Source organism: Engraulis encrasicolus, chromosome 10 (assembly GCF_034702125.1).
Source record: "Engraulis encrasicolus isolate BLACKSEA-1 chromosome 10, IST_EnEncr_1.0, whole genome shotgun sequence".
Taxonomy (NCBI): Eukaryota; Metazoa; Chordata; class Actinopteri; order Clupeiformes; family Engraulidae; genus Engraulis; species Engraulis encrasicolus.
In genome coordinates, this window is record NC_085866.1 from 13,084,931 (window position 1) to 13,157,019 (window position 72,089).

Here is a 72,089-nt window from a genome sequence, read left to right on the forward strand (position 1 = left end):
TTGCTCCAAAATCATTTATGAAAAAGGGGGTCTTTTAAGCCAACACAATGTGTCTGACAGAAAAAAGGATTCCATAAATGTATATGCATCTTCTCTCTTCATGTCCTCTCGCTCTTCTCTCTTCATATGTATCATCTTTGATGTGCATTCCAATATGCAGACTCCCGTCCTCCACTCGCGTTTTGCGGACACCCCGCCTCAGTGGAGTTTCCCCGCTGTCAGCCTAGCCACAACCATTTCTGGTGGACTGTTCGTCATTCACCATCCCGATCGCAAACGAGGAAATTACATTAGAATTGTGCTTTTGCAAGATATTGAATTTATTTTCTGTCATCAGTGACGTCATCATGAGGTCACGAGCAGGCAAGTGAGCAAGGGCGGACCAAAGTCTGCATATTGGAACCCACCCTTGGCCCATGAGCATCCTATAACATTGCTGTTAACCTCCCCTCCCCGGGCCCTTCTACAGGGGGCTGGCCTCATTAGATTTCTCCTGTTGGCAGCCATGACATGTGGCCTCAATAAGCCACTGCAGTTTGACTTTGAAGGCTACGGGAAGAGAGGTCTCAGCTGACCGATAATTTGGCCATTTGTACCACGCTTGACAATGGTGAGGGTTTTATAAATAGTTTGTGTTAGGTCTCCCTGATTTTGCAATGGTGTTATAACTCATTAAAATATTACACTCTCAGGGAACTGAATGGACAGAACGTTAGGTCCTGGGAATCTACTGGCCTGGCAGTTTCTGTCTTTATTTAACTGTCTTTGTGGTCTTCTTGGAGCCTATTTTTTGCTCTGTGATTCTGGCGTGGTCCTTTCTTCATTCACAGACCAAAATAACATGCATGCCACATCATTTTGAAAGCAGTAGTGAGACATATTATTGTTCCTCAACATATAATAGTAGGCGATACAGTTACATTTTCAGTCAACAGTTCATACTATCTAGTTCAGGCACACACCAAAATGGTCACTTTCATTGTGCAAAAGAGATATCGCTATATTCTAATTATATAAATGAGTAATATCCACATATCTTATGTGTAAATAAACTGATATCACCATATGCACTCTAGAACCAAATAAATGTCATTGTCACAAGAAATACAGGTAGGACATTTGGACAAGTAGATCATCAGCATAAACATTTTAGATGGGTGTCATGATAAGAATGCATGGTAAATATAAAAGTGCTGTTTCAGCCTGTTCTGTGTATGCCACTTAGTCGTATGCCCTCTTGTGGTCTAAGAATGTACTACAAAAACTGGTGCTGACTTCCATGAGGGCTTCAATAATCTGAATACTTCAATGAATGAATGTTACATCAACATATCGGGCCAATATGCTGTACATCACTCGGGACATGGCATACAGTAGTATTGCTATTTTAGCGAGTGCTATTAGTTAGCATTAGTAAGTGCTACTTTAGACTCGTTTGTACCGGAGTACATCATGAGATAAAAGTGGTTATAGTGGTGGTTGTGAGCTTTGTTCTTAGTAGAGGTGTAAATGGTTTGTGGCAGAAAGGCACCAGTAGACTAGCCTGATTATCATCGACTTTCAAATCTCTTCGAGACTTGGTCTGACCAAGAGCATAACAATTAACATTTCCCAAACAGCATTTCCCAAATGGCCTCCCTTAGTTTGCTAATGATTGTTTGCTTCCCAACAAAGTGGGAGGAGTTCCCGTATTTGCGGGAACTCAGGAAGTACTTGCATTGACTCTTGACCTGACTAGTAGCAACGCTGAAGCTGTTGCGTCACTAGGAGGGCATGGCCTAGCTACCAGTACACAGTAATGGGTAAAATGGATTCATTAGTTACGATCTAGTGCCACATAGTCCAAATGTCTTGATTTTTACCAGCCCAATTCAGCCTTGTGATTGGCTAGTTGAGTGATCACCTGGTTGAATTGGACAGGTGAAAGGTCAAGGTCATTTGGAGTGTGTGGCACTAGATTGTAACTAAGGAATCTGTTTTGCCCATCACTTCTAGGGAAGGTCTAGAGAAGTGGTGGTAGTAGTTAAGTGTGGTAGTTAGTAGAGGTCTTTATTCCAATTCACCACACTCCCCGTGTGGTGCATCTCCAGTTGAATAAACCATAGAATGAAGAGGTGGATCTCACACGGTTCTCCTTTTCTTTGTAATTCTTTTTTTTTTCAAAGAAAAGAAGAAACGAATGCAATCCACCTCTTTCTTCTACAGTAAGTAGTAGGCATGGGTGCTGCGAGGAGGTGGAAGGTGTTACAGATTCTAAGTGCCCAAGCACTAACACAACACTGACAGAAGCCCTTAAGGGAGCCCAAAATTTGAATCTTTCATGGGGCCCAACATTTCTGGCGGCGCCCTTGGTGAGTCTAGTTGGAAGTCCCTCCAGTCCGTGGTAGTTAGTTAGTGAGTTAGTTATTGAGTTAGTAGAGGTCCCTCATGATCTCCCCCAGTAAGGGGTGCAGGCACATCTCCAGCTCCGTCTTCTTCAGCAGGTTGAGCTGGCGGATGTGGTCGGCCACCATGGGCCGCAGGTCGCTGGTCTTCTGCAGCAGCTTGGCGAAGAGCTGCGGCCGCTCGGGGTGCACCGTCTTCAGGTGGAGCTCCAGCGCCTGCAGCACCACCTCCTGCAGATCCTCCACCTGCTTCACGTTCACCAGGCCGGGACGGTCTGCAGCACACACAGGCACACAGGCGCACAGGCACAGGGTTGTGTGTTACATTTACAATTATTTACATACTGTAGTAAAGGGTAGTATAGGAGATGTACTGTATGGTTTTGATCATATTTACCAGGCCCGGACGGTCTGCAGCGCACACACAGGCACACAGGCACAAGTTTGTGTATTACATTTACAATTATTTACATACTGTAGTAAACGGTAGTATAGGAGATGTACTGTATGGTTTTGATCATATTCACCGGGGCCGGGGTGGTCTGCACCGCACACACATGTACACAGGCACAGGGTTGTGTGTTACATTTACAATTATTTATATCACTGGGCCGATATTATCGCACATCCCTAATATTTATACAAACCCCAACTCCGATGAAGTTGGGACGTTTGGTAAACAGTGAATAAAATCAAAATGCTATCATTTTCAAAACATTCAATCTATTCATTAGATGGAGAATAGTGAAAAGACAACATATTAAGTGTTAAAACCGAGAAAAAATATTGTTTTGGGGGACATATGTACTCATTTCTAATTTGATAAATCCAACACGTCTCAAAAGAGTTGGGACGGGGACAATAAATGGCAGCAAATGTCGAGGAAGACTAAAAACAAAACAAAAGACAACACTTAACAGTTAAATACATTAACCGATGAGATGATTTTATATAAAAAACAGTGTTAATTCCTATCTTGGACATGATTTCACCAGCTTAAATGGTGGGTGTATTCCTTGTCATGTTTGGCAGTGTTTTCCTTTCTGTAGTGCTTACAGTGTGACAGGTCTTGACCAAAAACCCACCATTTTATCACCTGCTGGTCCTTATGATGGAGCCAAACTGTTAAAACATAGTAGAGAATGCAATTTGACCTTACTATGTGACAGTAATCGAAGATCTCCCTTCAAAATATAATGCATGAGTGGCTTTTCATGCTGTTTCAAACCCATTTATACCATTCAGCACTGTATTTAACTCTACAGATGAGTGAGAACATCTTAACCAATGCACTACTGCACCCGCATGCCATCATGGAGGCTGACTTTTGAAGCTAGCACTAACACAAGTTGGATGGTCCATTTTCACTGTAGCACAGGATGTGCAATGCTCTATTATTGTCAAAAAGAATGGACTTCTACAACTTCTGCTGACTTCTGTAAGCAAAGGACAGTTTCCCATGTCTTCTGGGTTTATTTCAAGTGAGTACAGGTGCTTAGGAGAATGTTACACCCCTGTATCATTTGCACGCATTAAGCATTCTTAATATGGTCAATTTTCAATAGCTCTAGCACTCCAGGAATTAGAGTGAGACTACAGCCGATATATATTTCATGATGTCATGAACCTATACAATGATTTTAGTAACAAAAATATGTCTTATATACACTCAATCGTGGTAAATCAAAGGGAATTCAAAAATGTATGTAATAACTATGGTAATTATTCCCTTAATAACACTTAATATGTTGTCTTTTCACTATTCTCCATCTAATGAATAGATTGAATGTTTTGAAAATGATAGCATTTTGATTTTATTCACTGTTTACCAAACGTCCCAACTTCATCGGAGTTGGGGTTTGTAGCTTCTATATATTTTTTGCCTTTGTACAAGTTCACCAGGCCCTGCAGCATAGCATATTGTATATTACATTTGAAATTATGTATGTTCTCTATGAATCCAGATGATATTTAAGCAATATGACCCGAGTGGGAGGGATGATGTGCACTGACATCCTCCCTGGTGTGGTTCGGCCATAGGCACGAAGCCAAAGGCAATCACACCAGGGAGGATGTCAGTGCACATCATCCCGACCACGAGGGTCATATCGCTTTTATACAATAGTTCAATTGCCAACAAAATACCAGAATAAATGTTCGAATTCATGTTTATTAGTTACCTTCATCATACTTTGTTTACCTGCTCCGCTAAGCAAAGTAGTTCCGAATTGATTGTATGGTTGCTATGCAATGACGAGCTGAGAGCGCCAGCTCTGAAACGCTGTGAAGTGCATTTCTGTGTGGACTGCGACTGGGCTTCGCTTAGCCTACTAAAATGATGCATGATAAATGAAAACACTGTGCAACTTCAACATTTTAGTTAGATGCCTACTTTTATAAGCCTTTTGGCCGACATTGATTTTCACGTTTTTGTGGACCACAAAACTTGCTGCGACTCGGGTCATATTGCTTAAATATCTATTTTGCCTTTGTTGTTCACATTCACCGGGCCCAGTTGGTCAGTAGGACACAGTGTTTTGTCTTACATGTAGAATTTTGCACGTGTTTGTACTACATCACATATCCAAATAGGTATACGTATAGGAAATATACACAGTACGTATAGGATTCTGTATTTTGCCATTGTTAACATTCACCAGGCCTGATCGGTGATCAGCACAGCAGTGGTATGTAATGTACAGTATTTCATTGCATTGTATTAAATGTATTACAGTTAGAAGAATTTAGCACACATTTAGTCTACAAAATACGCCGGTAGGTATATGCAATAGTAAATATCTGTAGGTTTCTCTCTGACTATGAAAAAGAACTCAAGCTGATATTTATATCTATTTTGCTTTGCATAATGTTCACCTGGCCAGGCCGGTGTGCAGAGAGCGCAGTGGGGGAGCGGGTAACCCAGCAACCACAAGGTCGTGACAAAGGTCAAGTGGCTGGTTAAACAGTAGCAAGTGCTTCTATTATGGTTTGACTTCGCAGGATACAGTGTGTACAGTGCCCAGCTGACACAAGAGCTTGAACACTGCCCTGGAGACAAACGTGATAATACTGTACTGCTGAGATGTTTTACAGTATATTTGCCTCATGTGTGCATTTTGCACTATAGTGTATCCCATATATCTAAACAAGCATGCAAGGTTCTCTAGCATTATATACAGTATATATCACCTTGGTTGGGAAAATGTTTTGGAAATGTTGATGTTTAAATTACTGTGTGGTCATATAAGGATTCAATTGTACAACATTTCTGTCTATGTGTAACCAAATCACTATGTCTTAAAAAAATGATTTATTTTTTTAACTTTTCTACTTCTTCTGCAACGTATTTGTTGTGTCTATTGATATACTGTATCATATTGACTATATGAAGACATTTTTTTTTTTACTTTTTTCTACGTCTACTATTCTTCTGTTATTTATTTGTTGTGTTTATTCGTTGCTACGGTATGTCATAGTTATGTACGTACCTCCACAGAGGATGACCACAGCCAGGAAGAGAGCGAGGTCGCTGTCATCCAGGTCCAGCGCGTTGAACTTGATGGCAAAGTCGAACTTGGGCTCCATGATCTCGTCAAAGGGCTCCCGGAGGCTGCGCATGAACTCGCGCGTGATGAAGAGCTGGCCGTAGGCCATGAGCGTGCCGTCCTTGTTCATGAGCGGCGACCACAGGATGATCATGGCCTCCATGGCGCCGTACTTCAGCAGCGTGATCTGGTCGTTCAGGTCCAGGCTCTGGAAGCCCGGGATGCTCTTGGCGAACTCGGTGATCTCGCGGATGCTCTCCGCCGAGCGGATCTGCCAAAGTCAAAGTCAGTCAGAAGTTGTAGGTTTTAGGTTGTTGTAGGTCAATTTCCTATTGTGTTTCACAGATGATTGAAGTACTGTAGCGTTTCATCAGACTTAAATAAATATTATAACAAGTATTATTTGTCTAAAACGTACACATACAGACTGGGTACAATACAGTATGTAGGGGGGGGAGGGGGGATTTTCCCCCTATGATGGTTTTGATATACACACTTCCTATAAATTAATTCAATCTCGGTTTAATATTAGTGTTGCATAAATTCTTAAAAAATGTCCTTTTTTTGACAATTGCACGCTGGATACAGATATCAATGATAAACACACACACACACACACACACACACACACACACACACACACACACACCTGCACACGTCGGAAGAAGGAGAGCTCCACCCTGTCCTCCAGAGGCTGTAGACTGGTCTCTAGGTGGGCCCTCGGCACTGGCAGCTGTCTGCAGTTCATCATCTGACTCCCTGCTACTAACGACTTCATGTCGTGGATCACAAACGGCTGGCAGGACCAAAACAAGCAAATAAACTTTGGTTTGGTTACTGTGTCAACAATGAGTAACATTCCCTTTTATGGTCCGTTGCACAAAATCAGTGACACATGAGGGAGTTCTGACCAGTTGTGTTTTTTTATGTACCTCTTATGAGTTGCTTTGGATTTCTGGTGTTTTTTAACACAGCATAGATGAGCGATGTCATAGGCTGAACATATCATTGCTTTACAATGCTTTACAATACTGAACTTCCTATACCACTTCTGTAGTACATAAAATTGTCACTTAAACAGAGGATTTTGTGTGACAGTCTGCTCTCGCGAAAGCTTTAAACAAGTGAGAAAAGCGTTATTTCATACATGTCAATCTTCAGTCATTAATGATGGTTATGAAACCTTGCCGTTTGGCTGTACACGTGCGTGGGGGAATTTCATTAATATTGGAGTTAAAGGTCACAGGAAGTCAATAGTGGAAGTCGCAAACATGAACGGTAATTAATGTTTTACCACATGGCTGTTGGTCTTTCCCGAGAGAATGGCTTTGGCTTTGCTCTTGGGCAGGGGAAAGAGTTTGACGTATGAATCATAGAGTTGCTTGGCGAGGCTCCTCATGTCGGCCTCCTCTCTATCCAGCTGCTCCATCTCCTTGGCGATTTCCCCCAGCAGCTTCTCCCGCTCCGTGTGAGGCATTCGACCGAAGCGAATGGCTGACAAGAAAATACAAGGGTAACACTTTATATTAATGTCTGCTTATAGAGACTTAGTAATCAATAAACTAATGATGAACAAAACATTAACAAATGTTTTTATTATTAACAACATTTTGTTCATACTTTATAAAAAATCTACAAAAAATATGTTCATAATTTCACAAATCTTTTAACAGAGTATTAGTAGTCATTTACAAACAATTTGTAAATGTTTGATAAATATGAAATATTAACATAACATTTACAAACATATACAAGTCATTTACAAACATTTGTTAATGCTTACATTTGTACATTTGTTAATGCAAACATTTGTACATTTGTTCAAGTGTTACCAATACAAGTGGTAGCAGATGGGTCACCGGCGGGCCTATTCACTATTTGCTGTAAATACTCAACTACATCATAACATTGCTATGACATTACCGAGAGCCTTAATTGACAGATTAAAACATAGTCGTTATAATTTTGGTGTCAGGACGGTTATAACATAGGCTCTGCGCTAAGGGCTTAAGTCGCGGTAGATTAGAGGAGAAAGTCAAGTCAAGTCAAGTGTACTTTATTGTCAAAAATGTGTTATGCAACTGGGTTAGCACAGAAGTTTGAAATTGTGTTTGAACAGTCTCCAATGTGCAGTTCAACTAAAACATATAAAAAAAACATTGACAGTAGCCTAATCTCTCCCTGAAAACCCCTGCTTTGCAGAAGACATTGCTACAATGAGTCAAGAGGAACATAATTGTCTGATGCCAGTTTGATATTGGGTCATTTGTCATAACTCTAGCCATCACAGTATATAGGGTTCCCATCACAACTGGCGGAACGCTGAACTATCTTTTGGACTACGTAAGATGGTCTGTTAAATGTGTTTTTTTGTTTACCATTGTGTGACATTCCGGCCAAAAGACATTTTTGAAAACGGCAATACTGGCACTTGTTGCGGCTCCTCTTGTCAACACGACAGTGCAGTCCACAGCGGTCATATATCAGCTTTAGTCGTACTGTTCGTCTGAAGAAACCCTGGAAGAGGAAAAATAAAAACAAAGACAAACCACACTGAAATTAACAAATGTTTGGGCTTCCAGCAGGTTATAAATAAATGGCCCAAATGGCATCATCAACTAAATGTCATTATCAACAAAAAATAGAACAATCAGTGACTAGATACCAAATACCAAGTGTTGACACTCCATATGAAGTTTAAGCGTTGGATTCCATAGTTTATTTTTCTACTCATGTACTCCAGAGTTTCCCCATACAATACATAGACCATTCTGTGGCGCAGCAAGACAGAATGAAAACCAAGCATGACAAGTTCATCAACAGCCGCAGATGCATGTTAGTCGGGGTACACGCATTGCACTTGCACTAGGCCAAATCTTTTTGTCTGTTTTTAGTCCATAGCACCACACAATGTTACTTGGACAATGGGAAACACTGTAGTCCCTACACAAAATTAAGTCTTTCTAACATGGAGGTTTTTTTACAATTTATTGTTTTTGTAATGTCTTACATGTAATGTTTGCAAATATTTTTATCACTATTTATCTGAAGTAGAGTAGACCAACACTAGAGTCTCTGAATTTCTCACAGATGTTATGCAAGTGACCCTGTATGGCCTCAGCAGATAACACAATGACCTGTAACACAATTTATACACACATACAGTAATAGTGTGCAATATAATTTTATAGTGCACAATGTGTGATAATCAGTGATGGGCAAACCATATTAGTTATACAATGCCACATATTCCAATTAACTTAGCCTGTCCAATTCATCCAGATGGACATTGATGCTTGTGGAAAGGGGCTGCATACCACCTCCGCTGTGACACCCCCTTTGAACTGGTTGGCCAAAAGTTCACTGACGGTTGTGTACGTAGATGTGTTGTCCCACACCCCTAAAAAAGAATGCAATGCACCCCACAACAACTCCCCACCTGTCCCCTTACACCTCACATGTCATGGGCTCCATAGATCAAACTGAGCTCATCATCTTGTGAGGATTTGTGTTCGACTTGACTTGAGTGTTGTTGATGGAAAGTCTGTGATGACACCGAGTTCTCACTCACGTGGCGTAGACAACCATTGATCGACGAGTGAAATACTACCGCCTAAAGACGCCTACTCACATCGTGGAATTGTACAGGAAAAGCCAGGTCATTTGGAAAATATGGCACTCGATTTCAAACAAATGAATTGAGTTTGCCCATCACTGTTGATAATAGATATCACATGAGAAATATATTTCTAAATATATGAATACCCTCTCATACCTTGCAGCCCTCACAAGCATGTACGCCATAGTGATACCCTGAGGCCCGGTCTCCACAGACTCGGCACTCCAGGTTGCCCAGTGCCGAGGTGACGTCTGTGTGCAGCTTGAAATAAGAGTAGCTCGGCTCCGAAATCTCTGATGGGGACCCTGGCTCAACCTTTATGGATGCTGACATTACAGACACCAAATTAAGCAAAACACACATGTATATTTAAAATCTCATAAAATGCAACGTTCCTCCAGTGGAACGCTGTAATAGTCATTGAAAAGACATAACTACCATAGTAGTCCACTACTACAACTTTACATACAGCTCTTGGTAATATATTGTAACTTGGTCATTGCCATTCTTGTGACAGCAAATGCATATCAGGTGCCTTGTCCTCACAGATTATACTAAAACAAGAAAAAACAACAAAAGTCGTGCACATGAATGTGGAGAAAGACCAACACAAATATTGAATTTAATTGAAACGAGTATGACTTTAGTGAAGAGGACACAGAGGAAGTTTCTGGCCTGGCGTGTATGAGAACAAGGTTACCCTCATTGAACTCTAAGGGGGTTCCCTCTGCTCCTCCTGCGGCGGAGGCTCCATCCTGCTGCTGTTCTGAGTGTGAGAACTCGTCTGAGTTGTCTGTGCTGACGCTGCTCTCTACGCTGGGGGGGCTGGAGTAGTTGAAGGTGGACAGGGCCTTCATGTCGAACACGTGGCAGCTGTCCGTCTCATCGTCCCGATCGGACAGACTGTGGCCGTAGTAGCTCAGCGGCCAGGTGAGTGTCTGTGCGTCCACCATTCTCACTTCTCGCGCTTCCTGGGAGGGTAAAAGCTGCGGATCCATAAAAAACGTAAGGAGATCAGACAGTTTTCAATTGGGAATACATCAAATTTAAGGCGGGCGCCTGCCCACACCTTATAAGAAGATATCCACTTTGGCATGTAGCCCGGTTAAAGAATTAACTTTGCCAACCCCCCAAAAAATGATTATTGTTGTTTCAATATAAGGTTATATGGTACTGTCATGTAGAGTAATAGTGCACATGTACAATATGCCAGATATCTAAGACCGCGGCCTTAAATCTGTGGAAAATCCAATTAGCTCAACTGTAAAACATTCTGCCTGTGATGTCTCACTTTTATGACCTTGCTTAAATGTGTGGCCTGAATTTACGCACGCAGATCTGAATCCACTCTTGTGCAATACTTGGTCATGACCTTGGCAAGCTGGCAGGCCAACAGCCAACAGTTAAACTTCAACCACACACACACTTCCACTACGGCAGAGTTTCTCAAAGTGGGTCTCACGCCCCCCTGGGGGGGCCGAAACATCCAGACCTTCTGAGGGGGGGAATGATGGAAAAAGTTTGAGAACAAGTCTACGCTTACTACTATCCCAATACATGCATGGCTAAGTTTCAGATGGATGGCATTGTGCTTGCTGCCAGAACGCCATCCTGTTACCATCATAACATGGTTGCAATTTTGTGTCTATACGTGTCCTTTCCAACGCTGATGCGTGTGTACACTGAATCACCTGTTCAAACATGAGCTGCAATGTGTATGTTACATAAGGTCGTTGTGGAGATGTTAGAGGCAATAGCAGCTGTTTTACTACTGTACCTAGAACTGCTCACACTTTCGATAACATAAATGACCGACAGGTTGTCAGCTGCTTTGGGCACGAAAGGGGCATGTGATTAACTGGCTGTATCTGTTCAGCAACAACATCCCAAATGCAAGTGTCAGTGCATCGACTTTACAGCAAGGGGAAATAACTTGCAGCAATTGAACATGTTCAAAGCAATGTATGGCTCCAGGAGCCTTCGATCTTAATCTTGCCCAGAGAATGCCAGCTTTTCAATACTGGGCCGGGCAATATGACGATATATATTGTTATCGTGATATAGAAGTGTATATCGTGATCTTAATTACATTTCATGTCACAATACACACTATAAGTTAATGTAACTGTAAAAATAAGAATAAAAAGATCCATTTTAAAGAAAGGTTGTTTTGCGACATGAAAAAATAAAGAGCAAATAAAGAGAATAACTGAAAATGTATGTAATTGTGCTATATCGTGATATATATCTTTATCGTGATATAAAGTAATCCATATCATGATATTGGGTTTTTTTCCATATCGCCCAGCCCTAACTGTATGCATCTGAACTGAACACAACTAAAAAAAGGTTGATCCACTGTCAATCACAGCCATGAATACAATACAATACAAGGATACAGGCCGACTACAAGCTCCAACCCTTATAGGAATATGTTCACAAGCTACAGCGTGGCATCACTAGCGTATCACTAAATGATATGAGTTATAGCATGTAGGCCAGCCTTTTATTAGTGTAGGTCTTGTTGGCATTTATGATGTTTTGTGCATCTGGCCAGAGATTAGACTGAAACTCCCTTCTCACTGCTTTTAGTAGAGTACAGTACAGTGGAGTACAGTAGAGTACAGTAGAGGACTTTTATTAATCCAGAGGGAAATTAAGGTGTCTGACAGCTTACATAGATACATAGATACAAGACATAGACAAAGACCAAATACATATTATTGAACATTGCAGTAAACATATATCAAAATCTGAGTATGGCAAAAAAAAGTCTTACATCAGTTAATATACACACACCCATGCTACCACCTGCCCCATAGTAGCGATTCCCTAAACGCTGCCCATTCAGAAATGTGATCTTCTGCATAAATAAGTAAATAAACGAAAATTTACTGCATGATCTGACTAGAAAAGGTTTTCTAGCCAAAGATGTCTATAACTGGTCATTTAGAAAGACAATTTACAAACCTCAACTCAGATGAATTTAGGACACTTGTGCCTCTTTTCCACTGCTGGTTTTCTGGTGGGTCCACAGCTCGACACAGCGCGACTTGGCCGCCACTTTTTGCTCACCGATTGGGCACGACAGCTCAATCGGAGAGCAAAAAAGTGATAGCCAAGTCACGCTCTGTTGAGCTTTAGGCTGACCAGAAGACCAGCAGTGGAAAAGAGACATTGGTAAACTGTGAATAAAATCAAAATACTATGGTTTACAAAACATTTAATCCACACAACATTAGATGGTGAATTTGTCACGTTGATGAATATCCCCCAAATCAAAGAGTTTTCTGAGCTTTGATGGGTCCTATGTTTTCTTTGCACTATTTGCCATCTAATGTAAGAATCAGATGTTCTGGAAATTATTGTATTTTGTTGTTGCTTACAATTTATCTAGTGTCTCAACTTCAACGGAGTGTGGGTTTGTACATGGAGAAGACCCACCTATAAGGTATAAAAGGTTATTTCCAAGCAAATTACAGTATTGTAATAAGTATTGATAGTGCCAGTAAATAAATATTCAAGAAAAAGATGACATTTGGGAAAGGGCAATATACATTCTGGAAATACACAACTAAAAAAATAAACACTTTACCTTTCAAACAACTTTGTGTTCATAATGGAATTTAGTATAAGCTCAGCCTACTTGCAATGTATGCAGCTTTGTGTTTCAGCATGGGAAATGTTAACATTATTCGATATCATAACTTACAGTACAACAGATTAAGCAAATACGAAATATATTAGGAAGAATAACTCAGTAATCAGTACCCTTGCATAGTGACTGCTGGGCCTAGCTGCACACCACTCATGGAAAAACAAACATTCTGTGAAATACCTTTTCATGAGAAACCCCACTGCTGAGAATTCCAGGGACTAGTACAACTGGATAAAGCAAATAGGTTTACAAAAATAATGTAGCCAACCCTTGGCAGGATGGATAGAAAAGGATACAACGTGTTTCTCTGTGTTTAATTAAATAGGCCAGATGCATGACAGGTGCTGCTTCTCCCACCATTTATCATGTGAACTATAAACAGGGCCTTCAATGCTGACATGACAGTCTGTGACAAACAGATGCCATAATGGAAAAATATTACCTACATAGGCAATTCATTGGCGGGAATGGGATATTATATCTGGTCATTTCTAGGTTTTGGAGACATAAAATAAACGGCTCGTTAACGGTTTAATGTATCAGTTTATTGAGGCATACCACTTCATAATGTGTTCATGTTCATTTGGTTTCAACTTCAAACAAAAAGAAATATCTGAAGAAACATTTAGGCTACAATGAAAGAACTAATCTTATAAGACACATCCCTTTTGCAAACCAATAGGCCAACACATTTAAGTCACTTGCCATTTTGAAAACCCATGTAGTTGCCATGCAGCACAATCACAATCAAATCCTAAAATGTTTTCTCATGAGCTGACACTAAAGTAGCGACAGAAAGGATTTAGACTACCCTCGTGGCATCCTGTCAAGATGTTTTGACATATCTGCCTGCTAGTGAACATAATTGACGATAATTGTTAGATATTGTTCATACGATTACACTGAATCCCGCCAGTCTCTGCCATTCCAATTTTACACAGGTGCGTAGCCAAATTGAAACGCGTCATTAAAATCAGTGGCCAAGGCAATAAATTAATAAATGCGTGATTACCTGTATGAGATGATGCTGGTTCCTGGAAAAATGGAGTGGATGTATTGATTGTCAAAAATTTCAGTTTTGAAATGTAGGAAACTGATCTCTGTATCTGTCGATTGTCTCGTGAAGTTTGTAATCCATTGCGAGCGTATTAAACTGCCAATTGAACGCTCTCAATAGCCTGGGTTGTTTACGATTTATTCCAAATATGAAGTACAGTCGAAGACGTCTTGTAGGGTCATGTTATTTGTTACTTCCTATTGTAGGCTACATAAATCTAAAGAAGGCCATGGCATGGTGTACCATCGACAGCCGCATACGCTGTGGTCTGTACAGTGGAACTACACACAGGTGGAGTAAACCTCGCGCATGAACTTTGGAACTTCTGCGCAATTAACTCTTTATCAAAGGTCGCGTGTTGACTCAATACGAACTCCATGTTTTATGTGTTCGCTGGGTTTATTTGTGCACCTTAAGGTGAAAGAAAGCCACATCGTTCACAGCGCTAGGCTTACAATTTACACAAAAGAGAGAATAAAACTGAACGTGCGCGCATGTCTCCATACGGTCTACAAGCCTACGTCAAACGTCTGTACATTATAGGCCTATGCCACGTTTATGCAACAGCTAAGCAAGGTGATGATTTGCAGCACTTTGACAATCAACATTGATTATGTAGGCCGAGCTATAGTTCTACAATAGCCTACTAATTTATACTCACAATACAACATAGCCTACCACTTAAAATACCAATGTGTGTTGGAAAAGGAACATTTAAAAACAAAGATTAAAAGCATGCTTTTTAAATAGCCTACCCAAAAGTATGCCAATACAGAATTTTCACATATACAATACATCCACATACAGTAGGCCTACACATATTTCACTTATCAACTGAAGTGGTAGGCCTAGTGTCCACATGGAATTTGAAATAACTTGCATAATGCATATATGGAAAATACATTACTGATTTAAAACCCATACGAAATAGGACTATGAATTGAACATAGGCACTCTTATGGCTACTGTGAGTCTGATGCTTTGGGATATGCATGTTGAAAATGTTCAACACCAATACATTGAATGGACAATAACATCCAGTGCAAACAATTACTGAATCACAAACATATGTGAACACAATTCCTCTGGTCATGTAGGCCCTAGCCTATGGCTTAGCAGCACCTTTACTGCAAATTGTTAACACCTCTATGCTTACAGGCATTTTTCCAAGCTCATTCAAAACAGCCATGGTAAAGCCACTCCTAAAAAAAGACAAATTTAGATCAGAATTCTTTAAACAACTACAGACCTATATCAAACCTCCCCTTTATAAGCAAGGTACTAGAAAAAGTTGTATTTAAACAGCTTAATCAACATCTGGCTGGGAATGATATCTTGGAAAAATTCCAATCAGGCTTTAGAGCCAACCATAGCACCGAAACAGCACTAACCAAAATAATAAGTGATCTTAGGCTCAGCACTGCCGCAAACAAAGTTTCAGCACTTATCCTCCTCGACCTCAGTGCCGCCTTTGACACGATAGACCACAACATACTAATTGACCGCCTTGAATCTTGGGTAGGCTTGTCCGGTCACGTCTTAGAGTGGTTCAAAACATATATTACAGGAAGACAGTTTTTTGTCACCATCGGAGAATACGTCTCCAACAAGTATGATGTGCCTTTTGGAGTTGCTCAGGGTAGTTGCTTGGGCCCTCTCCTCTTCTCTCTCTATATGTTGCCCCTGGGCTCCATCATCAGAGAGCACAATGTTGATTTTCATAGCTATGCCGATGACACTCAACTATATATCTCTGTCGAGCCTAGCCAAACCACTGCCATTCATGCCTTGACTAAATGGCATGTCTGCCATTACAGATTGGATGAACAGTAACTTCTAAAATTAAATGAAGATAAAACTGAAGTGTTGCTCATTGGGCCTAAGAAAAAACGTGCAAAACTCCACTCAAGCCTAGGTGCCCTAAGCATACACATTAAAGATAAGGTTACTAGCCTAGGTGTGGTCATAGACTCGGATTTGAGCTTTGAGCCTCACATCAACAAGATAACAAAATCTGCTTTTTTCCATCTTAGAAATGTCAACAAAGTGCGCGGCTTGGCCCCCGACAAGACGCTGAGAAACTTATTCATGCCTTTGTCACCAGTAGGATTGACTACTGCAATGCTCTCTTCTCTGGTCTCCCAAAAAAATTAATTGACAAATTGCAACTCATTCAAAACTCTGCGGCAAGAATCCTAACAAGAACCAGAATGAGAGAGCACATCTCTCCTGTCTTGGCAGACCTGCACTGGTTACCTGTCTCATACAGAATCGACTTTAAGATTCTGCTCACAGTATTTAAAGCATTAAATGGACTTGCCCCTAGCTATATCTCAGACATGCTCTCTTTTTATGCCCCTGCTCGAGCTCTCAGGTCCACTGATGCCAAGCTGCTAAGGACCCCCACCCCCCCGCAGAAGAAGATCGGCGACGCCGCGTTTGCCTGCTATGCGCCCAAGAGATGGAACGCCCTCCCCATCGAGGTCCGATCAGCCACCTCCGTCGACTCCTTTAAGAAGCAGCTGAAGACCCACCTCTTCATCCTTGCCAACTCCTAGCTGCCAAGGCGTCATAGTGTCCCAGCCGCCGCAGCGCCCTTACTACTCGCAATCCAGCCCTGGCAGGGGGCTCCCCTAGGTGGCCGCTGGTCTCTGCCTGAGGTTTCTTCCTGACTACAGGGGGTCTTTTTTCTCAGACCTCACCGAGCTTTTTTTCCCCCTCACAAACTATGAATCAAGCGAAAGGGAGTTTTTCCTCACCCCTGATGCCACCAGGGGCCGCACCTGAGCGCCCAATCTCTGTGTGACTATCTATGACTTATGATAGGCCCAGCCACTATGGACCTTACACATCTAAGAATCCTGGTCCTAACCTACGTTGACCTTATGACTCTACATTCTCTGTCTATCTCTTCTTCCTCTGCCTTCTTGCTTTTTCTGCCTCTCCTCTATACCTCTCCTTTTAAATCTATCTCTAACAATGTTTTTTCCCATTTGTTAAGCACTTTGAGTTACATGCCTTGTATGACACAGTGCTATACAAATACAATTATTATTATTATTATTATAGTATTCATGCATATAGTGTGCTGTATATTGTAGGCTATAGTGTGCATAAGGTGTGACATAGTGTGAATTGTGCTCTTGACTGCGGCATCTACTCCTGTGCATACTGTACCCCAGTGGTTCCCAAACTTTTTCAGCAGGGACCCCTTTTTGGACTTTTTATATTTTCGTGTAATATTTTAACCTCGCCATGGATTTCACATTGTGATGGAGTGACCATCACTAGGGTTGTGTGGGTGTGTTCTGACTAACATGCCAACGAGCCTGGCTCTTTGGTGTAGCGGTCAGAACCCCGGTTAACTACCCCAGAAGGTCTGGGTTCGAGTCCCAGCTGGGCAACTCTACTCCCCTTCGCTACAAATGGTGTCAGAAGTGGGATGGTACCGTGAGGTCATCGGAAGCGTACCCATTGTGTGTAAGCCGTAATTCCATGTGAGGGACCCCCAGGATTGGTGACCCCGGTGTGAGGGACCCCAGTGATGGGTGAAGCATTGATGACAGGGCACACTGGATGGGAGAAGCATGATGGGCAGTTGCGTGAGGGACACCATGAGTGTGTGAAGCGCACGGGTGCACTTCCCGAAGGGGAAGGCAGTGTGATGGAGTGACCATCACTAGGGTTGTGGGTGTGTTCTGACTAACATGCCAACGAGCCTGGCTCTTTGGTGTAGCGGTCAGAGGCCCAGTTTACTACCCCAGAAGGTCTGGGTTCGAGTCCCAGCTGGGCAACTCTACTCCCCTTCGCCACACACATCCATTATACATCTATTAACCATACACGTGAATACTGTTACTAAATAATGGAAATATGTTAGCTCTTCACCTGTGGATTTCCTGTTTTCATGCAATGTCTCTCTTATCCGCGACCCCCCCTTCAGTACCTCCCCAACCCCCCTAGGGGTCCCGACCCCCAGTTTGGGAACCACTGCTGTACCCAAATACTCTCTATAGGTTCTACCCCTAATCAGAGAAGAGGCTTGCGAAGGACTTGCGCAGGTTGTGAATCGACTCTGCTTTGGCCACATCCTCACTGGCCATCCGGAAGAAAGCGGGAGTTCCAATGCCAAACGCATTACTCAGCGACCGAGATTTACTGCAAAAGCAGACAAAGATATATCAGCATCCACGGCAGCAAAATGGGAACATTACTTTCAAGATGATGTACTTATCTATGTTTTCACGAGCAATATAACATCACTACTGCTGCATGCCTATTTTTTATCGCTTCATCCGCATTTAAAATCAGACTGATATTATCAAAGCACAGTGAGGATGGCTTCTTACTTCAGCGGAGGCTGGGCCTGGGCCTGCTGGCTCTGGGTTGGGCCTTGTTGTGTGGCTTGCTGCTCTTGGCCTGCGTCAGATTGGGCCTCGGCCTCGGCATGCCCTTGTTGTGGCTCAGGAGGAGAGAGGGCCTGGTCCTGCGGGAGGGACCTGGCGTGGGCCTGTTGGTGGTGGTGGGGTGAGCGGGGGTGTGGAGGCTGTGGAGGTGACTGGAGCTCAGCCTGTGGTGGTGGGGACGCCGCCTGGAGCCCAGCCTGTGGTGGTGGGGACGCCGCCTGGAGCTCAGCCTGTGGTGGGGACGCCGCCTGGCGCACAGCCGGCTGGGACACCAGACGCCTGCCTGAGGGCTGACCCTGAGCCAGAGCCACCGACTGGTGATGATCTTGATTCCTACTGCCATCATCCTGGACCTGGTCCTGAGACCTGGGCTGGCTCTGTGTCTTTGAGTTGCTGCGTCTTGGTGGCACAGGCCTGGTGGTGGCGTGTGGGGTAGGCTGCTGGTGACCCAGATCAGTAGGCCGAGGTGCTGCAGATGGGCCTGGAGGTTGTGTGCCTGGCCCCGTGACGGGAATTCTGGCCGGGGCTCTGGATGCTGAAGCTGCCCCTGACGACGGCTGGAGGGTTTGAGAAATGGCTGCCAGGGGATCCATGGAGACCCCTACGTTCAGTACAAGAAACACTCGGATATTAAATCCATTTTTTCTCTTCCTCCACCTCCCTCTTTGCCTCCCTCCCTCCCTCCCTCTCACTTTTGCCTAGGCTACCCATAAAAAAACATAAGCATCACCCAGCAAATTTTGCAACATGAATTTTTATTACATTCAACTTAATAGATTCCTCTGAGAGACATTGAAAAACATCAAAAGCCACAACAACACAATACTTTTTCACACAGCTAACTAGGAAGGCACACACAGCAAAAGGGGGCATGAGGAAACAATGTAAAGACTCCGCAGAACATCAAATCTTCATGCAACAAAATGAACAGCACAGAAATTTCCGAAAGAAAACATGCCTGTGTTCCATGTTCCAAGAGAGCACTTTAAGACATATTTGGACCTACAGTGCTTATCGGTACGTTCACTGTACCCCTAAACCAACAGTAGTGTTATTTAGCAGTTAACCGGTTGCCTCACATGAACCACACCTTCAGTAACAAATGTAGCAATACAGCGAGCACATCTATTGCAAATGAACCTTTATTGCCTGTGAGAAAGGATGGAAGATATAATTGTGCACAGGAGCCCATCTACGTTTATTACCTCAGGTTTTGTGGGAATGTTGCCCTCATATCGGCCAAAAATTGCACTGGCACTTAAGAGTCACAGTGCCAAAAGGATATTATAGCCAAGACATTTTGTGTAGGCTAATTAGGTGGTATTCATAATTGAATGATGGTGGCAAGTGCAATTATTGCCCACAAGATAAGTTATTAGAGTGTGTAATTTCTGTTAAGTACCCAAACGCATCTGCAGTGAATTTGGTGGTGTCAGCTTCAGTAAATGTGGGACTGCATTATAAGATAAGGGTAGGTAGAGTAGGCCTAGAGTCCATTCACCAAGTGCAAAATATGATTTTCTTATCTTGACATGTTGACACAATACATCTTATAGAATAACACAAAGTTTGAGGAAACACATTGCACAATTACAATTAAAATGCATTATGTGAAACGGAAAAAATGCACATCGAGATTTACAGTTTCAAGCAGGGATTAATGCTTTGAAATGCTTTCATCCACTAGCCACCAACTGCTTCTGCGAACCGTGGCCTATAAGGTAGCCTGTGGAGGACGCCACAGATTAACAAGATCAGAAAGGATCCAACGCCTTCCTAAAGCTTCATGTGGATTGCCCCCCATCAGCATCAAACAGGCAGTTCATGTTATTTGTTATGTGTATTATGTTCACCCCTATTCATAGGAGCGCTGTGTACCAACAGTATAACTTGCCGACCTAATGAACTACACGGTACATTTTGCAGTGATAATTCAACAATACTTATGGTCTCATTTGATGGTGTTAAATTTAGTTCTCTAAATGTCTAACTGCAAAACCGAACGGAATAATTTTCAGTGTTGATTCAACACTCTTAAGAGTTTAATCTAACACCATAATGGAAGGGACCACTTCGGAAGGGTGTCGAATCTACACTGCAAAGTTTACTGTGTACGCTGAAGGTGAGACAGCAGACGCAGTTCACGCGTACGCACAGTGGGTCAGTTTGAACATATATATTACTATGATCTTATTTGGGAAGAGCCGTCGGTGATAGAACATAAACGTTATATTGCACGTCTCATGAAGGAAATAAGGCAAACAGAGAAAATAATCTGCAAACAGTATGACCATATGCTAACGACATGATTGTACAAGGTTCACGATGGCCATGCACGAACTGAGAAGAGACTGTATTATTGAGATTATGCCCACACGTTGACATGTCACTATGGCTTAAACCTTATTGGAGTTAAATAAATAAATAAATAAATAGATAAATAAGTAGACAAACAAACAAACAAACAAACGAATGAATGAATGAATGAATGAATGAATGAATGAATGAATGAATGAATGAATGAATGAATGAATGAAAATGGTTCCCATTTACCACCAAAACAAAGACATAGTGCTTAAGATATGGCTTTCATTAATAAAGAAGGCCAAGGGGAAAAAAACTATTTCTTCTATCTATGATGAATCTAGCAAAAAGAAAACAGCAACTGTTGTCATGAGATTAGATTTTAAAAGAGCAAAATAATAAATGTGTAAATAAATAAAAATGACAGTAAGTGCTGAAACATTTGAAGTGAAATAGCAATGGTCTCATCCTTTGGTTCAAAAAATATTTGTTCACTTATTTATATACTGTATATATATATATTACAAGGCCTTGGGTAATAATAGTGTTTCAATCCTGCCATACATCCATTCCTGGGCTGTGCATAGAGACTAATGATGAAGACTACTGGGTTCAATTCAAATGCATTTCTAACTAGTATGGGTAGGCGGTTAGCTGATCGTTTCCTAGCAACTATAAATAGCATGTATAATTCGAGTGAGATATTTATATCTATTTGTCTTTTCTTACCAGCCTTTAACCGATGTGATGTCTATCCGCCTTCTCTTACCAGTCTTTACATTTCGCATGTACTTAAAAATAGGGACAATGTTCTTATTCACCAAGCCTATAGTGCACAAAATATTGAAGGTTAGTTTAACAGTGCTGTTACAAAATACATCATCCTGACTTCACAAGTCATCACAGTTATCTCTTATTAGATCCATTCATGCGAGTTAAAAACATGTACATAGGCAGGGACATGTAAATATATATGCATGTAATCTCCACACATGGCCACGCACACAAGCATACATATATATATTTACACACACAATATTACACACACACACACACACCAAACTGCACATCCAAACACAGTTTGCACATCATCGATAAAAAGAATGTGGAAAATTAAAAGTTAAAAAGGAGTTTTTTAAAAAGATGTTAAATTACAAAATAAAAAATGGATACAGATGACACCAAACAAAGTATAGGCACACATTGTCCTTTACACAACTTACAACAGCCCTGAAGAAAAAAAAAAAGACGCTCACTTTTACAGGGGAAACAGAAGCGACCGACCATCAAAAGCACACAAAAATCATCAGCGTAACGTTTTGTGGGGGGGGGGGGGGGGGACAGTACATTTTGACACTGCATAGGAAAGACAAAACACCGCCCAGGCCAACATGACACACTGTGCAGATGAACACACAGAGATATATTACGCTAACGACCTTGTCTACTAGTAGCTCCTTTCACCCCCCCTCTCGTCTATAGTCTTGGTCTCTGGCAACACTATGTGTTTCATCGCAGACTGATCCTTGGCTGCAGTTCTATGCACTTCTAAAAGTCAATATTATTTTCTACTCTCTGCTCTGTTCTGCGGGTCCCTGGTCTCAGTTAGCCTGGACGGCCTTTGGCCCCACTGCAACGCCATTACAGTCCAGAATGTACTGTAGACAACCTTGAGGGGGAGCCTTCGCAGGCTTCTTCAGATCGCTCACCACCTCCGTAGGCGAAGTCTGAGGGATTGAAACACAGGAGGAAAAAACAGGACATAATTTATTTGAAGTCACTTTTGAAAAAAAAAAACAATGGTTCCAATGGATGGAATGAGATCATTTGGAAGGAATTGATCTCATCAGCAAACAGGAAAGGCATTCTAAATTATGAATAGGGTATTTAATTATTTATTTGTTTATTTATTTATTCATTAATTTATTAACTTATTCATTAGTGCAAATGGTCAGTTTAATGGTGGTTGTGTTGTTGTGCCACCATTTTGCAACAAAACTAACACTTTGCTGTGCACCTGTGATATACAACCTCACCACTAGATGGATTTGTCTGAGGCGAGCAATAAGAAGGCAGGGCATGGGTTAGTACTGGATTAAAGCCACACTATGTAAAGTTTCCAAGTTAATTAATCACCTTTCCAATACTAAATTGGCTCTCCCGACCGCCCTCACCGCCTCTAGCTGAACAATCCCACTTGCAAAACTTGGTGTGGTGACCGGAATCAAAAACTCTCAAGCATGGCATTGAAGCCCATTCCATTACACATACATTTTAGAGGCAGTGTAAATTTTTATGAAACCACTATACTACATCGAGAGAGACCATTGTTTTTCATAACGAACGGTTTAGAATTATTCCGCCTTATTAAAACAGCTAAGGGGTGCTGCCTGTCTGGCAGCAGGGTGTTTCACTGATTACCGGCAATAACCCTGTTTGCCAATATTCCTCCTACCTAGGACTAATTGCATATGGCCCTAATGTCATCTTAGGAAGCAAAGTTCCTGTAGCATGTAGGCTGGGCTCAGATGCAAGAGATTTTTGCTATATATACGTTTCCCCATTTACAAACATACCTATCAATGCAAAGTGTTGTGTGGGAGGTGTACCTGTGATGGCTGGATGGTCGTTGGCCTTTCGAGTTTGGAGTCGGGTCCCATGTCGGCGTTCATCTTGGCCAGCACCATGTCACAGATGAGCTGCTTGTCCTCCGACTGGTGCTCCCCAATCAGCGGCATTGAGGAGCCCACCACCTGACACGAAACACAACAAACACACACACAATGAGGATCATCTACACCACAGTCTAGAGTATAAGAAAAATGTTGGTCTGCACACTGCACTTGTGCTCCAAAGCATAAACTTTTAGTTAAAACATGCTTTTGGAGGGATCAAAATACGGTATGTTTTAACTGTATGTATGTTTAAGTCAGACACACTGAGGACCACAGTGAGAGAAGTGCATCTCTGGGGTGCATTTTTAAAAAATCATTACTATTATTATTATTATTTTTGAGAGAACAGTGCAGATTGACAGGAAATGAGTGGGGAGAGAGATGAGAAAGCACTGTTTACAACACAGAAGTCTTTGCACCCAAAGTTTTGTTACACCTTAGTCGAGTTGACATGACAACGAACTGGTGTTTCAACATGGACCACCGGCGCCCGGTCCGATTCTCATGGCATCCTACTGTGGAATACACAGCTCCCAGGCTTGTGAGAGGGAGTGATAGGCAGTAGGAACATTGTCGTGGAGGAAAATGTGAATTGAGGCGAAGCTTACATATGGCAAGGCCAGGCTACCTCTGATTACAGTGAGCACAGAGAGCACTGATGATGGCAACAGCCTGAAACGTCTGCTCTACCCTGCTCTGACTAAATTAAAAAAAACTCCTTGTGCTTGACCTTTGTGTCTTGTTTGGTGTGCGAACCTGCTCCAACCTTATACCTTACTTCTTTTGGGTCCACGCACCTAGTTATTTTTCGTAACATCTAGAGCGCAACAATACCCTTACCTCCTACCTCTGATTACATTACATTACACTTAGCTGAGGTGTTCATCCAAAGTGACCCACAGTTATTTACAGGGTATTAGTTAGTCTCTGTTACAGCATGGGTTTAGTTACATTGCTCAAGGGCACCTCAGCCTCATGAAGTGTGGTAGCGAATGGAAGGGTGGGATACTAACCTACAACTAGTGTCGCAACGATAAAAAAAATTGGCCCCGATACCCGATATCTGGCAGTGCAGTATCAGCCGATACCGATACCATACCGATACCACCCTATTTGAAATGTATATGAAGGGCTGCACCTTTGTGAAACAGGAAAAAGACTACTACAAAGTAAATCCAGCAAAACGTTTCATACTTTTTAAATACTTCTATGAAATAACTAATTTCAAGGCTGTTTAAGTGTCATACAAGCATCTGTAAATGGTATCGGTGCCCTATTTGTTGGTACTCGCCGATACCAATACCACCATTTTTAGTGCAGATCCACCGATACAGTACTGGTATCGGTATCAGTGCAACACTACCTACCACACTTTGATCTAAAGAGCCATCTCCTTAACCATAAGCCACGGCTGCCCCATATTACTTGCTTAAACATGCTGGTGGAATCATAGCGACTCACTTGTATTTCTCTGCAGTTCAGGTGAGACTTGTGAGGCTTCATCACCTTCCTCGACCCATTTATATGCATGGAACAGAGCGCCAGTGGGAGGACATAAAGCACTGAATGTGCAGACTGAATGTGACATTTGAGTATGTATGCTATATTCAGGCATTTGGTAAATGGTTGAATACAGTATACCTACAGTGGTACTGTACGTTTCAGTATAGTTTTTAATGCTTTAAAGTTTGTAGAAACTAGCACGAGGCAAAGCTCGTGTTCCACCAGCAGCCCACACTCTCATGCCACATGGGATGAGAATCTCCCATCTCAGCCTCCAGCAGCACTGACTGTGCAGTAACATGATAAAAGTATCTGAAAGCCCAGCTGCACTGGAAGCAGGAGATAAATCAGAGGCACTGTAGCAGCCTGGTAGGGGATGACTGTGTGAAACTCAGTGGTTTTATGTCTGAGACACACAGAACCTGCTGCTGCTGTTACATTTCTTTGTAATCACTCAAGCAGTGCAGTGCAACCAGCCCAGCGCCAGCACAGCACTTGTTTTTTTATTCTCATTCACCAGAGGGTCGTCTAGCACTCCAAACGATTCTCATACACAATACACATACACCGCATTTCACATTATTACGCAAATGACATTTTTTGCCGTTTTCCAAATAATCAATAGAAATGACAGTCGTCTTAATTTTCAAGTAATCGGCCATTAGAGTACAATTCGAAAGTTTTTGAATGAACCTTCCAATGATAACGGTATTTTTTTAAATAACAAAAAACTTAAAATGCCCAAAATGCTCTGTTCCAAATTATTACGCAAAACAGTTTTGTAGTGTTGTAATACAAATTTCTTTCTTTTTTTCCCATTTACATCAAAACAGTTGGCATTTGGTACCTTCTAAATTACATTTCGATGTTCAAAACTTGGTCATAAGCTGTAACTGGAATGCTGCGTTTAACATTGAAGTCAATGGCAGGGCATTGCATGGGAGTTATGGAAGCCTAGATATCCTTGATGCTTTGCTCTCAGCTGTTTTTGTTTGTTTGGTCTGGTGACCCACACTTCACTCTTCAATATACCCGTAGATTTCCATGCCACGTGTAGGTGCTTTGGAGGTGATGACATTCTAACTCACCAGACATAGCATCCCATTCATTTTCAATGGGGTTTTATGTCTGGTGCGTTAGAATGTCATCACCTCAAAAGCACCTAAACGTGGCATGGAAATCTACGGGTATATTGAAGAGTGAAGTGTGGGTCACCAGACCAAACAAACAAAAACAGCTGAGAGCAAAGCATCAAGGATATCTGGGCTTCCATAACTCCCATGCAATGCCCTACCATTGACTTCAATGTTAATCGCAGCATTCCAGTTACTAAGACAAAGAGCTTATCACCAAGTATTGAACATTGAAATGTAATTTAGAAGGTACCAAATTCCAACTGTTTTGAGGTAAATGGGAAAAAAAGAAAGAAATTTGGATTACAACACTACAAAACTATTTTGCGTAATAATGTGGAACAGAGCATTTAAAGTTTTTTATTATTTAAAAAAATACCGTGATCATTGGAAGGTTCATTCAAAAACTTTTAAATTGTACTCTAATGGCTGATGACTTGAATATTATGACGACTGTTATTTGGGGAAACAGCGAAAAATGTCATTTGCGTAATAATGTGGAATGCAGTGTAAACAAGTCACAGTCAGAGCAAAAAATTGTGACATTTACGGACTAATCCGCAAAGAAACAAACAAAGCAAAAGGGCACATCAAACTCACGAAATAACATCAAAGCATTGTGGGCAGCATAAAAGCCATCTAATTTCCCAACAAATGACTTGTTAGGGACATTACACAAACATTGTCACTTCAGATGATTAGATTCATTACCTCTCATAACTGCAGGACAATTAAATTAACCTGACGATGAAGAAGCTCTCCACCTCCCTCATTAATCAGAGAGAAGGACAGTTGCTCTGCACACAAACCTCAGTGATGTAATCCTTTCCATCTTTGCCGTGGATGGCCTTGACAGCGCAGATCTCCATCCCGCCAAACATCTCGGAGCAAGTGTCCACCCAGAGCTTGTAGCTGTAATCACACGCCCATCACATCGTTGCCCATAAGGACTATGAGAACCATACAGCACAACACCACTGACTAAAACATTGTTACTAATTTTAGCGGACTATGAGATACTGCATACATTATTTTCACTTAGTTATCAAATGAAATGCTGTATGTCTCATATAGTATAGTATAGCATAGAATAGAATAGCATAGTAGTTGAGAAATACAGTACAGTACAGTATATTATAGTATAGTATAGTATGGCATAGAATAGCATAGAATAGCATAGCATAGAACAGCAAGGTATAAAACAGTATAACATGTACCAAGTGGTAGCATTTGATTCTCGAATCTGGCTGATTTTAAACCACCTCAGGCCAGAGACAACCACAATGCCAGCCGCCTCTGTCTAGACGTGTCTGATATGACTGTCAGCCTGCATGAGGCTCTTCAATGTCAGCCATCTGTCTACCCAGCACCCCCCTCATCCATTTCTCCCCGCCAATTTCCACGGCAAACATAATTATCTCTGATGAATTGCAAAATCATATCGTATAACAGCATGCATAACAATAGCATAACAACATGATTGGTATTGTTGATAAAGCGCTGAATAATGTTGTGTGATAAAATGTGTGAATGGATTATACAAAGTATTATTTAGTTGTTATTTTCACAATGCATAGTATACAATGTCAAATAACAAGTATCATATCTGATATGACCTTTTCTCTGTCCACCTGCTCTTTATACATTTGAAAATGTATCTACTGTGTAACTCACCGGTCTGTCATGGCAACTTGTTCCAGCATAGCTGACCCTGTGTTTGATTTCCAGTTGCCAGAGATGGATGTCCTCCTGATGAAGGAAAATGTTTTTTTTTGTCTTATATACAACAACATCTCCAAGGCATACATTACATCAATGAAAGGACCTAAAGATTTCAATGCCACTAACTTACATGTAGACTTTGTAGTCCGTCCCAATCTTCTGAATTCTGATATCGTACTTCGAATCGATGAAAGGCTCGGAGGTGGTGTATGTCTTTGTCAGGGCCACGACACTAGTGATGTCCTGAAACTTACTATGATTGTCCACTTTCACCTATGAAACAGGGGAAAACAAAAGAAGGGATGAATGACTTATATTTAGCAACATCAGTAAGAAAGAGACACACACACACACACACACACACACACACACACACACACACACACACACACACACACACACACACACACACACACACACACACTTACCTTTCCCACTCCGGAATGAGCGTGTCCAATTTTCACAACAACAGGAAACGTTGGCATGGCAACCTAGAAGAGATGGTCACATGATATTTTTAAGGGACTAAAAATAGATATGGGTCTGTCAACAAGCATTAGCTCTAATTTGTCCCATCAATGTCATGAAGCTGATGAAAGTTAGCATTCTTATAAACCCTCCATGTTAATTACACTGAAATTGCCCCAGAGCCAGATGCACGGTCAGATGCTCAGCCTGGCGTCTTACCATCTCCTTGTAGTTTGGGTAGTACGTCTGCTCGATCAGAGGGAACTTTTCGGGGCCAAGCCTTCTGTAGGCACTGATCAACTGGGAAAACTGCACACAGGACAGAAGAGAGAAATGGTTATTTGGTGTGCATTTTTGAGTGGGAGGATATTGGGCGAGTCGATGAAACGAGTGCCCTTCTGAAAGTCACTGTTTTAAATATTTAATGGAGACAAAGCATGTTAATGTTGCAGATAGTCTCCGTTTCTTTGCTTGTGTAGCAGCAGCAGCCATTATGTCTGACTCCAAAGAGTTTTAGACGTAAACTGGACTTCTTTGAGCTTCAAGATGATTTGCTTCCTCATCCAGGGAGCCTGTTCAGTTGTTCTGCTTTAGGGGGGCAGGTGCTAAAGGTGGGTGGTGGGGGTATGTGAAACTTCCAGCTGCCTTACTAGACTATAAGGCTAAGTATTATATGGAGGCTTTATTGCCAGATTTTGATCGTAAAGCATATTTAAAGTGTTATGTCAGCATGGACCACAGAACATTATAACAAAAAAAGAACTTTCAAAAAGGGCATTTATTTGAACAGTGGGGTAAAGGGACAGGTGCTTTAGCACCACCTCGTCCCTATCTGTGCACAGCTATGACTCTGAAGATGCTCCTTGGATGAGGAGAGAAACATCCTCATGCTCAAAGAATAACATGACCTGGATGAATGATTCAAGATTCAAGATTCAAGATTATTTTTATTTGTCCCGCAGGAAATTTGTCTTGGACAATGACAAGACAAATTTCCTGCGGGACAAATAAAAAAATATTATCTTGAATCTTGACTCATTCATCCAGTTCATGTTATTCAAAGAGTTAACCTGTTAGCAACTGGTGAATCTGAAGAAGACAGAGAGTGCTCTTAGCCAACGTGTCTTGAGAGTGTTTTGAGAGAGCTTTAACGTACGGCCCAGGGCTTGTCGCACAGGTTGTAGATGGAGTCCAGGGAGTTGATGCTGGGCACGCCGGCGTACTGCAGGGCGATGATGAGGTTGCGGAAGTCCTCGTTCTCCGTCATGCTGAAGGCGTGCTGGCGGATCAGCACAAAGTCCGGCTTGAACGACCTGCAGCGAAACGGGTGGGCAGACAAGGAAGACAAGACATAGCCTTAGCAGTCAGAACTGTTAAGTCTCATTTATGGCCGTATACTGCACATGCATGGTCGTAACTACCATTGAGGACACAGAGGTCATGTCCTCTGTATTTTTTTTCAGTAATCTAAAATGTATCTTTGATGAAAATCGATATATGATCAACAAAGATAAATTCAGTCTGTGTACGCCACCCCATTTATCCACAAGACATTGATTAATGAAAACAAACTTAGGAGTTGACTGAAGTGTTTGAAGCATTCTAAATGTACAGTATATGCAGTACAGCACGCAGTATTCGACCTAGGTATTTGAAAATGTCTGTTTACGGCCCTGTGCACATGTATATGGCACTGTTTACAGCTGCAGAGCGCTTAAGTGGCCTACTTGTCTAGGATGTCTTCAGGACATATCGATGGGCACCATAAAAGGTTAATGGGCATAACGGCAACTTCATTTTACCCAAGTGACTCACCTGATCCCTTTTGTGTCATTCTTCAAGACTTGAACTGCCACAGTGCATGTCCCACTGGCGTGGGATACTACATCAATGTCTCCAAACTGGGCCTACAGCAAAAACAGAGCAAGTTCTCACACACCAGCTCGCAAAAACATGGCACATTGACAAATTACAAACATGACTATGACGGACACGGCCTATCTCGTGTACAGGTGAGGTTTATTTGCCTTCCATTCTCAGGAGACTCGCAAGGCTTACTGCTCTCACCTGTTCCACTTTGATGTCATAATCCCCTTGAATCTTCTTCCCTCTGAACACTTTGGCCCTGGAATAAAGTCAGAAAGAAAACTACATCATTAAACTATATCATGAAGAGCATTTTACTGATGTGTGCTGAAAGGGAAAGTGGAAGTGTAATTTTTGTCAATGTGACATAGCACATCATAGGCCTACATAATGAAATTGTGTTCATGTCTCATTCTGGGCTGCCCAAAAAGTCTGAAGTAGTACTTGAGCCCAAGGCCAGTTACACACAAGAGCATGGCGTGGCGGCGGAGAGAAGACAGCGGTCTTTCAGCAGAGTATCGGCAATGTGTTCTACTCAGCCTATCACACCGACAGCATCGGTCGGCATGCGCGGCCAGTCCTTTTCAAAACCCCCCACACAGCCAATGCTAGTTTGCTACTTTGACATTCATTTCAAAGGGACAACGCCGGCCACTGTTGTCAATATTCTGCTCGAGTTCTATTTTCCAAACGCAGCGCGGCACAGAGCCGTCTCCCGCACCGCTACCGCCGTGTTGGTGTAGAAGGACAGATCTGTTTCCATGTATTTTTGCCAATGCCGGTAAAAATCGCTTCCGTACCACCCTGATTCCCCGTTCTGAAGTGTAAAGGCCCTCAGTAGTACAGTACGTAAGCATGAGGTGTCCCTTTGGCAATATTAGGTATCAGAAATCAGGTTGCTAAAAGTTTTGCCTTGCATGTGCACTTTGCACAAGCATTTTATTTGAATATGTGAGAAGAAATATCATATGTACTGTAGGCCTATAAAATGATTGTATTGTATGTACATTTTAAGTGATGTGATATACTGCCTATGGGGCACCTTGTATCTAAGTACTACATAAATGCAGAAAATACAGCGCAGGTCAGTGCAAGAGTGCAGCGCAACAGGCGGCAGTGACTGATTTACTTTATGTAAAACATGTTTCTATATGCATTTCTAGGGGCTTTTATGTCTTTACTTGATAGGACAGTGTGAGATGGTGACAGAAAGTGAGTGGGAAAGAGCGATGTGGGCGGAGGATCAGGAAATGACCTGGGGCCGGAGTGGAACCCTGGTCCTTGAGGTAACAGTCAATGTCCTAACCACTTGAGCCCCTGAGTGGACTGTAGTTCTGGAACTGTACTGAAGTAGCCCCATAATACAGTCCATTCCACCAGTGGTAGTCATTGAAATGTTAAAGTGATACTGTCCCATTTTTGGAAATAAGCTTATTTTACACCTCCCCTTGAGTTAGATAATAGGGTTTTACCGTTCTCCTGTACTTTCAACCGTTCTCGGGGTATGGCAGTGCAAATTTTACCTCCATGCTAGCAGTTAACATTGAGTCCTATGAGACCAGCTCGCGGTTAACTGGTCTCATAGGACTCAATGTTAACTGTTAGTTTGGAGGTAAGATTTGCACTGTCATAACTAGAAAACGGTTGAAAGTACAGAAGAACGGTAAAACCCTATTTTATTTCCAAAAATGGGACAGTATCACTTTAACTACCATACTACACTACAATGACACAACACAGGGCCTTAGTAATGCACTAGGACTTGGTCATTTTCATTCTAGTAATAACAAATATATAATACATTGCTACGTCTTAACAGGTTAAATGCTTTTTTTTATAACATTGTCCTATCAGGTAGTGAAACTTACATTTAAAAAGCAAAGTTATATGAATTCAACTTGCATTTTAAAGGTCCAGCCAAACCTATCTTGTTTTACATTATATCAGCAAGCTCATTCCTCCCTTTAGCCTACTGCCATTGTGCCTGTCTGCACTCTTCTATTACAGTGGTAGAACACAATGTTGAGCACTTTAAATGCGAAGAGGCCAGAGCTGCTGACTTGTTAAGTCTTGTATTGTGGTTTGTCCCTTTCTATCTCGAGGACATGACAAAACGCGTTTTGGTTACGCATTAACATGTTTCATAACACTCACACAGGGCGCTTGTTCAGACTTGTTTTCCCCAGGTGAAACAAAAAATATCATTAATCATGACTGCGCTTTGGTGTGATACGAAATTACATGTGCGTGTCCTATGCTGAAAGAGCCGGAGAACTCAGACAATCTTGCATGTACATAACAATCGTGCCATAGTTCAAACAACTATAGGTCTACTGTAAAACGTGCTTTTGTTCTCCTTCCCCAGGAAGACAGAAAATGTTGTGCAGACATTTTATACTCTGCATGGTTTAATCAGTGGCAAACTAGAGGCTATATATATCACTCTTTGTGTGATTAACCAAAGGCCAAAGATGCCCTTGATGTGAGGCTTCAACTGACAGGCCACTGTTCATGTCGTGTCGACAAACACCACTAAAATCATGCTTGCTGAAACAGGGCTGTTGTTATTTTGCAGGATTAATTGCAGGCTGTATGAGCAGAAGTAGATTGGATTTGTTTCATCGCCACACTGGTAAAATGCCAGCTGGCCTATTCCAACTGAATTATTTATTCCTGATCTAATTTCAGCTCATAATTTGTCAGTGCGGGGACAAGAGGAGAGCCTCAAATCAGGGTGCTACAGGTGGCACAGATGGAAGATCAAAGAGGAACAGAGAGGTTTGACCATGTGATTTCACATCAAACATGGGCATTGGCGGAGTGTACCCAGTTGAAATGTATTGTGTACGATATCCTAAATGGCCCTAACAGAATGGCAATGACCTAAGTTGTAATGTTATAGTATTGTCGTTCTATGGTAGAAAAGTCTTTTCAACAACTATTACAGCATTCCACTGGTGGAACGGTGCACATTATGGTGCATTATCATTGGTGGAGATTTTAACATTAGTGACACATGCTCTTATTTCCTTTGACAAAAGCAGGAACTACTCTGAGAACTACAAAGTGAAAAAGGAAAACCAGGAGACCTTGTTATCAGCTATTTATGTGATGCACACAGTGTGCCTTCTTCTCAGGTTCCCATAGTGATCAAGCACAACTGGACAGCAGCAGTTGCTACGCTAAATAAATATCACTGCAAATATTCCTAGATTTAAAAATCGTGCCATCATGCCACAAGAATATAATTAACTCCACTAAGCCAACAGTAGTAGAGCTTTCCATTTCAATGTGCTTTCTTGTGAGTATTCAGCATTTCTGCTCTCTCTCTCTCTCTCTCTCTCTCTCTCTCTCTCTCTCTCTCTCTCTCTCTCTCCACTGTACAAAACTCCAACCAAAGTAATCCGTCATTTCCAAATGAAACAAGATAATGTGCCATTTATGGAATGGCTGGATTTTAACAATCTGGACTGCTGTTTCTAATACTACCCAAAAGTGTTTGAGATCAAAGACATGGAAACTGAACTTCACTGTATTCCATATTTAGAAATAGAATTTACGGTAATATGCTGCTGACACATGGAGCAATATCCTCAAATGGACAAATACCAGATACAGCACCCTCTGGCTTACTTTATGCTCCTTTCATGTCAATGAACTCACTTACTTTAAGAAGCAAGTATTCTGTATCCAAAGACCTATTGCACAACCAGCACAGACTATTTCTGCTTACATTGCCTCTGCACCCAATCAAAAGTTCTGCTTTTCCCTCTTTTGAAGGACAAAATGACAACAATGCAGTGCCGGTGGATCTTATCCACACAGCATGAAGGCACTGTGGCAGCACAGATGGTTCTCAGAAATATATCTCCTTTGGGAGCTCTAAGGTTGTGGATGCCAAGACTTAGTAGCAGTAGATGATGTGCATGATGATGTGCTCTGGGTTTGATTCTTACAGGTTCTCTAGTGAACTGCAGACACTGTTCTATTCCATCAAGGCAAACATGGCATAGTTATAGTTTGTGTTACTGCATAGAAATTAAAAATCATATAAAAATGGCTTGTCAGGGTTGGAGAGAGTAGGGTTTTCTCCATCCATACATATCGATGGCAATTATGCAGTATACAATATCTGCCAATTCAGCCACTACATGGGACACAGATCGAACACTTGTATAGAATTTCTTAAAAGATGTTTTTCTTAATTAGGCCTACCTCAGATGCCCTCTCTAGAGAGCACGTGACTATTGAGAGTCTCTACGTGGCACTTCACAGTTTCTACTGTGTACGATTAGAACTGCAATGCGTATGCCTACAAGTGTTCTGGTAAACTGTTGAAGTGGATTAATTTCATCTGGGCAGATGACAGGTCAGTGTTCATTGCTATGCAGATAAGAAAGCTAAGGCATGCTGATCATGTTCACAAGCGCAGCACATTCATGCTCTGCATAGCAACAAGGAGCTGCGTCTAATCTCCAAGCATCCAGTCTCCCAGTCTCCAGTCATCTATTATACACATTTGGGGATTTGGAGCATTAAACAATATTTTGATTGGATAATGGGCAAATGAATAAGGCCATCACACCTGCTTATCAACATTCCCATTCACATGCATGGCTGTACTCTTGTGTGTGCAGCGCTGGTTACAAAATGTTCATTTGACTTTAATGACGGCCAAATGGGAATACATTCTGCTGTTTACCTCTGGATAAACAAACCAATAAAATGAAATAATATATGCCTAGCTTGTTATTGAAAATTAGCATCTCTCCCTCTCAGCCATGTACAAAATCCGTTATTTGTTGTGGACACCCATTACCTGAACTATTATTGCCTTCATTTCTCATACACTACAACTATTAAGACCCCATTTTGTTATGATGCAGATTTCCGCTACTGTAGGCCTACAGTCATACATTTTTAACTGTGTCTCATTACAGGCTTTGACCAAGTGCACTTTCTTTTCTGATTTGTGGCTGACGTCATTGTTGTTAAATGTGTTCGGCTCTTCAGTTAAAAAAAACCTCAACAACAACGTTTATCTTTGATGAGCCACCACTTGCCTCTTGGCTTTGTGTATAGGCACGATCTATAAATGTTTATGTTGAATAATTATTTCCATGGTGACGGTGCATTGATCGGTGCCGTTCATTTGTGGACTGTTGGCTACATCTGTGAAAAGATTGATTAGCGCTGTCATTTCTGGGTAATCTCTGTGATTAAAAGCTGGACTGCAGAGGTTAAATTAAGAGGGTGAGCAAGCTGCCGGCATTAGCAACGGCGAAAGTAATGAAAGGTTCAGCTCGCTCCTGATCATACACTTGCAGTCAGGGGATGGCCGTTTCTGAGACAAGCAACAGCTTCGCTTGGCAACAATACAGAAGATGGCATTTCACATGTCGCCATTCACTTTTACAACCACAATGCTGCTGCAATGGGATTGTTTCTGAAATTTCATTTTGAGATTGGAGAAGCAACATTGGCATTTGCCTGGGTGGCCTGAAATGAACTGTGACTAAGGAGTTTTTGAACAGAGATAGTTTCAATGTACCCCCTCATACAATATGTATCTATTATCAGCTGAAAATCAACAATCACTCAAACTTCCACAGTGCTCTGGCATATGGCATATATATTTCTGTCACAAAATCCTGGTGTGGATTCAAAAGGTTTTTCTCAGAGCAGAGATAATATTAGCTGTACATGAGCATCTTTGCCTTGACATGATATTACCGAGTAAAATATGGCAGTACAAATGCGTAGAATCATCTGAGATCCTCGCCGTGACAAGTGTCTGGGGAGATGACTCACCTCAAAATGTGCTACCGTGAAAAAGGTGCCCTATTTTTTGTGATGAAAAAAGAACCGAAGGATGAAATTCCCTTCAACAAAGTTATAACATCACTGGGACTTCGATTTAAAGATTTCACCGATTTTAAGGCTGCCCAAATCCTCCACCCCTGATAGTCCAATTCCTTGCTGCTGCATTGGCAGATCAGCATGTGAAGTAAATGGTGATTTTCTTATCATGCAGTGAGCATCACATGCTGGACATACTCTGAATATTTAATAAAAGGAAAGCAAACACATCTTCACAGTAACAACAAAACAACTACAGCAACAGTAAAACCTTGGATACCACAGACATATGATCTCATAAGGTCTCTTTCCTTCAAATGCTCAACCCCACATCTTCACGTACGTAAGTTAAATAATGCAATAGGGTGTGTGCCGTTCCTTAGAAAGCACAACATATGTTATTTTCAAATTATATTTCCAGCTCTACTAAATGGAGGGGTGTCTTTACAGGCAGCATGTCCCTTTATCAGAAGCAGGCAGAGCCAATCTAGTGTGCGTGGGTTTGATGTGGACATGATAATCAATGCAGAGACGGGAATCAAATTTGCTTTCATTTTAACTGAGGCATTGAATGTTGGAAAGGGAGCGCTAGTTTGCTCACTTTGCTGGTTGAAGGACAATGTGGTACATTAGCCACTTTAACATTATAGCTGGCCACACATTTGTGACTCTACTCATAAGTTGCTAACATAATTTGCCCAGAGCTATGCACAGAATTATAACAGTAAATGAGGTGAAGGTTATTTGAATGTGACTACAGCCTGTACCAAGCGATCTGGCACAGATCTTCTTTGGCCTTTTGGGTATCATCGTGAGGAAGAGTTCTGTTCTGTTCCAATGGAAGACTTTGCCCTATGGTCTCTCTCTCTCTCTCTCTCTCTCTCTCTCTCTCTCTCTCTCTCTCTCTCTCTCTCTCTCTCTCTCTCTCTCTCTCTCTCTTGTTGCTCTACTACACACAACTGCCAGATTGAGTCTAAATCTGCCACTTGTCTCGGTAGGGCATAGAGCCCTAGCTTGGACTTCAACATCTGTGCATGCAGCGCAACAGTGATCACAGCCAGACGTGACAAGCAAGGGAAACAAAAGCATTTCCCATAGACAGAATAATAGCATAACATTGAGTCCACAAAAGTATTAAACCCTTCAAAAATGAAAATGACAACTGGGAAAAGGGGAAGATGACACTGCTACTTTTACTGAAAAGCTGAAATTCTGCAACTGGTCTTGGACAAAGCGGAACAACACACTGGGATCTCAGTGTCTATAGGCAAAAAGTATATGAACAATATGGGAATAATATCTTTATAGCACAACACACACAATGATCAATCACAGCATCCCACAAGCAAAGTGCAGTACCTCAGAAGCACACCTCACCTTGTTGCTGTGCACAGTGCCTGACTGCAAACTAACTAGTGGTGTGGATCGGCACTGCCCTCATGATCCGATTCGATCACGATTCGGGAGGTAGCGATTCGGGAGGTAGCGATTCGATTCTATGCGATCCGATCCAATCCGATTCAATTCTACAATGCATTGCGATGCATTATATTTCTACTGAAAGCAAAGCAAATGTTTAATCAGTCATGATGAGGCAATACAAGTAGTCAGATACTGAACAACAATTTATTGGCTGTTTTCTGTATCAGTCTGTATCAGTCTTGCAATGTTTTGAAGTGCTTTTATTTAATTTAACATTGATTTGCTCCCGAAATATCCATGGAAGCAATTGAGACTTTAAAAAAAATTGCCGGATCGATTCTGGAACTTGCCGGATCGATTCTGGATCGTCCATACCCTGCATTGGATTGCATCGCCGAATCGATCATTGTTGACACCACTAAAACTAACCCGCGGCTGCGCTAACCCCCTGGCAATGTCTGGAAGTGTTGCTGTAAAAGGTACCATGACAGCAGGTGCTGCTGCATTGCATCGTCGAGCCACTCAGAGGTGGAGCAGAGGATGCCATTGACAAGCAGCAGTGTAAAATGTCAGCTTAATTAGACTTATTAGCTCTCTTACTCATTTAGCCCCAACACTTGGCACTGACACAGGAGCAAATTGACTTAAGTGCCTGACTGTTCTCTACCTCAGTCAAGAGGTTCAGAGCTCTACTGCATATCGTCTCCTGTTCTACTTGCATCTGGTTTTATCTACAGTAATAAAATAATAACATGTAATGTATGGCACCGGCGCTACAGGTAAGAGACGGATAGAAATGCAGTGTATGTGATGTACTGTATCTGGGTGAGCAATAAAAAGATAAAAGGGGACACAGAGAGAGAGAGAGAGAGAGAGAGAGATTCGGTCGGTATGTCACAAAATTAGATGCAAAATGGTGATGCTCTTCAGCCCACTACAATCCTCCTTGTAGCATGTATTGTGAAAGCAATTTGAAGTGAAGGAGAGTCAAGGAGGGAAACAAACCATGACAGATTTGCAGATCAGTGTGTGTGTGTGTGTGTGTGTGTGTGTGTGTGTGTGTGTGTGTGTGTGTGTGTGTGTGTGTGTGCGTGTTGAAGAGGTTATCATAACAATCAGTCACTAGTACATATGGAAGCTTTCTCATCCAACAAGCCTTCTATTGTGCCACCACCAGTGCCATCCAAAGTGACGGAGGAGGGAAAACTTTATAGTCGATTGATCAAAATAATTGATCGACCATTTGCATTGCATCAAACCGTACTGGAGGAGATGGTGCTTTGTGGCAAATGGCAGCTTACTAATGCTATCTGTCCACTTCAGCAGCCAGCCAAATGCATGCCCAGAGAAAAATAAATCTGTCTGGAACACTTTGAGGCTCTGTGCTCGGCACACAAATGGACAACTTACAAAAACAGCCTCAGGCAAATCGGTCTCCCACATAAGGGCAGAAAGAAACACCAAACCATCTCTTACCCTTCACAATACTGCATCTTACATGAAGACAAAAAACGTCTTCAAGGAATTTGTGATGAACAAAACTACTATTGCCTTTGGACAGCTTCTTTGATTACTGAGTAAATAACCTCAATACTTGTGCAAGTAGCCTTGCAACATCTGCTTTTCTTAACATAAACTGACATCTTAAAGGTGACATGACGGCTCTTACGATCACTGCACTTCATCTTTCGTGTAGGACACCATATTTCCATGAAATAAAATAAACGATTTGTTGCCATTTGTGTCTGAATTGCCCCAGTCCCATAAAGCCATCTAATCTCACACCCAATCAGGTAAGGTCACGTCACTCAGGAAGCATATTGATCTGGTGCCATTGACTAAGCTGCAAATGCTGCCTGCCAATGGCTGCATGGCTGCCTGTGTGAGTCCATTTTCTCTTGGCTTGAAATTAAATTGCCTTTAAGCAAAACATCATTCCAAGGTGACATCCTTTTTTTTCTTGCTAAAATGGTGTTCTTGTTCAGCTGTACCAAACAGATTGAACAACAGTTTTCACAGTTTTCTAGAGGAACTTCCATAATTCCAGTCTGATATCACGTCTTAAATAAGAGTTAAATCAGTATAGCTTGAATAAATAAGATATTCTAATCCTTCCATTCAATCATGCAGTCATTCATTTCATTCACACATTCCATGCATTCATTCCTGTGATGTTTTTTTCATTCATTCATTCATTCATTCATTCATTCATTCATTCATTCATTCATTCATTCATTCATTCATTCATTCATTCAATCCACCATTCCGTGAATTAGAACAAATCTTCACAGACGTAATAGTGGCCTGAGGCATTATCATTCATTACACCATCTGTAATCCAGAAGTCAAGAGGGACAAGTAGAAAATATATTTTTCCTAACGTTTGCAGCATATTTACTTCAGAGCACATGTGCACAGTCATGCACTGTTTATTTTATCACCTTAATAAATAAAAAACTCAAGCACAGCACCATACTGTGATGAATTTGCATGGTGTTTGTTTGGTGGTAGTTAGCTTTAAATTTCCAAATGAATGTGCAACATGACATTAATGAATGGCCTATGTATACTATACATAAGCATAATAATGCCTAAACTTGCCTGTGTCAGGTCCAGCTAGACAGCCAGACATGCTAAACCCTTTCCCCTCCAAAGGAACCGGGGGCTTACACAGTCCGCATAACCATATGAGGATCACTTAGGTAGGGTAATGGTTCCCTTCTTCGGCTTAATCCAATTACTGGGCTTTTTTCCACATCAAGGTACATGATTAAAAGACAGCATATCACTGTCTGCATTTCCCACACAGGGTCACCTGATATGTTAATCCATATCTACTGTGTAGGCCATTTATTCCATCATACATAGACATTTTTCTGCAATTGATGAAAACATTTTCAGCTTTTATATTCTAAGCACTGTGCCCTTGAATATACGTAAGGGGGATCTACGCCCAGCAGGACTGCTATCCCTAAATGAGAGTTTATATATTATTCATATCGCAGAGCATGCGAGGCCGAATAACACACAAAAGCAGCTGTTTTACTCTCGAAGGCAACAAAACCTGTTGACTACATAAAAGAAAAGACACAATGTAACCGAAAGACAACATTTCAATTCAAAACACCACAGCAAAAAAATGTAACACACAACACCAAATCCTATCATGACACTTCTTCAGTATCTTCACAACAACAATACGAAGCAGCAGCACAGGCACCAGTAAGTCACGATGCTGGCTGGCAGTTTGCCCACTCACCACTCCTGATTCGGCTCGTCGATGACCAGCACTATCTTGAACTTCTTGGGCGCCGTGACCGCGGTCTGCTCCACCAGTCCCGCCGAGGCGGCCGTCTGCTTCACCACGTTGGTGATGGAGCTGAAGAACCCGGTGCCCCCGCTGCTGGGCTGGGACGGCAGCTGAGCCTTGGCCTGAGGCTGAGCTTGGGGCTGAGGCTGCTGGGGTTGCTGGGGCTGAGCCTGCTGAGGCTGGGGCTTGCGCTCCACGGCCGGAGAGACGCTGGGCGACGGCGCGGCGCCGGGAGACAGGCCCCCGGATCCGGGCGCTGCTTGCTGGCCAGGAGGAGGAGGCTGCGGGGGGTCCGGCTTCTGGAGGTCGGACAGGTAGCCATTGGGCAGGTTGGAGATGAAGGTGCTGTCGGAGAGGCGGCGGCGCAGGTAGTTCATGGCTGCTGCTGCTGTGGCAGTGCTGTCACCAGGACGGAGGACAGCAGACGAGAAGCGAAGAGAGGGGCGAGCACGAGGAGGATGAGGGAGGAGGGAGAAGGAGAGATGGAGGATGCTAGCAGGTTGCTGCTGCGTCCAGAGCTGAAGAGGCAGGAAGGAGCCAAGGCGGTCGTGAGAGGTAGCGCTTGGAGTAGTGAAAAAAATTGGTGAGCGGAGAGGATCGCCTCCCTGCAGGCTGCAGCTGTTTCAGGGCTGTGTGCGTGAGTGTGTGTGTAGGCTACCGTATGTGTGTGTGAGTGTGTGTGTGTATGAGAGGGGAGGTGGGGGGGTTTCTATACCCAATGCAAAAAGGGTTTCCTCCCAGATCCACCGTGCTACGCGAGATGCTCGACGCTTGTGAGCTTTCCCCCTGCCTGCGTGAGTGACGCTGGTCACACCCCCAGCCAATCACCAGCCCCTGCTCGTCCGCACGCCTGAAAGAGATGCTCGTTTGCTTGCACACTCGGCTCACTCGCCCACTCCCCTTCCCTTCTTTCCTCTCCTCTCCGCTTCACTCACCAGCACACTCACGTTCACTCTGCCTTCCCCTCCCCCACTCTCTGCTGCCTCGCAAAACGTCACGTCTTCCTTGCAGAGAGGGGAGGAGGAAAACACACACACATCACACACTCACACAGAATAATACAGGGGTTGCTTCTGGGATACTGTGTGTGTGTGTATGTGTGTGGGCAAATTAAAATGGAGGTTACCTTTCTCAGCTGTCAGCTCTGTGTGTTTGTCTGGTCCACATATGGCCCTGGTGTCCGTGCTGTATGTCTTGTGAAGCGCTCTGCGAGGACCAAAAGAAAATGGCCGGGTGAGATTACTAGTTGTCTGGGTAAAAGGAGAGACAAGCACCGGCACATCTCTCCTGGGACTTGAGTGAGCAACTGTTAACCCCCTCCTTGACAGACACTGATTCATACCGCCATCCTTCCAGTAAACAGCATCCTGTGTTTGTGTTTGTATGTGTGTGCAGGGCCGCTGACAGCTTTTGCTGGGCCCAGGACAAAATCATCTGAAAGGGCCCCCTACCCGATACATACAATGTAATGGGGACCTGATTCTGGGGGGCCAATGTCCCTAAGCCCGGGACAACATACCCCTTTGTCCCGTCCCCCTGTGTCCCCCCACCCTGTCGACGGGCCTGTGTGTGTGTAACAGAATGGAAGAGATAAAGACAGGAACAGAGAGAGAGAGAGAGAGAAAGAGGGAGAGAGAGAGAGACATATCCACGGGGTGGAGGGTTTATGATCGGCTGACTGACTGCATGACTCGTTTTGCCCCTAACCCACTCATATAGAAAAAAAATATATCTTCTCAGCCTGACATTATATAACTTCAGAAATTCATATTCAACTCAGGTTGCTGCTGTTATACATGGTTATGTTGTATTAATAAATGTGCTCATTTTCACATTTCTCATGGTTTTTGCTATGTGAGAATGCGAAGGTCTATCTGTGCACTGTTGCAGTTGATCATAAAAGCTGATGAAACAGTTATTGAGGTGCCTGAAAATATATACTGTCATACTTGTGTTCCTCATGTTTTAAAAGTTTAACATCCCAAATTAGCAGGACAATAATGGCGCATTTAAGCAATGGCTTACTCACAAAAGTGATTAATTAACTTGAAAATGTACTTGAAGCCTAGGAATTCCCATGTTGCCCTGCGGTTTGAGTAAAAAGGTGCGTTTGAGACCAACATGTTGATCGATGTTGCACAGCGCTTTCCTGGAGGCTAGACATCCTGACTCGGAAATGTAAGTACCAATGTGTATCATAGTGATGATGGTTGACATCGGCTCTCTGACTTCCATGGCTGGGTCTCTGACCCAAAACTAGACAGCCGGCTCAGGGGCTTCTCAGGCTGGGTATTGTAAAAAATTTTAAAAGGCTCGATGCTTTGGGAATCCCTGACTGACATTTCTATATACGTTTTTCTACAGAGATGACAACGCACCTCCAGCGAATCCTTCCACAAGAATCCATCTTTAGACCAACTCGTACACCTGGTCCTCAAGTCATTACCAGGGCAAATTATAGCATCTTGGATCTCTTCCTCCTTTTTATCTCCGAGGCACCGAGGTATTGTCCTCAATAAAACCTATACATTTGGGAGACGGAGGCATGGGCTGGATTGGGAAGAACTGACCATGGCAGACATACCCATCACTGATTATTTATATGGGCCTTGTTCATGCACCAGCTCTTACAGGTCAAAATTCTATAACTTCCCTTGACCCATCTCAACCATGTCTGGCCATAAATTGAGACGAATTTCCACCAATCTTCACCATTCTGACCCTGCCAAGATCATGACAACCAAAAAGGGCAGCCCTTGGTAAGACCGGCTTCATAAGATAAAGCCCATATACTGCAATATCCCGCAGAATTGCATGGCCAACTTCCAGCCTGGCCAGAACATTGCCATAGACAAACGCATGGTCACCTCGCGGGCCAGAATAGGAATCTGCCAATATATGAAAGATAAGCCTGTAAAATCGGGGTATAAGCTGTTTGAGCTGGCCGACTCCCAGTCTGGCTACACCTGGGACTTCATGGTGAAAAGCCAAGACTTCATGAGGGGAAAAGCCAAGCAAGATGGAAAAAGGCCTGAGTCATGAGTCAAGTCAAGTCAAGTAGGTTTTATTGTCAATTTCTTTACATGCACTGGTCATACAAAGAATTTGAAATTACATTTCTTGCTTTCCCATTCAGACATAGACTAATCTAGGTAAGGACATAGACAGTACATACAGACATTTAAAGTGCAAGACTGGACAACAGAAGACTTGTAGAGAACATACATAGGAGGAGGTAATTGTTGTGCTTTTCCTAAAAGTCCTTTATGGCGTTCTGACATAGTAATAGTAGCATTTTGAAGAAAAATAAATATTAAAATAGGTCTGTCAAGTACACCAGCAGCAGTGTGTGTGTGTGTGTGTGTGTGTGTGTGTGTGTGTGTGTGTGTGTGTGTGTGTGTGTGTGTGTGTGTGTGTGTGTGTGTGTGTGTGTGTGTGTTTTTAGTGCAGGTAGAAGGTGCGGTGTGCGTCTGTGTGTGTGTGTGTGTGTGTGTGTGTGTGTGTGTGTGTGAGAGTTGTGTGTCAGTGTGTGTATGTTTTTGGGTTTAGTGCAGAAAGTGCAGTGTGCTTGTGTGTGTGTGTGTGTGTGTGTGTGTGTGTGTGTGTGTGTGTGTGTGTGTGTGTGTGTGTGTGTGTGTGTGTGTGTGTGTGTGCGTGTGTGTGTGCGTGCGTGTGTGTGTGTGCGCATGTTTTGAGTTAGTGCAGGTTGAAAGTTCAGTCATATATAGTAGTGAAGGTGGAATGTTCAGTCGCAGATATGGTGGTGGGGATGAGGGGGGGTGGGTTGTCAGTGACCTTGCTTGCTAGAGGCTGACAGTGGAGGGAGAGTGGGTTGAGTGTTCAGTATCTTGATTGCTTGGTGCATTGAGCTGCTTGCCAGCCTGGTGGTGCGGGAACGGAGGCGCCTGTACCTCTTTCCAGAGGGCAGGAGGCTGAACAGTTTGTGTGCAGGGTGGCTTGTGTCTTTGATGATCATCAGTGCTTTCCGGGTGAGGCGTGTGGTGTAAATGTCCTGCAGGGAGGGGAGTGGTACTCCAGTGATCTTCGTCATGATGTTGTTATGAAGCTAGTGTCCTCTCTAGTTTTGGGTAGAGGGAACAAGCTCTCAGTGGACAATTTTTATACAAGCCCAATGCTGTTCCGGCAACTGCTTGCTGAGAAGATGTGGCCTGTGGTACCATTCGCGAGCAGAGGATTGGTTTTCCCAACCACCGCCTCGGTGCCATCAGCACCCGCCACCCAAGCGGTAGCATCCGTTGGATATGGGAGGGGCGACTGGTGTTTGGACAATGGAAGGGACACCCGTACGGTTCAAATGTGTTCCATCATTCACCAAGGCCACAGCATTGGCAACACCATACAGAACAGCGGACGGTGAGGATAGATGGCTTCAGCATTGCTACCAGTCAGGTCAAGAGCAATGCAAATACTTTCTGAGTTCCCGCATTTGTTGGGAAGCAAACAATCATTAGCAAACCAAGGAAGACCATTTGGGAAATGCCGTTTGGGAAATGTTGATTGTTATGCTCTTGGTCAATTTTAGAAGTAGGGTGCGCACATCCACAAGTAATTGTCCAGGCGCCAGACAAAAGGTAGTACATGTAGGTAGGCCTGAGGAAGATCCCTCTGTTGGATCGAAACGTTGCCGTATGTTAAAATGAAATCAAGTATTTTTGGAGTTAATACACAGTGTGCAGACCACTTCATCACACTATGCTCTTGGTCAGACCAAGTCTCGAAGAGATTTGAAAGTAGATGACAATCAGGCTAGGAAAACGTGCCCGTCCCTCCAGTCGTGCAGAAATGTGACAAGAACATGGGCGGCGTGGACCTGTCAGATGCCCCGATAGGCTACTACTCAATTTTGCACAAGACGAGGAGATGGTACCGATCTTTCTTCTACCATTTCATTGACATCGCCATCGTCAACATATTAATTCCCCACAAAGAAGTGATGAAATCCAGGGGAGTAAAGCCCTTGTCTCAGAAGGCCTTCAGGGAGAACCTGGTCCTACAGCTCCGTGAAGCTGGGCAGGGTGAAATTGTCCATCCTCCACAGGCAGCACCAGCACCAGCACCAGCACCTGATGCGCTACACGTACATATGCCTTCCCACTTCGGGATAGATGGAACAGAGGGATGGCAACAGTGTGTGCAGTGAATGCAGAAGACACCACTATTCTGGTGCAATGTCTGCAATGTCCCCTTGAGTCTTGTGCCCACAAGGAACTGCTACAAGTATTGGCATATAAAAGGCCGGGTAAACACTTTCTGACACCTCAGGACTACCAAGAGGAAGAGGGGCTCTGATTCCTCAAAGGCCATCCACTTTGAGACACCTCCAGGCCGGATAAACGTTTGCTCGCAGTTTTGGTGAAACGGAACCAAGTTCCACTGTTATAAAACTCTTTGAAATTAATAATTCCTTTAACAAGTTTTCATTTTAAAATCATGTTTGAAATCTGAACATCAAGAGCACAAACTTTGATAGTGTCCATTAGAAGGCCCTATAACGTTTGATATGAAAATACTGATTGCACAAATACAGACTGGTTTGGTTTGTATCAAATAAAGGGAAAAAAGCCATTCGACATTGCATGAAATACACATAAATACAAATACGTATTTCCAAACCCGATGGAAGTATTTAGAACTACAAATGTCCAGAGTGCAGACCTCCTTCAAGGAAGCTGTTTGATAGAACATTTGACTATGTTATTACACCCTATTTTTATACCTCCTTGGCGGAGGTAACAATGTATTGAGACATTTTATAATACAAACCCTTAGGCCTATTTGTCACTGACCCAAAGACAACTTAAATACACACACTACAGTAAATGTGTCATGATGTAAACAAAGAATCGTCTATGAGAGTAAGATACTTCAAGCTCGTACTTTTACAGGATCCATGTGACGTCAGGTGAACACCCCTTTAGGAGACCTTGGGTTAGGAGACCTTTGGAGACTTTACTGAGAGTAAATGGAGTTCCCTTTCTGCTATGGCCGCAGCGCACGTTTTATGCAAACCAAACGCCACAGAAAGAGAAGAAGAAGAAGGATGGGACAACGCCCCCTTAGGAGACTGAATTTGGACACACTCCTTTGCAGGGCTGTAGTCAAGTCCACCTTTGTAGAGTCCAAGACAAGTCCAAGACCAGAATAGTCAAGTCCGCGACAAGTCAGAGTCCAAAGAGGTTTGAGTCCGAGACAAGACCGAGTCCATAAGGATTCGAGTCCAAGTCCGAGTCCAAGTCACATGTCGGTCAGTGTTAAACAATGAAAAGGATGAATATCAATAAAGCGGATGTTTGAAGGTAACCCATATGCCATGGATGTGAAGACAAACTTGTGTGTTGTTGCATTTCAAGCTCCACTCTTGAATTTATGGTTGTCAATGTTCTAAACAAAATAAAGACAGACCCGATCGAGTCCAAAAGCTTAATTTGGCAAGACCAGTGTCCGAGTCCAAGACAAGTCCGAGTCCAATTGATAGCGAGTCCAAGACAAGTCCAAGTCCATAAAAAAACGGACTTGAGTCCGGACTCGAGTACTACAGCCCTGCTCCTTTGCAATGAGTGGGCCAAGTTTGACTTATACGATTTTTGATATAAATACAGGGTTCTTTCCAATATACTAACTACCGTCCTACTAGGCCTGTGCTTGTGACCTCGCGCTTCGATGACACCCCACCTCCATGGAGAAAACAATTAAGCTTCCCTGCTGTGAGCCTTGTAGCAACCAAATGTGAGGTAGGCTACAATGATATTATAGAAGGGACAGTCATGCGACACACACAGCGCGACACATCGGGTAGCTGTGGTGCTGCAAAGCATTCCTGATGTTGGAAATGAATGCAAATGCATGCAAATACTCGGGCGGATATCCGGAGACTCACATCCGGTAGCCTACTCACATTGGGTTGCTACAAGCCTAACCAACATTTTTATGGGACTTTTCCCCTTTCAACATACCAATTGCAAATGAGAAAATTACCTTTTGCGAGATATTGAATTAAAATGCTGTCAATGGCGTCTGTCTGGTGGTGATCACATGAGGTCACAAGCACAAGGGAGGATGGGAGTTAGGATAATGCAGAGAGCCCATGGGTTATGGGGGAAATGGGAGGTAGCCTAGGTCTGATTTAAAGGAGAATTTCAACCAACAATTTCAGCATGCAGTTGTTTTGCTCACTCTACCTGAAGATGCACCTTTTTTGTTGTTGTTGTTCAACCCTTTTAGCGATCCTGGGCGACTAGCCCTAGCCTATAGGGGGTAGCTTATGGGTTTTATTGTTGCATTGTATTAATTAGACAATTAGGCCTATAGCAAAGAAAGTGGATGTAACCAAGAAGCGTCATTTTGTTTCCTTTCCGGTGTCCACTTTATGACGGGTGAACGCCCCTTTAGGAGACCTTCGGTTAGGAGACCTTCGGAGTCCTGAGGTTGAGAATCAATGAAGTCCCCTTAGCGCTGTAGATGGCGGTAGCGCACGTCTTGCGCAAACACCTTAAAAAGAGAAGAAGAAGTAGGGGACAACGCCCCCTTAGGAGACCCAACTTGAGCACACGCTTTTGCGTTGAGTGGGCGTGGTTTGCGATATCTTTGTTTGATTCAGTATTTTTGCCTATAGTCTACTTGAACGGCAACATACTCCAAATGTCACCCCAAAAGTTAGGGCTGTGTCTGCTAATACTGCATAAGCTTCAGAGGGGGCAAAAAAGTATAAGTACTTTTGTGGAGTAATTGTAACAGTAGCACATGGCATTACATAGTTGTTACACCATTTACACCATTGTACCTAATGAGATAGATAGACTCTGTTGTTACTGAAAACCTAACAACGACCCACCACAAACTGGATCCAACCAATGCAGAGTTAGTTGATCACAAGACAGTAGCTACACAGGTGGCCTATAGGCCGTAGGGTGACAGCCCTTTTCGTTCAACCTCGCTCCACAGCTTCCGAACAGCAGGTCCCTTAGATGATGAAACGACCAAAGCTATGTTCAACTTACCGTGAAATGTCCGCTTCATGTAATCGTGCACGTATACTTAAACGGTGACATTTTAGTAAGAAATCTTACCCTCTGTAGGGAATGACGATTTTTACGTCACTGGACACCATGTGACCGTTTTAAACCAATCACGTAGCCGATTTACGGCGAAAAAGTGGCAAGCCGTTTGAAAAACTGAAAATAATGACAAGCTGACCTACCTATAAGAATCTCCCAAAATACCCTTTTGAAGAGGGTATATAATAACAATTATCAAAAATAATACTCGTGCCAACATTTCTGGATTGGGACAAATTCTAAATAAATAATAAATAATGCTTTATTTACTGAACAAAGCATAATTATGCTATTGACATTTCATACTGTGGATTTGAGCAATTAATGGAAACAATTGCAATAAGTAGGCTATAGATAACCCAGACTATTGATAACCCTCTAAGTGATTGTAACTCCAAACAGTGCTTTGTTTATAGCACCAACAACTATTGTGCAAGTGGATGATAAGGTTACCTTTTCATGTTCACATATAATAACAATTATCAAAAATAATACTCATGCATATATCTCTGGATTGGGATAAGTTCTAAATAAATCATAAACAGTGCTTTATTTACAGCACAAGGCACAATTTTGCAATTGACATTTCATACTGTGGTTTTGAGCAATTAATGGAAACAATTACAATAAGTAGGCTATAGATAACCCAGGCTATTGATAACCCTCTAAGTGATTGTAACAGTGCTTTGTTTATAGCACCAACAACTATTATGCAAGTGGATGATAAGGTTACCTTTTCATATTCACATTAATACATCATGGAAATAATCTAATGATCAATGATAAGGACCATTCAGGTATTCATGTATTCANTAATAACTATACAACAAATAAAAAAATCAAAACAAGTGGCATACACATGAACCGGCATTTTCATGAACTGTGTGAAAGCATCCAGGTACACATCTTTTGCGCATGCCACAGCAAATGACTTCAGTGAGATTGAAGTTTACTGCAGTTGGGGGCCATGGGAATGACATGCCAGGACTGTGACTAAGCAGCCTCTTCAAAAGCAAAGCTGCTGTGTAAAGTGTCCGTGTCTCCTCTGCTGTGGTTGGTTGCTTTGACTTCCTCCTTTCTGTGTCGCTGTCTGTCTGGCTCATTTCGCTGGACTGAGTCGTCTCCGCACCTGATGGTAACAAGTCCAAGACTGCATTCGTCGACAAGTTCTCAGCAAAAACCAGTTCAGATGTGTTGCGTTTGGCGGGGGTGTGGAACACTAGCTGAGGAAAATCACGACTGAGCCTCTTCTTCAATATATCCTGTCTGTAAACACAAATCAACAAAAAAAGAGGCATATCAGTACAAGCATAGTGGGGCTTCATGTAGTCGCTGATATGCAATAGCCACCCTCACACATTAACTCGGAGTGAATAAATAATATTGGTGGAGTTTACTTGCTATGCAACAGATATAATACCAAGTATTCCCAAGGGAAGCACATACTGTAACGAACATCACACTATCAAGAATACTGCCATCCTCCTTATTTCAAAATATTACAAGTACAGTATGTGCCGATGACAAGCAGAGTGTTAGAGAATAATTTCAGTCAATTTCAACATGCAGTTGTAATGCTCACACTACCCTGGACGTGTCAGTACTAGAGATTTTTTTTTCTTCTTCTTCAGCCTTTTCCGAGATTCTGGTCATTGTAATGAGGGCAGCGCTTTGTTTACATTTCAAAAAACATTTTTATTTATTCCCAAAAACATCCAAAAGGTTATACAACATCAGCCGACAACTAGCAAACAGCGACACCCTTTAAATATTTGGAGTAGGCCTATGTTGTAAACAATGTAAACAAATGCTGCCCCCATTAGAATAGCTCATATCTCGGAAAGGGCTGAGCCGAAAAATGTTGGCTCATCCTCAGCACCTCTTGGTTGATCAGTAGCCTTTAGCGGATTACCCTCTCGCAGAATAACTTGTAGCTCAGATCAAATGTTGGCCCAATCCTTACAAAAATATAGAAGAAGATGTGTGTTGTGAGAGCTTTCTTTGTGAGATCCATGTTGTGAGAACAAACTGTCTCAATCATATGACACACATTGTACTGTGTTTCTATATAAAATTAAAATTGACTTACTGTTCTTTCTCTGCTCTGACAGACTCACTCAAAAACCTTGTGTACTCTCTGTAGCAACTTCTGTGGTACTGCACCTCCAGAGCCACACAGTCTCTGTCCTTGATGTGAATGAGGATGCTCTTGGCTTCCTTTACTTCAGCTGCTTCCTGCAACTTGCCTTGTACAAAAGAAAAGAAAAAAGAATGAATAAATAGACAGGCAAACAATTAGACATTTTTCCTGGTGGAGTGGTATTGTAAAAAAAAAAAAATGGCGATGGGTGTTGCACCCCCCAAAAAAGCATTCCGTAGCCTCTTACTGCAGTGCAGATGGGGTTGCCAGCGGGCTTATTCACTATTTGCGGAAAACTACATCATAACAACATTGCTATGACAGTGCAGAGTAACAGATTAAGACATACATATTAAAATTTTGGTGACAGTAAGGTTATAACATAGGTGCTGTGCTAAGGGGTTAAGCACACAGATGTACAGCACAGCCAGGACACACCTCTTGAGCCTGGTCACTGAGGCTGCCCAGGGACAGAAGCGGAAAAATCCCAAGTGTACAAGTGAGAGAGGGGGGCAGTGGGGGGTAGGGGAATGGCACGGGGGATGGGATGGCAGAAGCAGTGTCTTAACCAGACAGGCCATCAGGCTGAGGAGCCACATTTCTGAACAGATATTCAGAGTCATATCAACATCAGGCATGCTTTGACATCCATATAAACATACCCTATCCTATTTAAGACAAAGTGTGATTCATTTAAACATCTAAAACCTAAAACACTGGGGGTACTATAGGCATGGGGATGTTTTGCAGGCTATTGGAATGTAATTTCACACCCACACACATAACACATTATGCCAATTCACACGTGCATTCATATTAGAATTAGACAAAAAAAACAATGATTGTGCAGCAGTGTGGGCTAGATAGTCAGTCAACTTCTACTAACATCTGTGTGTGTGTGTGTGTGTGTGTGTGTGTGTGTGTGTGTGTGTGTGTGTGTGTGATTTGGGGGATGGGATGCATTCGCATAGACTGTGTGGTGGGGGTGAGAGTAATCTTACCTGCGGTTAAAGTCTGTGTTTTCGTTCTCTTTGACGTCTGCCACTCGCGACGATAAATTTGCTGTCTTTCTTGCAAATCATGCAGACAGCAGAATGAACGGGGCCAGAGCTCGTGATGGCCAAGCTTGATCTGGATCGCAGTTTCCTGGTCGGAGTGGTGGTCACAGCCGATAAAGCGGAGGTAGCCTGGCTAGTTCGGGGGTCTTGTTGGCCATCTCCCCTCTCTGCCTCTCGCAAGACACGCCGTGTGACTCGTTCAATTTCCCGCTTGTCAATAAACCTCAAGTAGCATGTGGGATGGAGAGCCGCATCCTCGGGAATTTCGTCAAACTCCAACTCAATACATTGCTTAAAATGTTGCTACGTCTCTGCACTCACCCTTCAATTCTAGCCGCTGCCGAAAATTTCGATATGTATTCCACCGTATATTGGTGAAATTCTGTGTTTCTTCATGCTTGACCGAAGATATATGCATGTAACACAACTTGCGTTTCGAAGATGTCTTTTTTTTTGTACATTTTCGGTCGAGATTTCGTCTTCCTCGGTACTAGATGATCGACCAGCTCCTTCGGTAGCTGCTACTTCCGTTTACTCCTCATCTCAGCTGACATAGCAGTTAGCTGATTCGTTCCTTCTGATGACGCTTCAACCGTGGCACCTCTCGAGGCGAAAAGTATTATTACGCCGGCCGAATATCTACATACGCCTCGGAGACAGTAGTTCGTCATTACACGTTGCGAATTTGAATAGCCTTGCAGTGCGGACTATTCCGAACAGAGGTTTTAAATCCTCTATATAAGTCTTTCTTTTTTATGAACTGAATGTCTGTTTGTTCGGAGGCTGTGGAGCGAAGTTCGGTTTCTGAAGCACTTTTCGAGGGTCACCTTCCGGCCTAGGCCTACTGGTTACTCAGAGAAGTTACTTGTGTTGGAAGGAAACTGTGTTTCTTTCTTTTTTTAACTTTACTTTCACTTTAGACACCTCTGATAGGCTTGCACAACAAAAATGACATGCCTCTTCAGGTAGGTGACATGTCAATGAGCAATACCTGCATGTTGAAATTGGCCAAAATTCTCCTATAGGCCTAAGCCCTGGAGAGGGGGCTAATAGCCCAAAGTTGCTGACTCTCTGTATCTTGTTCAACCGTGAACAGCATTTACGTCTAAATAAAAAGCAAGAAAGAGAGTGCATTTAAGAATGTATTTCTTACCTCACATCCTTTTCACCTTTGTTTGGCCCCTCATCTTCGGGGCCCCTCTATCTTTGTTGTTCACTCCACCCACACCTATGGAGACAATAACTTTGGCATTACCGTGTTATTTTTCTGAAACACTGTTGCCTCAATTCTGTTAAATCTATGGAGGTGTTGATATTTGAATTAACATAGGCTAGCCTTTGGCCCTACATTACCTGACAGTGTAGGCCTTCAAACTTTGCGTGTGCGCCAATAGAACAACTCCAAACCCTTTCTCTAGTCTAGTATATGTAATGGACTTGTTAGACAATGTTTCAAAAGGACCCTGCAGTTTGTCTCTAAATTGAACATTGGTTCTCGCATGGTGAGCATTTGCGCACATTTCCCAGTTGTTGTTACCTCCTATTACGTCAGAACCTGAGTCAGAAGGGCTCGCTAGCAAACGTAGCCAACTAGTGGTGGTAGCTGGTGTAGGTTAGCAGCAATCGTACATTGGCTAGCTTGGTTCTTCACAGGGCATTCAGACTGGGACTCCCAACGGAGTTCGCTCCCGGACGTGCGGTCCCCGGTGTTTCTATCACTCCCGGACTTGCGGTCCCCACCCGATTATATCTCACGTATTATCATATATATACACACTGCCACCTGATTATATCACACGTATTCACCATATTATGTATTGACACACGTATTTTTTCTTAACACCACTTATTTTTTTCTCCAGTGGTAAGAATACAGTGGTAAGAATAACACTACTGGATAAGACGAAGCGGATGACGGAGTCTTTTCTACATGCAGTTATAGAAAGAAATGACGGCGGAGTCAAATAAATGAAGCTTGTAAAAGTTAGCAATATTGTTAACGCTTGTTGTTCGCTCTCTTCTACATGCAGTTATAGAAAGTTATAGGACTTATAGAAATGAAGCTCTGCGGTAAAAGTTAGCAACGGAAACGGAAAGCGGGTACAATTATCGGAAACGGAAAGCAACCAAGCGACCAAAACAAAAGCCAATGCCATTTTCCAACCTCACGTGTAATAGTATAGTAGGTATATAAGTATAGTAGGCCTACTGCTATATATGATAATTTAACCATAAAGTATTTAACCCCCTCCAATTCCACCCTTGCCAGGAGACTAGTCTAGTCAATAGGGCCTATAGGGGGTCCACGCGTTGTGGCCACTCATTTCTTTAACCATTAAGTAAAACTTTTGAAAAATAATGCAAAGATGACAGTAATTGCAAGCATTTACGACTTAATACATTCCTCGACTTCGGGTGACTACCATACATGCTGTCATTAACATCAAAACATCCCTGCAACCTTTTAGGGCTAAGCTTATGCTTAGTCATGGTTGATGCCAAAAGCACACAATATTAGCAAACTTGACCCTCACAAAACAATTTTGTAATTTCAATCAAAAACATTTAAAAGGGCATGTCCAGGAATATTGGCACCCCTCCTTCAAGGGTTAATTGCACACTATTAGACAGCAATGGCAGCATCTGAAGGTTTTGGTTTTCATCAATGACTGTGTTCTTTCATTTTACAACCAATCCACTGTGCATTTGGTTGTGTTCTTTGGGTTTTTGTCTTTCTGGAGTGCACATGATGTTCAACTCAAACCAAGTGTTCTTGCCATGGTTACACATTTTACTGTAAATGATGATTACCTGTCATGTCATGATGCCTGTCATGATACCTGTGATACGGTCAAATCCTCCAATACCTGATGCAACAATGGGGTGACATAATATTATGGATCGGACACCATGCTTGCTTTTTGGTAGGGTGTCCTTTTCCTTAAAGACTTTCTTGCAGAGTATGCAAACATGCTGTTTGTGTGAGTCACTGAAAAACTGTGCTATTGCTTCATCTGACCTTAAAACATTCTTAAAAGGGCTGTGCTAGGCCTGTATTTTTTCATACAGCCGTCAGGTGTTTTCCCTGTTATGACTTTTATTAAGCAATGTGGTCTGCCTTGCTCTCCAACCAAAAGGCACTACTTTTGTGTAGTGTTTAACACGGGGTGCTTATTGAAAAAAACTACCCAGAACAGTTCAAAGTTGACCGTCAGGTCTGTAGATGTTAGTCCCTGTGTTTTTTCATTATTTGCACCGACTTCCAAAGACTTTTATCATAATATCTTCCTCTACCCCCCACATCCAAGGATGTTCTTTACAGCTCCATGTTTGGCATATTTCTGAATAACACAACACAGTGTAGAAAATGGTTTACCAAGGTCTTTTGAGATGATCTTTTATTATTTGGAGGTCTTGTTTTTGTAAATAATAGTATTTGTGGTGTCCTCAGGCAGCTCCTCTGTCTTCAGATTGGTGAAAGACACACAAGATGTAACAGGTGGCTAATTTAAACACAATATCATAATTCCTTAGCCTAATTCATGTTCTATGGGCAAAAGCAATTAGTCAAAAGTGATTCCCATTTGCGATTTACCATAATTGAGTCAAATTAGGTTTCCAAAATGGTATCCAGTAAAGGGTGCCAATACCAGTGATCCTGGGAACTTTACCATCTTCAATTATTTCCCTCTCATAGTTTAGTATTTAATGCTGTTGATATTTTTTATATTTAGTTTCAACCACAAGCTATCTATAGAAAAATCATGGTTGACCATATTATTTGTTTTCTGGAGATATGTCCCATAATGTACTTAAACTTCAAGGGTGCCAATAGTACCTGGCGGCACTGTACGTAGAACATTATTACTCTGTGTGTACAAAACTTCTGGCAGATTTTTCAGTAAGTATCAGATGTACGTTAGAACATTATTACTCTGGTGTGTGGGGCCTGTGCTCTGCTCCAAAAGCACACAATATTAGCAAACTTGACCCTCCCAAAACTTCTGGCAGATTTTTCAGTAGTATCAGATGTACGAAGAACATTATTACTCTGTGTGTGTCTAAGGGTGTGTGGGGCCTGTGCTCTGCTCTGGCCGGGGTAATACCATGCCAGGGCAGCCGGGCATGGCCAAAAAATTACCTTAAAATGACTAGGAATAGTGATATTTCATAAATGTTTTGACCATGTCATATTATAATTATTATATCTGCTTGATGGGTAAGTGATATGTACAATTTCATATGAAAGAAGTTCACTAGAATTGTGTGGTTTTGTAATATTTGGGATGCATGGATTTCACATCCATAACACAAATTTCTCCTTGAGTCTGCATGAAATACAAAATATTCAAAACAAAGGTATAGTTATGTTCAACCAAGACTCCTTTATCAAATGCATATCCATATCAAATGCAAACCCACCCCGTGACTTCTCCAATATGGAAGGTCTTTAAATAGATATGATATTGCAGTAGCCTATTGCTACCTTAGTCAAGATACTGACTGACCTAGGTAGGAATAGGATAGACGGCCTATTTGCAGGCCTGCCTTTTCTGCCGTTTCTTAAATACAATGCATATAATGTAAAAAAAAAAAAAAAAAAAAAAACATGCAGACAAATGTAATGCTAGAAAGATTAGGTGATCAGTAACATAATAGTATAAATATTATAGGAAAGGGTTTTGATCATTATTAGTCTATTATGTGTTGATATTATTGTTACCAGGGATGGGCAAAGATACAGATAAAAGTATTTCAAAACACTAGGCCTAATGCAAAATACCCAGCACTGTAACTGTTAGAAATAATCTACAAGATACAGTTACTGCCGTGCATCTTGTATCTTATTTCTAACCGTTTCATAATTACTTGGAAATTTTTCTAGCGGTTTCATGACTACACAGTTAATGTTGTGTACTTATAGGTTGTTTTAATGCTGGGTAGGCCTACTTCGCATTGAATTTGGGAAATACTTTTAGATGTATCTTTGCCCATCCCTGATTACTAGGCCTACAACTTCAACTTCAACTTTTCAACTTTATTGTCCCCAGAAGGGGCGATTAGGTGTGCAGCAAGTCATAAGCACATATAGACAGCAACAAAAGATAGGCTACCACAGGACAGACATAAAGTGCAGTGGTCAATAAAAGGTTAAAATGACCATAAATACAACAACTACAGTTACTACTACTACATCGTACCACCAAACCAGAGGCATGGCGAACTCTGGAGTATCTGCAGAGACAGTTCAGATACCTTCCTATCAAAATCTCTGGTATCTGTGGTGTGACGTTTACTGACCGGAAACGGAAAGAGGATGTATCCACCACTTACATTTGAAACGTAACGACAAAGTCAATTCATAGCCTAATGATCATATTGTAGGTGTATTTGAAACAATCTGGCGCTAATTATATGTGAAATACACTTGTACGTAACAAAAAACTAACATCAACAAGATAACTGGCTCCGTAATATGGCGGTGGTACCGCTAGTCTGGCTAGTGGGAGCGAGATGAAATGGGAGTGTAATGAGATGGGAGCCCCAGTCTGGGAATCCTTCACAGCGGGCTGTGAAAACTGGCGCGTCTCCTTGTTTTAAACACGTTGTTTAGCTAACGTGTCGTGAATTTTAATCGGTTAAACATATAACACAAGTTATCCATACGTTTCGTCAAACTACTTTCGTTCCCAGATTTGGAATACACCGACTCATCGCATTACCACGCCGTTTTGTTTAGTTGGTTTGCTGGTTAGCATTAGCCCCATGTAAGCAAAAGTTCGCCGTTATTCGCAAAGAAGTGCTAGGAACTATTGGTAGCTCTTTTAGCTAAGTTGCTACGTCGACAAAGTAAGCTTCGATAGCTCATCGCTTATTATGCATTAAACGCTCGTCTGATAAAGACTTGACAGTTGTCGGCGAAGCCAAGGACAAGAAATAACCTAATAGCTGACCAACTAGTGGAAGTAGAAGCTAGTTTGGTTAGTCTTTTGAAGTTAGCTAGCTGGTTAGCTAACTAGCTAAATGCTTATCACGAGAATGGACCTATTGAACTATCAGTACTTGGACAAAATGAACAATAACATTGGGAGACTACATTACGAAGGTAAGTTAAAAGTTTGACATTGATTTAAATGTAGTTTATTATTGCATTTATGGTGACAAAAACGTTACTACACCTAACATCAACAAGTAATAACAATGTGTGACGTCAACTGTGAAGGAATAACCAACTTGTTATCATGTTGCTTTTAACATCCGTTCATTACCATTTTCTGATTTCAATTGATCTGAAGAGTTTTCACTGTAGACAGCACTAGCAAACTAGTCCACTATTTTCACAACTCTGAATCGAAGTTATTTGGTTATCCATGTCGTTCACCCATTTATCAGTGATTCCGTAAACATCGATTGTGTTGGATTACGTCACTCACAGTTCAGATAGATGAATGTCGAACTTTTCTAACGTTATCAGTGTAAATGTTACTGGTCTGAGCTGACTGTTTGCTTGTGAACTACCTTGGTTGCAGCAGTTTTATTAAACGTACTGTGTTTTATTTCCAGATGAGTCAGGTCTCACAGGAGAGTCCAGGATGCAACCCATGACCTCTTCCATGGGCAGTTCCAGAACGGGCCCCCCACCCGTAAGTCCGAGCAAAAGGAAATACATTGGGGAGCGCATCGAGGATCGCATTGATTGCGACAATGAGCATGTGACCAAAATGAGCCGATTGTTCGCTGCACAACTGTGAGTATGGCTCGCATTATACTTACTTTTTATGATCACGTTCAACGTTTGTGTAAAAATATAATTTCTTGCATCCCTTTTCGTGAGTTTTTGTAACCAAATCACTACAGTTATCATTGTTGTTGAACTTATTGCAGACGATTAATTTGATCTATCGTTCACAAGGATGTACACAAGCTGTGAAGTTTTTAGAATGTGTGACCTAAATTAATGCTAACTTTTTGTGTGTGTGTCTGTCTGTCTTTGTCTGTCTGTGTATGTGTGTGTGCGCGCGCACATGTGCAGGAGGGCAAAAGCTTCAAATGGAGACAACGGTCAAGACCCATGGAGCCATGGCCATAGCCCCTTTGAGTATCCACCTTCAGCAATTAACAATCTTCATGGCAACTTGGTGTATGCACCCATGCCCATCTTTGCCATGGACCAGCCATTGGCCCTGACTAAAAACAGTGTGGACACTGGGAGAACCAACACAACATTGCCAGGCACCGGCCTTGTAGAGCGCCAGCAGGTTAGTGAAATTGAAAGTTTGACACTTTATTTATTTAACACAGGGACGGCATATATTAATAGCATTTTTTTAAAATGCACAATACACAAGATTGTAGACATAGGGCTAATTTCCATGTTTTGTCCCTTTGGACAGGTTAGATGGTCCTTTAAAAAGAAATACAAACAGTATTGCAGAGGTTATAATATTGAACAAAATTTAGTAGAGTAGTTACTATATTGATCCCGAAGGAAATTCAGGTGTCAAGCCGCCCACACACAACGCAAGTCACAAGAGAGGCAAAATATATTGCACACAACGACAGACATAGACGTTAAGAGTTAAGACGTCAAACATATTGCACAGCTCAGCATACATACTTATTAGCTCAGTTGGAGGGGGAGTACTAATAATAGTAGTCCAACATATTGCAATGCAGTGATGGTAGCTGTAAATTCAATAAGAATGGTAATACAATGAGAATACGTTTTGTTATTGTTTGTTTGGGGCTTTTTTTGCTGACAGATTTCAACATGAACAGTGTGTTACCTTGAGTAACCTTTCGTTTATCCTTGTTTTGTTACCCTCTAGAATCGCCCTTCTGTGATAACGTGCGCCCCAGCGAGCAATCGCTCTTGCAACCTGTCCCACTGCCACATGTCCCATGACAACTGCAACTCTAACTCCAACTCCAAGAGCAAAGCAAATGGTAGGTCCTGTATATAGGCTATGGGAACTTACCAAAAGGTCCTGTTTTGTGATGAATGCAGAAGCTTTGTCCTGTCTTTGCTATGTCTTTTCTTTTAATCATGACTGTATTTGCTTCTTTATTAACAACAATGTAACTAATGCGTAGTATCTATGTTGAATGGGGGGGAAAAAAATGAATGAAACTTTTTGTTGGTGAACTTTTCATTATTTTCACATTTTCCTATTCTCCTTTTCCTCCTTGTTCCTCAGCCAACTTGGTGTGTGACCCTGTGATCGAGGAACACTTTCGCCGCAGCCTGGGCAAGATCTACAAAGAGCCAGAGCCGGCTAACAACTCGGTCTCCATCACAGGCTCCGTGGACGACCACTTTGCCAAAGCTTTGGGTGAGACCTGGCACCAGATCAAGGCCAAGGGCAGCGATTCCCGTAGCCCCAAGTCCTCGTCGTAAAAGAAGAGTGGCGACAAGCCTCTCACAATGTCCCCTTTTTATGAGATCATGGGGAATGATGCTCTCCCCCACTCCCCCTCTCTGAGCGGTTTCGCTTTTACGTGCAGCTCTTTGTCTATGTACTTCCATTTATAGCCAATCATAGAGGAGCATTGAACAACACTAGTGACAATGATATTGCAAAGTTGTAGATTACAAGACGGTATTATTGTTTCTTGATAAAGCATTAGGCCAAATATTGAGAAATTAACCTTATAGAAACATAGGCCTTGTCTGAGCTTGGCTACCAAAGACAAATCTTAGTGTTAAAAAGCCATCGTTTCAGTGATATCCTTTCCTTGGCTCTTTAACTTTTATCTTAATATATTGTGTGTGTATATATTTACTTGAAATGGACGGCCAAGGCTGGTTTTGCACTGTGGCATAGGTGGCTGGCGAAGAAGTTAAAGGATATTGACAAAATTAAGCATCTGGCCCTTTTTTCCACTGCCTTTGTTTCCCAAACCATAAAATATACCAGAGTCTTGGGTTTAACAAGGCCCTAGTGCACTAATTGGCTGGTTGTAAATACATCTTCATTTATTGGTGCGAAATAGATTTTCACACTTAACGCTAAAGCCCAGGCAAGACCGAGGGAAGTGGCTGGGGTCTAACCAGAGCAGGTGTATCTGGAGGGCTTGGAGATTAGCTGTGCTGTTTAGAGCCAACATCAGCCACATGCTTCCCTGATATCTCTATCACTGAAACAACCAATAAGTTGAACAATGCTTCCTGAAATTTCCTCTTGCTATTAATCTTTTTTTTTTTTTTTTTAACGTACGAACAATATGATTTGTGATGGAGTTCAGGCGAAAGCTGCCTTGGGAAATTTGCAGTTAAAATAGTGATGATGTAATAGTGGCTGATCTGCGATCATTGTAGCCCTAAACATACTGAATATTATTATTTTTCTTATTTTAGGATATTTTGTTGTTTATTTTTACCTTTAGCAATGAAAACCAGCGAGGGGGATTTGTTTGGCACCTATAGGGCACTTGTTCACTGGCAATTAATGTTTTTTATCACCCAAACTTCCACAAAGCAAGTATCACCAGGTGATTTAGACTGCACTTGTCACTGTGTGCTCCATGTGTATTTTCCTGTAAAACGCACATGTGTATAACTTAACAAAGATGAACTGTGCAAAACACACCTGGGGAGAACAAGTAAGGATGCCTGTTAATTTCACACTCCAAGTTTCCTTTTGTTTTCATAACACCTTTTGTTCTTTTCCTGTTTTGTCTGCTTTTGCCTTTTGTTTTGGTTCCTGAAGCACATTCTTTTGGTCTACATCGGCCAATGGAATAAAGTAGGTCTACTGCTTCCAAAAAAAAAACATGCATGCTTGAAATAGCTGGTATCTATGACAAAAAACGTATCATACTCTATGCTAACGACTCTGAGATTTCGTTTTATTTTTGTCAGTAACAGTTAAAGAAATACTTACTGCTGGCACAGTTATTGTACTCAATATATTTTTTATATCAGTACTCATCCGTTTTGCCGCTCGCTTGAAGAATTAAGGGCCTCTGGAAAGGCACGCTGCTGCCGGGCAGGGGGGCCTGGTCTCCCCCCTCCCCGATCACTGCAGTGCAGGATGCGATGGCTTCATGCAGACTTGTATCATGTAGAAAACAAACAATCTTAAACATTTGCTGCCTGGTCAACAAAGATACTTTCACCATCTATCTTTTTGTTTGTCTTGTGCTTTTTTTTTCATGAGGAAAAAGCTTGACGCTTTTGCAAGTGGTGTCTGAATGAAGGGGATATACATTCCTAGCATGAACTCAATGTTGGGAGTCCCATCCGTCTCGAATGCACAGGTGCAGTTGGGATGGATGCCAGTCACTTATTTTAGATCTTCCAAGCCAGCAATGGCACACTGGGTGTAGCTGTTGGTCCTAATGTGCATTTCTTTCACTTTATACTCTGGTTTGTGAATGTTGCTTTGGGGTTTAGTATATACCGGTATCTCATTTTCTTCTCTCCTGTCTCTGATATGTGATATCTCATGGGAGTCATTGTCTTAAGTGATTGAAAGTCTAGCTGTAAGTCAGCCAGAAATGAAAACTGCTTTAGTGTTCCTTTAATCTGAGTTTTGCCTCAGATATAGCAATACACACCATTATGTTTTGGACTGATCTAAACCTGCTAAAGGCATGGAGACGTGTTATTTTGTTACCACCCGAAAGCTTTGTTGGTGATGGGCCTGTTCCTGCTCAGAGGTTTCCTAAACCTTTTTGTCTGGTGAACAGTGAGTTTGCGAAAGCAGCAATTTACCTGCAGTGTACATCGTAGGAGCAGTATCCAGGACCAGTATCTCCTGTAGGAAGCCAGCCGATTTATCTTTTTTTTTTCCTACGTTATTTGCTCTTAAATTTTAAGAATGGCGAGTCATTGTCTGTGTGATGGACTTCAGCCATGCTTGAGATGAGAGCAGCAATTACTCTTTGAGGGCCAAGTGTCTGACTGGTGTGGCTCTCTGCATTTGATGTCAGGCACATCACTACCCCAACACCAACACCAGCAGGCCCAGCCGGACTGAAAGGACAGACACCAGAGGTGACCACCGGGTTGAGACTATGGCTGGAATAGAGTAGCCTGATTATCATCGACTTTCAAATCTCTTCGAGACTTGGTCTGACCAAGAGCATAACAATTAACATTTCCCAAACGGCCTCCCTTGGTTTGCTAATGATTGTTTGCTTCCCAACAAAGTGGGAGGAGTTCCCGTATTTGCGGGAACTCAGAAAGTACTTGCATTGCTCTTGACCTGACTGGTAGCAACAACGCTGAAGCTGTTGCGTCACTAGGAGGGCACGGCCTGGCTAGGAGTAGAGACACAAGGGAAGCTTTGACCAACCCCAGCAGGTTTGCTGCACAGCCTATACTTCCCCTGCTTTGGCCCACTGTTTGGGTGTTTTGTCCTTGTGGGTAAGCAGTGTCGATTATTGCACCTTCAGACCAACAGTGTCTGTTGTCAGGGACAGATTTAAGAGCAATACCGTAGACCAAGACTGATAGCAGTGGAGCTCCTTATTGACCGGAAGATGGGTGGTTTTAAATGTGATGCGTACATAAATCTTCTGGTTTTGTGCTGACTCGCATAAAAAAATGTGAAGCGTGCGTGATGCAGCATTCTTTTCAAAGTGCATCACTCCCTGTTAGTTGGCATCTGGTGCCAAGGATGTATTCAGTTGACCCTCACTCTTGGACCCTTGCATTTTCTTCAAGCTTTCAAGTTGATGTGATTTCAAAATGCTTCTTTTTCCACACTATACTGTATGTGTAAGACTATCATTGTGCTGTGCGCAATGAACGCTACTTTTTTCTCCCCTCATCACGAGTACATGGTTCATGATGGGTAGTTATTTAATATTCATTATTCTGCCAGCATGCATTTATTTCACATAAAAAAGTTGATCTTTTTTAAAAGACCTTTCAGTCAAATTCAGTTTTGTTAAGGTAGTGTTTTGGCAACATGGCTTAATAACAAGGACACAGAAATATATTTTCTTTTTTCCTTTCTATTGGTGTGTCTCTGTGCCGCGAAACAGACCAAAGTCGTAAGAACTGCCTATTTGATATGGGTCTGTGGGTTCAGTGAGTTCACAGAGTTCAGTGCGACTGTTCAAAGCATCCATCATGAGCACTGTGTTCAAAAACCTTCTGGTGAAATGTCATTAACAGTTTGTTATAAAGTGTTCTTCACGTTGGTGGCCTTTTTTCTTTTGAAAAATGCTTTTTGTACTCCCTAACTTTAAGAACATTAAAGTGCTTTTATCACAATTTGTACCAGGTGTGTTTCTTTTGTTTCATATAAGTAGTGCACTGCTAAATCAGTGGTGGAAAACTATCAGGGTGAGTGTTTTATTTTATTTATTTTGTCCCATTTAATCGAACTCCAGAAGTAATCAGCTTTTCATTGCAAGCTTGGTAGTCCGATACTGACTGAAACCCAGCTCTGCAGCAGGCAGTGGAGCTTGGTTGTGTAGAGAGCGCTGATACTATATGTCAGGGAGGGGGGGGGGTAATAACTCTTGTCCTCAGTAGGGCGTGGGGACGTGATCACATACAGCTGTGGCATATTTATTTCCTCCCAGAGCAGGGTGCTTAATTTGGGAAGCTCACTGTACTGTATACTGGGCTGGACTGGCCACATGGCATAGCGGACGTTTCCTGGTGTGCCCCGAATCCCCGTGGACCTCTATTTTCAGAAACGTAAAAAAGAAGGGATGCGGGTCACACTGACGACTCAGTTCTGTGCCGCTAGTTATATGAGGGGCCCCTTAAAGTCAAAGGTGCCCGGGCCCTAATTCTCCCCCCGACCAGCCCTGTCTGTATATGATGAATGGATACCGCAACTCAGTTTCTCAAAGGGTGGGAGTTGAAGTTACTAAGCGTCTCCTTTTCCAGAAGGACGTGTGCCACATGCAGTTCCAGCATTCGATTGTTCCAAAAGGACAATTGTGACGCACAACATCTGCTCTGAGTTATCCTTCTGTAGAGAGGGGTTTCCCTTTTCTCTGGCCCCTGTGATTTTGCAGTTGTTTACAGCAAAAGTTTTCCCTCAGCGTTGTGGCCAACTGACGAACAACAACACAGTGCTGTGCGCCACTAAAAGTCTAGTGCACGTTGCAGAACCATTTTCTGACTCCGGGCACAGGGTGCAATTTGTTTATCCTTCATTTCGACCACAGTTGTAATTTGACTTGAAAGACTAAACTAAAATGATCACAATTACTGGCAAAGAGCCCTTAGTTCTTGACCCCAAACCTATGAAATGCCCAGCACTCATTTCTTTAAAAGTTTCTATACTACACTGCAGTGGTTTAATCTGTAGAGTGTGCCGTTACACTAACCAAGGCATAGGGCAGTGGTTCCCAACCTTTTTTGGCATCGGACCCCATTTTGACACCCCAAATTTCTGGGGACCCCATGCACATTTTTTTCACAACAAAAGTTAAAACATGACAGAACTACATAAGTTGTAGGGTATTAAACCTATAGATATTTATGCCACTCTAAGAGTGTAAATGGTGTTTCAAAGAGAATATTGAAGTTATATTAACCCATTATGTCGTGGAGCGACATATACGCTGCATTCAAGTTCTTGAGATTTGAGCTGTTTTATTAAAAATGTGGAGGCTGAGATATTTAGCTTTTGACAGGGGAGAGCGGGCACCTTTCCCCAAAAAGGGCTTTGGCTAAAATGTGTTAATTAGTAATATTTATCAGTACTCTTTTTTTCACACACTTTCAGACATTTCAGGCCGACCCCAAATGGGGTCTCAACCCCAGTGTTGGGAAAACACTGGCATAGGGAATGTATTTTGAGATTGGTTGCCATCACTGTTTTTCATACAGTGGCTATATGGTGAAGACCTGCACACCACAGGTGGACTACACTGCTGTACGATCTCTTGGAGCAGGCATTGAAACCCTACAGCTATTGTATAGTGTAGTGTAGTATACCGTAGTATCGTATCATATTGTTCTATAGTGCAAGTACAAACAAGAACACAGACTTGAAAGGGTTTCAAAGCCTGTCCCAAGAGAAACAAACAGCTGTATCATACACCAATAACAAATCTCAAGATGCATGCATTAGTTAGTCTGATAATGCAGTTTACCAACAATAAAAAGTAGACTACCCTACTGACCCACATTTGTAAAAAGTCTGATATTTAAGTAGAAAACGCTATATCTATGATGCCCATTTGAAATGATTTTGCAGGCCAAATAAAATTACTCCACAGGCCACATTTGGCTCTCGTACCTGAGTTTGACATCCCTGCTTTTTTAGATGCTACTTTAGAGTAGAATTGGCAATCTTGACCTCTGCCAAGGAGGTTATGTTTTCAGTCGCATTGGTTTGTCTATCTGTTTGTTTGTTTGTTTGTTTGATTGTTTGTCTGTCAGCAGAATAACTCAAAAGACTATGAACAGATTGTGCTGCAACTTTGTTGAGTTGTTGGAAATGACAAAAGGAACAAGTGATACCATTTTGGTGGCGATCCAGATCACGGTCCGGATCCAGGAATTTTCCAAAGGATTCTTCACCATTGCAGGATAGGGAGAATTTTGTCATTCCAGCTTCTAACTCACAAAAACAAGGCAGAAAGACTTGAACAAAATTAGGGTGTAACATGGTCAAATGTCTATTCAAACAGCTGAGATCTGCACTCTCTGAGTTTGTTTCTAGTTTCCATTGTTCTCTGGTCTGATTGCTGAAAATTGGAACAAACCACCACTACACAGTCCAGTTGGTGGCAACTGACCAACGGCTGTTTCCATGACAGGTCTACACAATGCAGTCAAACTACCAAATTTTGTCAGACCATGGATGTCCCTCTCTATCTGTCATAATTGTCTTACTAACATCTTCATGGCATAGTTTCTCTAGTTTTGTTTTTGTGTAAATTAGCTTGGAGTACTGAATATTTACTTTAAGGTATCATTATGTTACTTGATTGTAAATCTATTATATCCACATGTCTTACAGTAATTTGCATTGTGGCTGCTGCAAGTCCTGGACTGAGCACAAGAGGACAGTGTTGACCTATTTTTTTTTACTGTGATCGTCAGGGCAGGATGTTGTAAGATGTGTGCAATATCAGACTAAGACGTTTTTTGTGTTAGAGCAGAGTGAGATGGTGAAGGCTTGTTACTTACTGAAGAGGATGGAATTCTCAGATGAAATCAGTGTTGAAAATGTAATGTGGCTAATGCTGGTTTGGCTACAAGTAAATACCGGTAATGACTGCCTGTTTGCTTTAGTATTTAGCACAGATTGTTTTTACCCATGTTTGATGTGACTAAATGTTTTTTTTTCCTTTTAAAAAAGGGTTGTTTAAATTTCAATTGCCTGTGGATGGAGTGAAAGTAACTCTCTGTAGTTTTTCACAGCTGTCTTTACAGCAACCCCTATGTAAGACCACGCAGGTTCTTTTCAAGCAAAGCACCAGGATAGGCCCTCCTAATGGTCATTTGAGAGTATTTTTTCTCATTTTCTCAGTTATGTTTGGACCATAGTGGTCGATCTGTGCTCTCCCTCTCGATCCCTCTCTTTTCCTCTCTTTCTCTCAGCGCGGTAGAAGCCACAGTGAGACGTGGAGGGAGGGAGGGAGGCTGCTAAATCGGAGCGACACTTCGGGGTCAGGGGGAATGTAGGCTCCTGCCTGGGGGTCAACAGGCCCCCGAGCAAGAGGTGCGAAGAGAGGAGAGCAGAGCAGAGCAGAGCAGAGCAGAAGCCAACATGGCCGCCTTGGTGCTCGAGGAGGCAATGATGCAGGCTCACTGAAACTCCGACATGGAGAGAGAGAGAAAGAGAAAGCAAAACCCTCACAATCCCAAGTGTTGCACGAGGCATTATTTAACAAAATATGTAGGCCAAGTTAACGCTACATACAATGCCGTGAATTGAGCTTTTTTGTGCTAATGAAATGATACCCACTAGTTTGTGTGTACCGTATATAGGCCTACTGTATACAATATAGTACAGTGTACAGTGTACACTATATGTTTGTGTACTGTACAGTGTGCCATGTGTGTAGTAGTGTAAAATTGAGGAGGTGTGTGTACAGTAAGCACATGTCAGCATGCGGTACACCCTGGCCTGGCTCTGTAAATGACTGATACGGATCACTCACCTCCTAATTTTCATAATTCCAAACACTCTTGGTGAGATTAGCGCATGCAGCTTTGCTATCTCATCATTTGGGAGTGAGTGTGTGTGTGTGTGTGTGTGTGTGGAGGGGGGGGTGGCTATAGGATTAGCATAATTGCCTTTAGATTACTTTAGCATTAGCATCCTTGCTCTGTCCCTCTCTCTCTCTCTCTCTCTCGCTCCCTACCTACCCACCGACCCTCTCCTCACATTTTCCCTTCCTTTACGTTTTTGCTCTCTCCATTTTCCTCTCCGTAGTACCACCCATCTTTCTCTCTCTCTCTCTCTCTCTCTCTCTCTCTCTCTCTCTCTCTCTCTCTCTCTCTCTCTCTCTCTCTCTCTCTCTCTCACCCCCACTCTTCACATTTTCCCCTCCTTTATGTCTTCCTCTCTTTTTTACTCTCCCCATTTTCCTCTCCGTACCACCCTTCTTTCTCTCTCTCTCTGTCCCCCTCCCTCTCTCTCTCTCTCTCTCTCTCTCTCTCTCTCTCTCTCTCTCTGTGTCTCTGTCCCTCTCTCTGTCCCTCCCTATTTCCTCCTCCATTTTGCCCCCCCCCCCCTTCTCTCTGTCTCCCTTCTGATGAGGATGTGGTGTGTGTGTGTGTGTGTGTGTGTGTGTGTGTGTGTGTGTGTGTGTGTGTGTGTGTGTGTGTGTGTGTGTGTGTGTGTGTGTGTGTGTGTGTGTGTGTGTGTGTGTGTGTACACACACATCCCAAGGGGAGGTATTCTAAAATAGATCATATAAGCAATTGGAGAGTGAGGCCGTCGAGGCAGGAGGAGGAAGAGGCAGGAGGAGGATAAGGATGAGGCTCTGGGGCCAGTTTGAGTCATGCTGGCAAGATCATGCTCTCCCCTCCACCGACAGACAGCTTCACATGGCCCATGATTAGACATGTCAGGTCCTACAGCAGAGGCTGTCTCCCTTTACCTCTCTCTCTCTCTAACACAAACACACACACACACACACACACACTAGGAGTGTCTGCACATCTTACACACCTTATACTTTCATGTGTGTGTGTGTGCGTGCGTGCGTGTGTGTGTGTGTGTAACTGAGAGAGAGAGATATTTTTCCATTTCTAGTGATGTTTTTCCTTTGGTTACGTTCGGAAAAGTGCTGTCTGCGCGTGTCTGTGTGCAATGTGCAATGTCCATTTTTCCTTTTTTTTCTTCAAAAAGTGTGCATGTGTGTTTGCGTGTGTTGCGGGCGGGCGGCCAGTCTGAGTGAGTGTGCATCAGGTCTGTGCATGAGTATAAAAGACTGGATGGCTGGATGAGATGAGATGTATGGGGAGGGAGGGAGGGAGCTTGTCCTGGCTGTTACACTACTAGAGATTCATCCCTCCTGACTGTCAGCGCCACTGCTGGCAATGGCGTAACCTCTGTGAAAAAAAGAGGAGACAACGCGGTCACTCCCGATAACGCTCTTCCTCGTGTGCAGACACAGAGGCTGTCACCCCGTCTCAGCATCAGACGCCATGTTGCATCGGCCCTTTGCCGTTTGTATATGTGTGTGTGCAGGTTTGTCGACACGAGGGTTTATCAACCTCCCGTTGATAAAGGGGTCAGTTGTCCCAGGCCCAGGTAGAGAGGGGGGCCCAGAAGTAGGTCCTCATTACATTGTATGTATTGGGCTGGGGCCCCTTTCAGATGACTTTGTCCTGGGCCCAGCCAAAGCTGTCACCGACCGTGTGTGTGTGTGTGTGTGTGTGTGTGTGTGTGTGTGTGTGTGTGTGTGTGTGTGTGTGTGTGTGTGTGTGTGTGTGTGTGTGTGTGTGTGTGTGTATGTGTGTGTGAGAGAGAGAGAGAGAGAGAGAGGGAGAGGGAGAGTGTGTCTGTGTGTGTCGGTGAGTGATTTGAATCATCAACTGAGCATACAGTATATGTGTTCTGATCATTCTAGTTCATGTATGGTTATTTGATATCGGGCTGGATAGATTCTGCAACCAGAGCTAATTGTAATCGAGGTCTGCAACTTGATTGCTAACAGCATGTCGAAAAAATCACACCATGAGGACCCACACTATACTCTTGGAGAAAAGCCTTTCGAAAGCCAATCCTGCGCTGCGGTGCGAACAGAGCCACCCTTATTTTTTGTGCTCTCTCTCTCTCTCTCTCTCTCTCTCTCTCTCTCTCTCTCTCTCTCTCTCTCTCTCTCTCTCTCTCGTGCTTTGCAGCAGGAAATATTTGTACACCTAATGTGCACAGTGGCAGCTCTGGCACTTGCTCTTGCTGTGCCCCAGGCAAACAAACTGTTTGCTGCCCCCCCCCCTCCTACCTACCTCCCCTCAACCCCTCCCCCTCCTACCTACCTCCCCACTGGCAGTGTTGCCAGATTGGGTGGTTACCTGCCCAATTGGGCTACTTGGGATGGCCGTCTGCGGGTAAAAACGTTAAAAGTCGGCCATTTGGCGTTTTTTTTTCCTTCAGTTTTATGCCCATAGAAATCAAAGCAATTGTTAAAATTGGCCGGGATTTAGCGCCTCTTGGCGGTTTTTGACCACTTTTTTGGGTAGGATTTGATCAGACACATCTGGCAACACTGCTCGCTGGTGAGATTACAAAGGGACAACTGGGTCTCTTTTTGTCGAAAAAAAAAAAACCTGTGCACCAGCTCCGCCTCTGTGACTGCCACTGCCCTCAGACAATTGCCTATGACGCCTACCCCGTGAACTGCCTCAAAATGTATATAAGGTCATGTCCATCATAGACATTGTTCACACACACACAAACACATTCTCTCACTCACACACTTTCTCTCACTCACTCACACACACACACACACACACACACACACACACACACACACACACACACACACACACACACACACACACACACACGCACATACTAGGACTCACATACACACAGGCACCATATGCCCATTCGCAGTGGCTGCCTGACCTTGCCTTGTGGCCCCTTTTCATGGGTTATCTGCCGAGTCTCAACACAAAACGTGTGATGTGAACTGCGTTTGCTGCCGAGACCTCAATTAACGGCGCCCTTAGATTAGTCACATCGCCGCGCACAGGCCACAAAGACCAGCATAAGCCACTCAAGAGACTGTGGAGGGGGCTAATACAGAACACTGTCCGTCAAGAGTCTTCAATCTCGCTAGAATAGATTTTTCCACATTTCTTTTAAAGATATTTTTTGGTCTGTTTGACTTTATTCATGATAGTACAGTGCAGATGGTGACAGGAAGCGAGTGGGGAGAGAGAGACGGGGAAGGGTCGGCAAAGGACCCGGGCCGGGAATCGAACCCGGGTCGGCCATATAGCAAACGAGTGCCCTACCATTTGCACCACAGTAGGGCCTTTTCCACACTTTTTTATGTTTCAGTTTGACTGGAGGTGGAAATAGTCTTTGGTTATCCTGCTTTGAGGACTACTTACTGTAGATTGTTGGCCTCTCAGCAGTTGCATCAGGTTCAATGGCTTCAAACAGTAGGCTCCAATCAATCACAGAAGAAAAGAATAGAACAGAACAGAATGGAATAGATTTACTCATGTCATTTCTGTATGTTTTAGTTTAAAATAGTCCATCATATTCTGCTTTGGGGACTGTTGGTGTCGGTGCTACAGTGGGTTCAAATGGCTGGCTGGGTGGGTGGGTGAGTTGAGTTGCGCTACACTACAGCACAGAGAGCTGAAGAGTGAAGCGTCACTAAGAGGCCATCTCATGCCTCATTATTAGCCTGGTTAGGGCTGACCATTACTGCTACTGGGCTTCACAGTCCTGAGGAGAAAGTGACCCAATGCTAATATGAGGATCGATGG

The 72,089-nt window shown here is 42.6% G+C and overlaps 3 protein-coding genes across 3 annotated transcripts in view; 1 reads left to right on the forward strand and 2 right to left on the reverse strand.

Moving 5' to 3' along the window:
- The window catches only part of LOC134456631 (peroxisome proliferator-activated receptor gamma-like), a 15,448-nt gene extending 77 nt beyond the window's left edge, over positions 1-15,371 (reverse strand). The window contains exons 1-8 of the mRNA XM_063208061.1: positions 14,219-15,371; positions 10,249-10,534; positions 9,705-9,874; positions 8,308-8,446; positions 7,224-7,423; positions 6,579-6,725; positions 5,873-6,200; positions 1-2,659 (exon numbers count right to left, since the gene is read on the reverse strand). The exon at positions 1-2,659 is cut by the window's left edge and continues 77 nt beyond it. Of these exons, the coding sequence (XP_063064131.1) occupies positions 2,412-2,659; positions 5,873-6,200; positions 6,579-6,725; positions 7,224-7,423; positions 8,308-8,446; positions 9,705-9,874; positions 10,249-10,501 (1,485 nt within the window). The 5' untranslated portion in view covers positions 10,502-10,534; positions 14,219-15,371 and the 3' untranslated portion in view covers positions 1-2,411. The remainder of the gene's footprint in view (positions 2,660-5,872; positions 6,201-6,578; positions 6,726-7,223; positions 7,424-8,307; positions 8,447-9,704; positions 9,875-10,248; positions 10,535-14,218) is intronic.
- A 5,873-nt stretch (positions 15,372-21,244) lies between these two features.
- syn2a (synapsin IIa) lies at positions 21,245-53,643 on the reverse strand. The gene is made up of 14 exons (XM_063208063.1): positions 53,558-53,643; positions 53,358-53,432; positions 42,058-42,137; positions 40,881-41,931; positions 30,542-30,599; positions 30,290-30,381; positions 29,631-29,787; positions 28,694-28,783; positions 28,435-28,497; positions 28,137-28,279; positions 27,959-28,033; positions 27,094-27,196; positions 23,583-23,726; positions 21,245-22,700 (listed from the first exon to the last, which is right to left on the reverse strand). Exons 4-14 carry the CDS (start codon positions 41,306-41,308, stop codon positions 22,575-22,577), a joined length of 1,479 nt encoding a protein of 492 aa, XP_063064133.1. The 5' UTR covers positions 41,309-41,931; positions 42,058-42,137; positions 53,358-53,432; positions 53,558-53,643; the 3' UTR covers positions 21,245-22,574.
- Positions 53,644-57,768: 4,125 nt separating this feature from the next.
- vgll4a (vestigial-like family member 4a) lies at positions 57,769-64,430 on the forward strand. The gene is made up of 5 exons (XM_063208064.1): positions 57,769-58,310; positions 58,769-58,952; positions 59,238-59,463; positions 60,034-60,151; positions 60,403-64,430. Exons 1-5 carry the CDS (start codon positions 58,229-58,231, stop codon positions 60,600-60,602), a joined length of 810 nt encoding a protein of 269 aa, XP_063064134.1. The 5' UTR covers positions 57,769-58,228; the 3' UTR covers positions 60,603-64,430.
- Positions 64,431-72,089: the final 7,659 nt, after the last annotated feature.

Excerpts from the sequence above, each read along its gene's own strand:
- syn2a (XM_063208063.1), bottom strand. The coding sequence starts at position 41,308 with ATGAACTACCTGCGCCGCCGCCTCTCCGACAGCACCTTCATCTCCAAC. Across the intron at positions 29,788-30,289 it reads AATGACACAAAAGGGATCAG|GTCGTTCAAGCCGGACTTTG; the intron begins GTGAGTCACTTG and ends GTTTCGCTGCAG. Across the intron at positions 28,034-28,136 it reads ACGGACTACAAAGTCTACAT|GAGGACATCCATCTCTGGCA; the intron begins GTAAGTTAGTGG and ends TTCCTTCATCAG.
- vgll4a (XM_063208064.1), top strand. The coding sequence starts at position 58,229 with ATGCTTATCACGAGAATGGACCTATTGAACTATCAGTACTTGGACAAA. Across the intron at positions 58,311-58,768 it reads TGGGAGACTACATTACGAAG|ATGAGTCAGGTCTCACAGGA; the intron begins GTAAGTTAAAAG and ends TTTTATTTCCAG. Across the intron at positions 59,464-60,033 it reads GCCTTGTAGAGCGCCAGCAG|AATCGCCCTTCTGTGATAAC; the intron begins GTTAGTGAAATT and ends GTTACCCTCTAG.